The sequence below is a fragment of the Grammomys surdaster genome, unplaced genomic scaffold, assembly GCF_004785775.1.
Source record: "Grammomys surdaster isolate TR1022 unplaced genomic scaffold, NIH_TR_1.0 255, whole genome shotgun sequence".
Classification (NCBI taxonomy): domain Eukaryota; kingdom Metazoa; phylum Chordata; class Mammalia; order Rodentia; family Muridae; genus Grammomys; species Grammomys surdaster.
In genome coordinates, this window is record NW_021604696.1 from 8,892,127 (window position 1) to 8,945,588 (window position 53,462).

The window sequence follows — 53,462 nt, forward strand, 5'->3', positions numbered from 1 at the left end:
CCTCCTCCTCCTCCTCCTCCTCCTCCTCCTCCTCCTCCTCCTCTTCCTTCAAAGATTTATGTATTTAATGAATATGAGTACACTGTAGCTGTGTTCAGACACACCAGAAGAGGGCATCAGATTCCCATTACAGATGGTTGTTAGCCATTGTTCCCATTTCCTTTGACAAAGTGGTCTTTGATAGACAATTCTTAAAAATCAGGTGTGGAATACTTAGAAAATATAAAACCCAGCTCTGGGGACACTCCAACCACCTAACATGCCCACAGTTACAGAGCTTTCCGAGTGAAGCAGCCACTTGTTGCTCTACATGCTCAGAACTTGTTGCAGCAGATGGCCGCAGCCCTTATTAGGAGTGATCAGTATTGGCTGAGTGGTAACGAGGCTATGGGTCAGATGAAGCTCTATGGCCTTCTCTTACCTTTACAGACCCCAAATGTGAGCCTGTACAGCATCAGAGAAGGAATCTTTCCCCGAAAGTCCTGAGACATGTGATGCATAAACATAATACACTTAAGGTTCTGACACATTTTCATTGGAAAGTAGCTCCTGCCTCAGCTTCAGAGACCTGGTAGACTTTGGTTTCATTTTTCAGATCCATTTGGTGATGAAGCAAGCAAGCAGGCTAAAAAGGAAACAAGGACTTCATGTGGCCTGTGAGTTGCATCTTGGGCATTTAAAATGCCCAAGATGCAACTCACAGGCCACATGAAGTCCATAAAGAATGAAGACCAAGTGGGGGTGATTCGGTCCTTCTTAGAAGGAGCAACAAAATACTCAAGGGAGCAAATATGGAGACAAAGTGAGGGACAGAAACTGAAGGAGGGGCCGTCTGAAGACCTTTCCACCTGAGTATCCATCCCATGTGCAGTCACCAAAGGTAGATGCTGATGTGGAAGTCAGGAAGTGCATGCTGATAAGAGCCTGATATGGATGTCTCCTCAGAGGTCTTCAAGAGTCTGACATATTCAGAGGCAGATGCTCACAACTAGCCATTGAAGTGATCATGGGGTTCTCAATGGAGGAGTTAGAGTGAAAACTGAAGGAGCTGAAAGGATTTGTGGCCCCATGAGGAGAGCAACAATACCAACCAACCACAGCTCCCAGGGTCTAAACCACCAGCCTGGGAGCACTTATGGAGGGATCCAGGGCCTTAGCTGAATATATAAGAGTGGAGGGCCCTGCTGGGCACAGATGGAAGATGAGATCCTTGACCTCATGAAGGCTGGATGCCCCAGGGGGTGGGAGTTTTGAGGGTGGGGAGGTGGGAGTGGGGGGGTAGATAGAGGTTACATACACAAAGAAGAAGGAGGAGGTGTGAGGGGATTGGGGGTTCCTGGGTGGGTGGGGGATGGGGTAAGGGGACAACATATGAAATGTAAATAAAACATCCAATAAAAAAAAAAAAAAAAAAAGGAAACAAGGTAGACACAAAGGAGTCCCACCCGTGCCTACTCTGCACACACAGCCCTTGCTGAACATGGAACTGGTTCTCAGTTTTTCCATCTTTCATTTTCTTGTCAGTATTGCTGCACCCACCTGGGTGCTTCGAGGTCATCACAGGCCCATGCAATTCCCACAGGGGCTTTAAAGTCACCTGTCATTAAGATTGCAAAAACAGAATCAGATGGCTGGTGTCATGGTTTGTATATGCTCGGGCCAGGGAGCGGCACTATTAGGAGGTGTGGCCTTATCAGAGTAGGTAGGTGTGGCCTTGTTGGAGTAGGTGTGTCACTGTGGGCGTGAGCTTAAGACCCTCATCCTAGGAACCTTAGGTAAAGATGTAGAACTCTCAGCGACTCCTGCACCGTGCCTGCCTGGATGCTGCCACGATCCCATCTTGATGATAATAGACTGAACCTCTGAACCAGTAAGCTGGCACCAATTAAATGTTGTCCTTATAAGAGTTGCCTTGGTCATGGTGTCTGTTCACAGCAGTAAAATCCTAACTAAGACAGCTGGGGTTATTAGTGAGTGCCAATCTAATAAGGAGAAACGATAAAATGGTCTCTCTTTGGGGTGCCCAGTGTTTAAGGAGAAAAAACACCTTTGTGTGACACAAAGACACAAGCGCTTTATATGTCTTTGCCATGATTGGAAGCTGTTGGCTTGCTGATCTCATATGTACATATGTAGATGGACATACATGACGCTTTGTAAAGGCAGCTTGATTTTTCTGTTTACAACGTCTTCCCCCCCCCCCGGTAGAATAATTATCTACAGCTTGAATAGAAAAACTTCTCACTAGTGCAAAATGCTTAATCATTACTTAGTCCTGTTTGGGTGGCTTTTGTTGACACTGATGAGTACCCGAGCCCAGATGGGTACAGAGAGAACACTTTTTCTGATTCTCATTCAAAACCCTAGGAAGATCCTGGCAGGCTGAGACAGGCTGACCACACCATGTCAGAAAGCTGTTTTCCCCCACGGCAGGTGGAGACCTTCCTTCCATAACAGAAGAGCTGCTCTGAGCCCACAGCTGGACTCTATTCATCTCAGAACAAGATTTGGAGTGATTGCTACTCACCGCAGCTGTTTCAGGGGCTGCTCCAGCAGGGAGTGAAAACACATTGAAATTGTACAAAGGACAGTGACATGCCACCATCATCCCAGACAAAATCCCGCAGGTGCTGGCAGTCTTCTGTTGAGGATTGCCTTCTGAGAAGGGAAGTTTTCTGTTATTTGCTCTAAGAACTTATGATCGATAAAGCAGACAAAACTGCTTTATTGGCTCTCTCACCGCTCATAGGCGGCTAGCCATCACTCTGTAAACCTGGCTCTCTTTCTGTTCCTACCTTCCCTTAAGCAAACAAATTCTGACTCCACAGATCCTGGATCCTGGATCTCAAACAGCAGTATTTTCTAACTTTTATCCTTAGAGCTTTCAATAAGATCTTAAAGTGCCATCCTCAAAGTGAGTTTACTGAGGGAGGCAGGATTTAAACAGGAGCCAGACAAGGAAGATCAGCGCCCCCTGGAGGAAGATGTGGACATGCAGCTGGCTGGGAACTTCCTACACAGGTGCTAATGTTCAAGGACCCTCCCCCCCCCCCCTTAAGATACCTTGGACAGAGTCTAAAATAATAATACACATTTGAGGTCCTCAACTACTTTTATCTAAAGCTTCATCAGTGTCCATATTTGGCTTGGTTCTTTATATAACCGGTGAGAACCAGTGGGGACATTGGGATTGTGAAACACTACTTTATTAAAATTAATCTCAGCGGTTTATGCATGCTTCATGGGAAGAGGAAAAGGATATCACTCTCTTACCACCTAGGGCAGTTGTCCCTGGGTCCGTGAAGATCTCTTAGCCTTCCTGTAGGGTGGCCTCTTGCCTCATTACCTACAACCTTGGGTTGTAAGTATTTAATACTATTGAATAACTGAGAACTAGAAAATGTGTTGCTGAAAACTTTTAATTATATTTTAAGTTTTAAGGTATGGTAATCACTTATTTTATTTCCATTAGTTGTTTTTCTTAAAAATTTTTTTATGTGTATGGGTATTTTGCTTGTATGTATGTTTGTGCATGCAGTGCCCATGGCAGCCCAAAGAGGATGTCAAACCCCCTTGGACTGGATTACAGATGTGAGCTGTCATGTGGGTGCTAGGAATCAAACCTGAGTCCTTTGCAAGAACAGTCAGTGCTCGTAACTGCTGAGCCATCTCTCAGTTCTTATTTTTCTTAGGTTTTTAAAAGCACACAAAGCGATGGGCTTCACTATAGCTCGAGACTGCATTTTTTAATCCCTGTTGCTCGAGAATTTATTCCTGTAATCTGCCTAGATGTATCTCTTTTGTTTTATCCTCCATGTGATATTGGCATTGTTTCTAGTTTTGTACATTAGCAACTTCCTCAAAGTCACAACATTGATTTTTCTTCCCATACAAAAATATCAAGGGCTGGGGTATCACCCACTGGCAAAATACTTGGCTAGCATGTGTTAGGTCTGGGTTCAATTCCCAGCACCACATATGTAGAATAAACATTTGTGACCCAGCAGCTAGCATAACAGGTTAACCTACTATCCACACAGACTTATTCGTGTATTCATAGCCATCTCAGCCATTGGAATAGGGCATAACACCTGAAATATTTATCAAGGACTAAATGGCCAAGGAAAATGCCATGTTCCCTTTGCACACACTACTCACCTGCGTTGTGATGTAACCAACAGGATACACAACATGAGTGATCCTAGGAGACTATGGATACTGAGGGAAAGAAACCATTCTCAGAATTTACAACCCTAGGGACATGAAACTTCAGGAAAAGACAAACAGACAAATAGATATATAATTTCTTTGTGGGGGCTGGTGGGGGCTGATGGGAATCAGACAGGATTCTGCCTCAAGCAGAGGAGGGAGTAACAGAGAGTGTCGGATGTTACAAATCTCTGGAGAAAGCACTGATATCTACAGTGGTAGGAAGACCTAGGGCTGGGAAAGATAGATAATTCTGGAAACCCACTTACCATCTGTAGCCCAGGTCTGGAGTCAAAGGTTGAACCTTCAAGACTTACTGGGGCTCTGCAAAAGGTAAGATCCGGATAACACATGCCTGGGCAACAAGAAGCCAGAGGTTCATCCACAGAGCTCACGACTTACAAAAGGAGAATGCTAGGTTTATAGTGACCCTGTATTAACGTCCTGTTGCTGTGAAGAGACTCCATGACCATGGCAACTCTTATAAAGGGAAGCATTTAATTGGGGTCACACCTCTTAGTCCCTCTCAAACAGGCCATTCCCTAATGACCAAACTTTCAAACATGAGCCCATGGAGGCCATCTTTATTCAAGCCACCACAAACACCATGTTCAAATTTCCAGGAACTATGGGCTGTAATTGTCTGTGAGTATACAAACCCATGTGGACTCTTGAGAAGTATGACTTGATTCTTGTATTATATGAAGCTATTCAGTTTGAGTTAAGCACTATGCATTTGTGTGCAAACCAAGGAAGAAGGCAGAAGGAATACTCCCTGCTAGAACTTAGATGTTCAGCATGTTTTCTGGAAGGATCTTAAAGGAATGCCTTTGGGCTCTTACCCAGGCACTAAGAACTGCTTCTGTCTGATTGTGTATTGATACAGATTGTTACCAGGACAGTGTTGGAAGAAGCAGCCACAATTCCTTCCTTCTGCTCTGCTCCTTCAGGTTCCACATGGAGACAAGTTCCCTGTGTCTAAACAGCTGGAGGGATTCATCCAGGGCTCTGGGTCTTAATTCTAGGTAGGGCTAGCTGGAAAGATATTCCTATACCCTAATTTCCAAAGCAGTGTGATGTGATTAAGCTGCCCTATGCTCACACAGCAGCCTTTTTAACATGTACAAAGATCCCGAAGTGTTTATTGAACTTGTTAGTTTAAGGAATGGCAGAAAATGTAGACTGTCTTTTATCTCTGGTTCTTTTCTATGGAAAGAGTAACAAGCAAACAGAAGATAATACACAGAAAGTAGCAACTGTTGGGTCAGTGAAGGGGCTTAACCAGCAAAGGGACTTGTTGACAAGCCTGATCACCTGAGTTCCATCCCTGGCTTACAGTTCAGATGTTTAGTCTGTTATCATGGCAGGAAGCATGATGACATGCAGGCAGACATGGTGCTGGAGAGGTAGCTGAGAGTTCCACATGTTAATCCACAGGCAGCAGGAAGAGAGAGTAAGCCATTAGGCCTGGCTTAGGTGAAGCCTCAAAGTCCATCCCCCAACCCCAAGGACACACTTTCTCCAAAATAGCCACACCTACTCCAACAAGGCCACACCTCCCTATCTTGCTGGTCCCAGGGAGTCTATGGGGCCATTTTTATGCAAACCACCATACACACCAATACAAAAGAAGTACCCAGGGAGTCAACTCTGTTCCCTGAAGGAAACACCAGAGAGTAAATAGGCATGCTCAGACATCTCAGTGCTTCTAGAGCCCGGTTCTGAGGCTTGGAAACTATAGTGATAAGTGCAGAGGCTCTGTCCTGGAAAATCATTGTTAAGACTTAAATCCTCATTCCCTTTAAAAGTCACATGTTGATCCCCTGATCCACAGTAGGATGGGGACCCCAGGGAGATAAAGTTAGAAGAGGTCACAATTGTAGGGCTCTGAAGTGAGATAAGTATCTTTTAAGGGGTGGGGAGAAAAGAGCACAAGCCTCCTGCAAGTCATCAATGGTGGGGTCTGTCTGCACTTCATCTGGGTCTTTCTGGCCTCTGGTCCAGTGAAAACAGAATGCTCTTGTTAAGCTTCCCAGTCTGTGGTGATCTATTCCAGTACCCCGGGCAGTGAAGTGGAAACTTTTGGTTTCTTTGGAAAGTCAACATGTCAAAGGAATGCTCTTGTGAAGCAGACACAGGTGAAAGGATGTTTTGCTAAAACAACCATGTAAAAGGATGCATGATGAAGGATTGATTCTTCATTAACAACATGCATGTATCAGTCCACTTTACATTGCATTGCAGAGCTCTGCTTGTCAAGAAAGAAACATACCAAAAAACTTAGGTGGCATTCTGGGGCTTCTTGCTGCATCTGCAGACTCAGATTGATTGGCAGAGTGCTATCAGCTGATACAGACTCATCTGGAGTTTTGCTACAACAGACTCACACATGTGGTGAGGCAAGAGCCATGAAGGACATGTGATGTTTGGAGGGAGTATAAATAGGACCCAATGGACAGTGGCAGGGGCTTGCATACTTACCTTTGTAATGCTTCTTGGTCTCAACTCTTTGCTGGTCTTTACTTCGTTGAGAGAGGCACAGAGAACTTCTCCTGGAGTCCCTAGTGGTCCTAATCAGCCCTGCTGACTTGTGCCAATTCAGCTGAGGCCTGGCTGTCTCTGCAAGGATGTGCTACTGCTGCTGATTCAAGTTTTCTATCTGGACAGTACTGAACTGAACTGCTGGTGTATTTGTGAAGTGTTTGGGTTTTTTTTGTTTTTTTGAGACAGGGTTTCTCTGTGTAGTCCTGGCTGTCCTGGAACTCACTCTGTAGACCAGGCTGGCCTCGAACTCAGAAATCCGCCTGCCTCTGCCTCCCAAGTGCTGGGACTAAAGGCATGCGCCACCACTGCCCAGGGAAGTGTTTGCGAGTCAACAGAGCTGCCTCTGTTGATTCTTTGGAACTGAACGGCTGATCTCCTGACAATGCAGATTAGATTTGCTCCAAAGAAAGGTTACTAAACAGGTCTGTTTCCCCTTTCTTTTCCACTACCTCTGGTGGGTGGTGGGCTAGAAGGGAGGTTAAAGCATTTAAGAACCCATGTTAAAAGTAGGTTTTGAAAAAAATCTAAGCTACAAGGCAGAGTAGGAGAGGCATCAGCACTGAGAAGCAGGTGCTGCTATATTGAGAGCACTTAACAATGTGGGGGCAGCTGCACAAATCAAGGATTCAGAAGTGTATGCAACAAGTATGGGCGTTATGGAGATTCTTGGGAGATGTTCTGAAAACAGGGGCATAGAGACAGCTTCCATCTTCTTAGAGAACATATCACAAAAATTGAGTCCTGGAGAGACAGCTCAGTGAATAACAGACTCTGCTATGCTTGCAGAGGACCTGAGTTCAGTTATTAGCTGTTAGCATCCGAAGCTGTTTACAGTTAGCCTCTGAATCCAGCGATGATGTCATCCCTAGGCAACAAGGACAGGGCCTGTGTCTGTTGCCATGGCAACCCACTGCACATTCCCTGCACATGCTTCATCCGCATCACCTGTGAGAGTCATTACCTGGGTCACCTACATCAAAGCCCAAATAAAAGACAGAGACCCCAACCCATCTCTCTCTCTTTCTCACTTCTCCCTCTTCAGTAAAAGATCTCTCTTGTGGGAACTGATCTGTGCAGGAACAAGCCACTTTTCAACTAACACCAGCACCCACACAATGGCTCATAACCCTCTCTGCAACTCTACTTCCAGAGGGTCTGATACCTTGTTCTGGCCTTCAAGAGTGCTATAGATACATATGTGGTACACAGACTCAGTCACACATGCACAGACACACACGCACATGCACACACACACACACACACACACACACCCTTTAAAGAAAATAACAAAATATTGATGATAGGGAAAGTGGTGTCGAGGCCATTCTGGGGTGGAATCAGATAGACGTCAGGGACATACTGTTAAAGAGGACACTGTATGGAGTGGTGAAGGACCCGGATGGAGCATGTCTGTCTTGGAGTTTTTAGTGGCAAGTAGAACTTGCAAGTGAACAAATACTTTGCTAAAATTTCTGGACAGATTGCTGGAGGAGGGGGGTTGCTTCTCAGGGCTTTCCATACAGACAGCTTCTAACTTAGGAGGTTTTTTTTTTTTTTTTACTTAGGATATTTTGGCTTAAGCCTTTTTGGCTTTCTGATGGTGCAAAAATCAATATGCATTCAGTGGAAACTGTACTTTGAATTTTGATCCTTTACCTCAGAATAGCAATACGGGGTGCCGGGCAGCAACAGTGAACTGCCATCTGGCCAATAACAGGAGCCGGAACTGATGCCCACTGTGTATGGTGTTGCTAAGCAACCATGCCCATGGACTAAGGTACTTGATGGTTCTTTTGACTCAGGGTATTTTCAGCTTACAATGACTTTATCAGGAAGTAGCCATGATAAAAAACTGAGGACCGCCTGCATGGTAAAATGTGATCACGGAGAAAGGAGCTCAAGGCTTAGTTATTAAGCCAAACGTACCAGGATATGAAGGCTTCGGACATTCTCAGCCTACCAAGGTGGCAAGGAATGGGAGAATACATTGAGACAGAACACAACGCTGTGGCTGCTCAACCATGAGATGAGTGTGGGTGTGAACCGTGGTCCTAACATTGGTCCTCTCTACAGCTGCATGGAGCACTACAGCTATGCTTGGTTGCCATCTTGACTACATCTGAATGAATTAAGACCCAAGCAGCTGGGCACACCCCTGAAGGATTTTTCTTAATTTAATCTGAATCTTTTGACCTAAGAAGTTCCATGTTTAATCTGGGCCACGCCTTCTGCTGGCAACCTACATAAAGGATGTGGAAGGAAGCTCGCTCTCTTTGCCGGCTTGCTCTCTCTGGCAAGATTGTTTGTGGTAGGCATTAGAGCCTACTTCTTCAGTATTCATCCAAAACCTAGATCAGCTGAGGTATCTGGCCTTGTGTACTGAACAACTACTGGACTTTGTACTGGTAGATAACCACTGTTGGAGTAGCTGGACCATAGTTTGTAAGCCATTCTAGTAAATCCACTTTCCATGTTTATGTATGTGAATATATTCACATACACATATATATTCATATACACCACATACACACACACACACACGCATGTGTGTATACATTCTATCTACACGTACTGGCTGGTTTTGTGTGTCAACTTAACACAAGCTGGAGTTATCACAGAGAAAAGAGCCTCCCTTGAGGAAATGCCTCCATGAGATCCAGCTGTAAGGCATTTTCTCAATTAGTGATCATGGGTGGGAGGGCCCAGCCCATTGTGGGTGGTGCCATCCCTGGGCTGGTAGTCTTGGGTTCTATAAGAAAGCAAGCTGAGTAAGCCAGGGGAAGCAAGCCAGTAAGTAATACCCCCTCCATGGCCTCTGCACCAGCTCCTGCTTCCTGACCTGCTTGAGTTCCAGTCCTGACTTCCTTTGGTGATGAACAGCAATGTGGAAACCCTTTCCTCCCCAACTTGCTTCTCAATCATGATGTTTTGTGCAGAAATAGAAACCCTAATACACCATATGTGTGTGTGTGTCTGTGTGTGTGTGTGTGTATGTGTATGTACATTCTATCCTATATGTGCATATATCCATTATACAAACACATATATATTATGGATATATGTGGGTGTGTATACTTTCTATCCATATATATGTATATATATAATATATAATATATAAAAAATATATAATATATAATATATAATAATATATAATATATAATATATACATACACACACACATACTTTATGGACATATGTGGGTGTATATACATTCTATCCATATGTATATATACATTTTATATAGACACATACATTATGAATACATGTGGGTATATATACATTCTATCCACACATATGTATACATACACACACATTATGGATAAATGTGGGTGTGTATATATTCTATTCATACCTATGTATATATGCATTACACACACACACACACACACACACACACACACACAGAATGATATTCACCCCATCAGTTCTGTTTCCCTAGGGAACTAATTCCGAGTTCAGGAACAAAGATGAAACTGCCTGCCAGCCTCAAAGGGAACAGACAAAACCAGGCAGGAGAGAAGCAGGCAGACTGCTGCAAACAGCTGGTGTACACTGAGAAAACCAGGGCCGCAGATCAGAGCTGCTTCTCTTCCTGCAATAACAAAGGAACCATCTGAGGCTGCCAACACTGGAGGGAGGGCAGGACCAATGTCTTGCAGTCTTTTGCGCACTTTCCAAAGCTTTAAGTTGAAGTTGAAGGGGACAGGTCCATCTTGCAGAGCTGTGAGGGTGACTCTACTGCCCCAGCGAGTCTAGGATGTGAGTGTGCTGCTCCCTTCAGCAAAGCATGGTTCCTCAGCCATGAGACCCCAGGTCAGATCAGGTGTGAGGGGCAGAGTAGAACTCTGAGGTGAAGCTTGGGGGTGCAATGCTCTCTCTGTGCTGCGTCTGAGCAGGGTGGGAAGCAGAGCAGCTGAAGCCTGGATTTGGCAGTGCCCTAAGGGCACAGGGAGAGGATGGCCTCCTTGAATGAAAAGGAGGAGGAACATGATTCCGAAGACAAGAAGGATCTTCCACGACCTTGGGAGAGGGGTATCAAATTGAACCACTCTGGGGATGTTGGTTGTCTGGGATCAGGAGCCATGGTGTGTGGAGGTGGCCTGTTAGATGTATGTGGTAGAAATATTTACTTATTTGGCAAAGTGTGTTAGGAAAATGACCAGAATTCCAGAAAGAGAGATAGAAAAAAAAATCTGAACAAACCCAGACACACTTTAGTTTCTGAGAGAAAATGTTGCTTTAATCAAGACTAACTTGAAGGCCCTAACTTCACACACACAGTATTGACACTGTTGCCTGTCAAAAACAGGAAAGAGATTTCTGATCAGCAATTCAGGCCTGGAGTGATTTTTAAGAAGGTTTTGCTAAAACTTCACTAACAAATAACCCAACATCATGTTTATGGCATGTCAGTTCACGAGGAAGGGCTGAGCCTCCTTCCAGTCCCCAGCTCCATCCCTCACCCCAGGAGTTACCCGTGGCCCTGGAGCCCCTGCCCCAGGGAATCATGGGTCAGATTTGGCACACATTTTAAATTTTATTTTACTTTCACATTTACAAGTTCAGGAAAGGCTTTTTGAGAATAGAGCTATAGCCTCGAGGAAAAGCTAGTACAATTCCTCTCAACCCTGGGAAGATGAGTGTTCCAGCGACTCACTCAGAGAAACTGTCCTGTCCATCTTTAATAGCCCTTTGCTGCTGGTTGGCAGCTGAGACAGCTGCTGTGGCTTTCTTCTTGCTGGAGCTGGCCTCAGTGCCACGTTAGGTGACTTGCTACCTGGATGATGTCACCAGAGGTGGCCTCACCCAGGATTTTATTGCTGATGAATCTGATTACCCAACTGTGGTTTTTCAGTGGAGGAGGGTGGCACTATTAGACTCAGGGCCATAGGATCCGGTCTGCCAACATGAATGGACTGGCAGTTGTAAACAGCACTGGACTCTGCAATGCAGGCATGGCACGCCTGTGTGTCCTCACGGCATGTCAGCAAGTGCTTGTCTCTTTCCGCTGGAAATGCTGTGTCTTTTCTCCCATTTCAGGACAGAGAGGTTCATTCAGGAGACAGGTGGAAACGCCCCTGCTGCTCACTCTGATGGGGCAGGTGAAGACAAAAGCAGTTACAAAGACAACGGTACCTGATTCCACAGCAGCCTGAGTTCTCAAGACAGGCTGGTTCCTCCTTCCCTGTTCCAAGCTCTAAGTCCTCAAAGATGTTCCGATAATACCCTCACTTTCCAGAAAGGAATCTCTTCTGCAGAGTGAAGCAGGTATTTCTAGGGTCAGAAGTCCTGAAAAATGGGCTAGCTTGGGTCCTGAAAGGTCAGACCTCTCAAACTGTTCTGTTATTATCACCATCAAATGTCACAGGGCCTGAAGCTTAAGAGGCATGTGATCTGCTTCTGTGGCTATTGCTGTGCCAAAATGGAAGAAAGAGGTATCATTCTGGCTTAGATTCAATGCTATATGGGCCCCAGTAACCTCTGCAGCCGTCTGTCCGGCATCTCCATCTCTCTTGAAAGCACTAAGTCCACAGGTCATGGATGACACTACCCGACCACTGGTTAGCTGACACAGTGCCAATGACAACGTGACAGCTGAAGGAAGCAGGTTCCTAACACACCCTCTGGGTCTGTCCACCTGTCTCCAAACATCCGTCTTTCCTAACCTTTCATGGGGGTGACAGAGGCTGGGGAGGGGAGTCATCAGAGCATCTGTCACCTGAGCTAAGCAGGTAATCAGAGCCCAACATCGTCCGTGCACAGAACCATGGGACATGGTAGAGGAAATGCTGCTTCTGTGCTCAGACCTCCACCTAGCCAGCCCCTAGTCTAGCAATATTCAAGGGTCCTATGCATTAATTTAGCAAGAAATCTGGTTTCTGATACCCAAAGAGCTTGAAGTCCCCTTCAAACCGTGCATAGAGACGCCGGATGTCTCGTTTGCTGATGCCCAGGAAGTACTGTTCTACCTTGCTTCTGTTGTACACGGTGATACCTGGAGGGATGGTGGGGTAGGACACCAGATGGTCTATGCCAGCTTCTTTCAGGATATATGGGGCATCTGCCTCCAACGTCTCATGGTGTCCAATCACACTGTACTTTATCTCACAGGGTGCACAGAGTTCTACGTAGGTCACCCAGTGGATGATATGGTCCCCAAACTGAAGGTCTAACCACCTGCGGTTTGGATCACCCAAGTAGCGCACAAAATCTTCAAACTGGATCCCCCGGGTCTCTGTCCGGTTCTTCCGGTATTTCCTAATAATGCCTGGGGCTATCTCATGCCTGTACCAAGGCTCAAATCGTGGATTGTGAACAAACTTATCCTTAAAGGCAGAAATCAGTCTTTCAAAGGGATCTCTCACAATAAAAAACTTGAAGTATGTTTTCAATCTGAGGAAGAAAAAATGTCAGAGATGAGACGGACGTTCCAGGAGGTAATGGATGAGAGGGTAGGAGAGGGAGTAATGCCAGGCTGGGTCCTGCAGAGTTTGTCTCACACACACAGTGCACTCTGAGTACTGTGGACTGAACATTGCTATCAACCCATTCTACAGGTGAGAAAACAGAGGCTTAGCAAACTGGACTGCTCAAAGCCTCTGAGGTTGGTGCGAAACTGTTGAATCAAAGGTTTATTTTAATTGGCTGATTCAAAACTTCAAAACCCTTTATAAGTTTTGTTCCTGGGGAGGAAATTGGCAAGGCTGGAAGTGTGAGTCTGTATTTACTGAGGCTGGAGGCTTATTTTATGGACACAGCTTTAAAGATTCCAGCCCGAATGAAAGGGAAGGATGGGACGAGGGATAGGAAGGTGCCCCAGGCAAGCTGCAGCATGATAGGGCCATGGTCCTGAAGGGTCTGTGGTGGTATGACAGGGACAACAGTGATATCACTGGGTCTGTGGCAACATTACCCGCACAGTGTGCTTACCTGAAAGCCAGCAGCTGTTTCTTGTCCATGAGCTGCCTGTCTTAATTCATGGAGTCTCATGAAGCCCCAAGAAGAGTCCCTTATAGTCCATACCCAGGACAATTTCTGACACAAGTTTGTAGAGTTGTGAAGACTGAGTTACCCAAGGCCAGAAGCAACAAAGAACAAAGGACTGAAAAGCCAGGAGGGCCAAGCCCAGGCTGGACCAGACACTGAGGGGCAGCTCTTCAGTCTGTCTCTGTAAAGCCACCTCACAGCTAAAACAGGAGAGCTTTCCCTCTCATTAGCTGCTGACGATACTGCCATAGTCAAAGGGGCCTGTCTCCATGTGATGGACCTGCACACACTACTACCGAAGTGGGAAGTCCATGCAGAAGTAGGCGCAGTAACTTGGCAGAGTGTGCAGCACTTTCTTTATCATGGAGCAATGATCCTATTTAGTTAGGAATCCATAAGAACTTAAAACCAACACACTAAAGTGCTCCCACTCCTGACAATAATCTGATGCACACTTTAATGGGCCTTTGTGACAAGGTTGGGAAAGGGATTCTGAAGTTCTCAGGAGGCTGAGATGTGCAGTAAGCAGGACACTAAGGACACTGTTGGCCACTGCATGCCAAGATGAAACAGTTGGCCCTGAGATCTCTGGGGCCCTGTGGATCACACAGCAAGTACACACTGAGCCTGGAGCCCTGTGGATCACACAGCAAGCACAAACTGAGCCTGGAGCCTTATGGATTACACAACAAGCACAAACTGAGCCTGGGGTTTTGTTAAAAAAACTACCCTCACGCTTCTCCTCCAAAAAAGTCGCCCTTACCGCTTCTGAATTCCTATTTTGCTGAAGGAAGAGAGACGCGGAAGGCCATTTTTCTCATGGTCATGGACCACATTTTCAGGGATCTCTTCAATGGAAGAAAACGCTCCTGGGGAGAACAAAAGGAGACAGTGCATGGACTGCCTCAGTATGACCCTTAGAGGTGCCATCAGCGGCATCTCAGGCCCCACAATCTCCACAGCACACATTAGAAGCCCACAGCTGATGTCCACGTGTCCACCCTGAACTCCAGCCAGAGGCAGTAAGAGAATGGAGCGCAGCTCTTGTATCCATCAGCTGACTGGCAGGGAAGGAAACAGAAAGAATACTGATAGCCCACAGCCCTGGCCCTGTATCCAGGAGGCTAAATCTTCCTAAAGCTGGCAGTGCTTGTTCTATGATTTCTGAAATGGAGGGAGATGCTAGAGGGACATGACATGAACACAGTATTGACCAAGGCCCCCAGCACTGCCGAGCCCTCACCTCCATGGCAGACTCTGCTCTTGTAGCACAGCACTACCAGAGCAACAGTGTCTCACAGACCCCATGGCAGCGCGCATGGCAAATGACACAGGCTCTTGATTATAAGGGTGGGTCTGATGCTAAGGTCCTGTTCCCCAATTGGTTCTTGATCTGTCAGTAAAGAAGTCATGGGCCAATTGCTGGGTGGAAGGAATAGCCGGGACTTCCAGGTCCCTGGAGGCAAACAGAGAGACTGAAAGGAGAGGAGAGAGAAAGAGTTTGCCATGTTCCTGATGGAGAAAAGGTGACCAGTTACATGAGATCTCAGGCAGAGTGGCCCTAACGGTTGCTCCTGCGGGCAGGTGGGAATGTTTATCTGGGACTTGATGTAACTGAGCAACTAAAGTTGAGGACAGGCTGAGAGGTGCAGAGCTAAGAATATTGATAAGGGCATACTTCTTCAGGTGGGAGATAATAGCGCCCAGCAATTTTGTCAAAAAGCAAGTTGAAATAGAACAATGGTGTGTGTGTGTCTTTTATCTGTGGATTCAAGAGAAGCTGGGTGGGGGGTTGATAGTGCAGCCCATTCTCGGAGCTTAGGCGGGGTAGCAAAAGCTACACGAAACACTTGATGATGAAAATTCCTAGCTGGCATCAGAGGCCGTGTCTGAGGAGTCAGTGGGACCAGGGTTCTGTAGAGGATGGGTGAGGGCAAGACTTTTCTTTTCCCGATGGAGATAAAGGGTGAGAGGACCCTGAAGGGCTTATCCAGCTTCTGTGAACTGTAACATTTGGCCTTATCCTGATGCAGTGCTGTCAAGAGCAAGCTCTCTTGAGCTACCCATGTGAGAAGCACAGCCTCCATTCACTCACTCATTCTCTTCCAACCACTTAAGCCCTGGTCCAGGGCCCGTGATGTGCTGTGGTGGGCATATTTGACCATGATGAGGGGTGCCAGACCCTGAGGAGTCTCGATTCCCCAAATTCTGGTGGTTGGAAAAAAAAAGCTAGCACTCCTCGCTCAGGAACTTGTGAAGCCGGCTTCCCCATTCCGAAAGGAGCCATTATTCCCCTTATCGCTGGAAGGAGGGACAAATGGTGATTTGTGGTGAGCTTTAGGAAGAACTGTCAGCATAGCAAAGCACCACCTGCTTTCAGGCTCCCTCAGTGTCACAAGAACTTGTTAATGCGTTTCAGAGTTCGTGCTGGGATCTTGGCTCTTCTTGCTTCCTCCTGACCCTAAACAGCCCCCAGCATAGTCTCTACCCCCCACCCCAGGCACTCATTCTCCTTATAACCCTACTGTTTCTTCAACATGCTCTCTCTCTCTGTCTTCTCTTTGGCTCCATCCATCACTACCTCTGCTCTTCCCCTGTCTCTCCCACAGTCTGCTGGCCATGTTCAACCTACTATTTTTCCTCTCTGTTCTGGATCCTTCCAGATGCCTCTGGCTGTTCTCTCTCATATCCATAATAAAATCTCCTCCTTAACCATCCTGAGGAGCCAACAGCTGTCAGTATATAAGGAGAGAGTGGAAGAGCCAGTGGTTTGGATCTGTGCCTGGGCCTGCTCACTGTCCAAGCACACTGGGGGGTCAGCAGAGGACGGCCAGGACATAAGGACCTCCCTGCTTTACATGGCCTGGTCAGCCCAGGCCTACACTTTTAGTTTTAGGGTTTATTTTTCTTCTCTGTTTTAGGAAATAGCATTGCATGAGTCCACACAGTTTTAACAACCGACAAGCTGACTTTTCCAACTAGATAAAGCAGTGAGTTGGATGTTAAGAGCTTTCTTAAAATAAATGTATTTTTTCTTCTCGCTGACCATGTTGCTTGTGTCGATGTCAAGGAGGGTTCTTTGTTTTCAATTTAAAAAAAAAATTCTAACTGTACCTGTACTGTAACTGAAACAGTATGTGATTCTGACATACACAGGAAGTTTGCTGTGTGTGTGTGAGTCCCAGAACCTACATCAGTAGGGTGTGCTGACACACATATTTCATGTAGCCTTCTTCTATTCTGTCCCGCCCTTGTGAGTGAGTTATGATGCTTCCGACTGCCATGGCCCATTATGTGAGCCTCTCTGTATACTCTTTATTTTCAATTTACCCTATAGCCTTCACCTCCCATTCAGAAACCCAGCACACTGGCATATGATTCCCGGGGCACATTAACTTCACACCGTGTATGTATCCGGAGGGAGAGCCCTTGTCCTTTCTGCCCTGTGACTGACCTTTACAAAGTGCAAATGACAGCCGACACTGGCCAGCAATGCCAGGGGTGGGCCTGGGAGCTGTGGGCACAATGCTGAACCCCAGGAACCTGCCCCATGGTACCCAGGTGTGACTTCTGCTTGCTGGAACTCAGTCAGTCGGAGCTGAGTTTTAACAGATACCCTATAATTATTTGTGCCCCCCTTTGAGCAGGCCTGAGAGACCTTGTTTACCACAGCAGACCACGTGATAAGGATCTAGGTGGAGTTACCCACCTTGGCTGCACGGAACTTGAAAGAAGAACTGCTCCTGGGCTTGCCTTGAGACATCTCTGGCAAGAATGGGTTATCCCACCCATCTCTCCGGGCTGAAACTAGGAAGGGTTCGGGCAGGGCCTTCCCCTTTAAATTGAGAACTGAACATTAAAACATTGAGCCTTGTTCAGAGACCTTTGTCTTGGCGTCATCTTTTCTCGCCCTCCGTCCTCCTTTCATTCCCAGCCCCCTTTCAGGTGAACCCGGTTGACTCATGGCCTCCGGCAGCTACAATTATTTCAGGTGAGTTTAGACTAATTGGGATCGAAACAAACCTGTTGTCTAAGCAGAGCAGTGGGTAATCAGAACCATAGTGTATGAACTCATTTTTCTATGACTTAATTCATTCCCCAGAAAATGTCAGATTTTTCTGAAGCAAGCAGCCAGCACAGAAAGACTCGGTGTACAGGTGATGCTGCCTGCAGGCCCAGGAGGCAAGAGTCTCTTCCCAGGCTCTGGTTGTGGGTGTTTTGACTATTCAGGGAATGTGAGAGCCTTGCAGTACTCAAGACAGACCCAGCATGTACCATGGAAAGGAAGAAGGACTGATGGGGGTGGCCAGCTATGTCTCTGAAAACCCAGGAAATCCTGCCCTTGGTTCTGACTGAAACATCTCAGCTAGAGCCACCCATGGGACCACAGCTCGGAGGTAGAAAGGTTACCTAAGCATGCACACAGCCCTAGGTCTCCTGGCTGGCACTGTACAAACAAAACTAACAGGTTAACCCCACCGATTTTTACAGTGTAACAGGAGTGTGGAAAACAACACCGAGAACCTTCAGGAAGGTCATGGGTCTTTTCCGAAATAAACCACCCCGTCATCGATGCCACCCTTGCCCCTTCTCCCATTGCAGAGGGCACCCCCACATGCCACACATACCATTTAAGACGATCAAGACTTTCTTCCACTGGGTGTTGCCCACTTTGGGAGTCTGACAGAAAAGAATCTTGTGCTTGTCACAGACAAATATTCGATCCAGGACAAACTTAGAGACCTCGGTGTGTGAGAGGTTCCGCAGAGCCTCCTCCTTGCAGGCGTTTCTGATGAGCTCTAGCCGCTCCAGATATACCGGGGGCTGATCAGGATGGCTGTCTGAAAGCATCTTCCCAGTTGGCTGTAAGCGAGAGGGATGGAGGAGGCAGAGGGATTGTGAGTATAAAGCAGGAGAAGCTCCTGAAGCCCCCTTCTCTTGCTTTCTTCCCATCTCTACAGTGACAAACACGTCTCCTGCCACTTCACATGGCTCTTCCCCACTCTCTCTCTCTCCAGCCCTTCTGAGTTTAAAAAACAAACAAACAAACAACAACAACAACAAACCAGATAGAGACAGGTGCCCAGGAGAAGAGATGTGCACTTGATTCCTGTGGTTGGTTTTCCTAGAAGACTGACCGGATCAGCTGAAACGGTGAGTAAGCTGGAGTTCGGAGTGAAGAGGCAGTGTACGGTGCTACTCCACAACGGGGAGAGCATCCCTGACACAAACAGTCCTGGACCCAAGCCCTCCCCCATCTTCCACGACTCTGAAGGCCAGCAGGACCGTTCGCTTCATAGCTACTTAGTCTTGACTGGGTGTGTGGCAGCGAGGTTCGATGGTTATACCCAAGAATGCCTTAGCTGGGTCAAATGTGTGGCACGGAGAGAGTGTGTGTGCATATGTGTGTGCACAGCACAGTCACTGTGTGTGTGTGGAAGAGGATGGGGTCTGAAGACGAAGAACTGAGGAGGACGGGTAGGAGGAGCTGTACCAGTAATGTATAGACTGATCATTATATATTCCTCTGTGTGTGTGTGTGTTCTCTAAGAGGCATTCTGAATTTGCAAAGGACCACTACAGGGGAAGACCTATTTTCCCTGACACAGTATCTTTTCAATGGAGGCCCTCACCTCAAACTGCTTTGGGAATAGCTCACCCACCCTTGTGGTATTCTCTATTCATGTATTTAAATATTTTCTATTAAAGATCCCCACTGAGTTATCTCAAAAGAGCTTTGCAGACCTGGTCTTTCCTACATGAACGTCTTGCTAAGAAACCACAGCGATGCTTGTGCCTCTGACAGGGATGCTTCTGTTCTTAATATGTTCTAATCTGCCATTTTCATACCATGAACCAAGCAGCAGCTGCCCTTTGTCTTAGTCTGGTCTAAAACTGACAAACATCGTTAGCAGTGAACTCTTCATCCTTTCCAGCCTAACTGTGATCTGCACCTTCCAGACCCAGCATGCGATTGACAAGAGAAGCCTTCCTGATTGCACCCCTCTCCCGGACAGCGAACACAGAGAGCTATGTGAAGTGGATCTGCAGAGGAACACATAGAGTCGGAACCAGGCATCGAAGACTCCATGAAAGCTGACAGCTGGACTAGGCCCTGTTATCTGCCCTGCCATCTGGGGGCCTCTCCCTTGTCTTGGATTCAGTTGCTCATTCATATAGTATGGAGTCTGGTCCCATGTTCCCTCTGACCCCAGAGTTCCACTCTGGAATAACTTGAATAACCCTTGCTGTCCCCTGTCCAAAATGCTTGGGGACAGAAATGCACTGAATTTAGAACGTTATTTTGGACTTTGGAATATTCCCATCTATTCAATGAGACGTTTTAGGGACTCAGATCCAAACCTGAAATTCATTTATGTTTAATATACACATCGAGGTAATTTTATACCATTTTGGGGGTTATGGGGATTACGCCCTGGGCCTTCTACACTTTAGGCAGTAGCTGTAGCACTGAGTGACAGCCCTAGCCATATTTTAAATAATTTGATGCATGTGACAAAGCTTTTCGGTGTGGGAATTTCCACTGAGGCACCATGTTGGTGCTCAAACACTTTCTGAGTGTGCACTTCTCATATGTCAGATTTTCAGATTCAGAATTCTCAACTTGTACCATAAACGAAGGTGCACTGACATAGGCGGAACCTGTGAGAGCCACTGGGAGAAACCACTCCCATGTGACAGGGCCCCTGTGCACTGTTCCCACAGGAAAGCAGTATCCATGTCAGAGGAACAAACGTTATGCTCACCTTTATGATTTCAGGAAAATGCTTCTCTCCTCTTAGTCTCTCTGCTTCCGGCATGGTCGTCAGGAACACAAACTCCTGTTTGGCACTATACCCTGGAGGACAGATAAACATACGTTCTCACTGAGGGCAGGGCACAGAGATCGGTGGGACAGAAAGTCATCCCAGGAGATGCTACACCCACCCAGCTGCATCCCGATGGCTTCTGGCAAGGGCAACCCAACTTGAAGGTCAGTCTGTATGAGAAAGAGAAATGGAGCAAGTGGACCTTATGGACAGAATGAGCCAACACGTAATCCTCATCCACACCTTTGAAAAAGAACCGAAAACCATCCACGGTCTTACCTTGAAAATATGAAGCCATGAAACTTAAAAGGTGAACAAAAAAGACAAAAACCTTTAGAAAACTGAACTTCATCAAAACTTAAAACCTGGGCTTTGCAAAGGCCTATCTGAAGAGGAGGAAAAGCTAAGCTGTGGCCTGGGAGAAAGCATTTACAAGCCCCATACTCAACAGAGAGCTTGTATCGAGCAAACACAAAGAAGTTAACAGATGAGACACTTAAGAACGAAACAAGCCAATGCACACAGGAGCAAGACACGCAGGGGCGAGCTCACTGAAGATGATCATTGGCCACAAGGCAAACAAATCAAAATCACAGGAAGACAGTAGCAGAGACCCATCAGAATGTGTGAGAAAGAACAGCAACCAAAGGCCGCAATGTGGAGAAACCTGCTTGTGTATACAATGTTTCAGTATGATAAAGCCAAGGTGGAAAAGGGTCTGTGGGGAAATATTATAGGCCACAGCTGTGGAGTCTCAGTGGGTTTCCACACTGTGGCGGGTCCCACATGTAGGAGGAACGTCTAGGGTTCCAGCGGCCTGAGGCTTTGGCGGCGGCAGGCTCCAATAACACGAGGAAGTCCTTGGTTCCAAAATGGTTTATTGTCATGGCGGATGGTGGATGAATCTGGAAGTACCCCCATAAAACTCAGGGCAGTCCCGAGTTAAATAGGGAGGGAGAAAGGGGGAGGATCGGGGGAGGATCTGGGGAGGCATGCTTAATTTGCTCCACCCTCTGGCCTTCATTAGTATGTAAATCCCTAGGGGCTGAGGCCTCTAGTCATGCCCTCTACCAGTGCACTTTGGGAGGGGCTGCAATGACCTACGTGACTGAACAATGTAATTCTATGGAGACTAGACTGCTTTTCAGGACCCTGGGTTCTTGGGGCACACCGAACTCCTGTCGGTTTTCAACGCAGAGTCTCGGGGTTCTAGGCAACTACCTAGCCATGACCCAGAATACCCTTATGCAGTCCCACAAGGGTCTGGTAATTTTCTTGAAAGAAAGAAAAAGTGATATGATAACAAGACCCAGCAATTGTGTTTCTCAGCATTTAATCCAGAGAAATGAACATTTATTTATATTAAAACAAAAACCCATGTACAAATGTTCACGGCAGCTTCATGTGTAGTAACCTCAAACCAGAAATAGCCCACATACCCTTCAATGAGTGAATAGTTAGCAAACTGCTATATCTATACAGAGAGATAGAGATACAACTGAACAGTAGAAATTAAAGAGTCACTGCTAACACTTCGACCATGCTGAATGAATACTCAATGGAATTGTGTGAATGAGAAAAGTCAAACAGGTCCCATGCTACAAGGTGCTTCTGAAAAGATACAACTGTATAGAGGCACAGGAGCTGAGGCTAAGGAGGGGGTGTGGATATGCTAGAAAGGACAACACGGTCAGGCAGAGTGGTATATACCGCTACAATCCCTGCACTTCCTGGGCCAAGGCAGGAGGAATGGAATTTCTAGTCAACCTGAGCTCTGTAATGAAACTTGAATTTAGATTTCAAAAAAATCTAAACCAGCACCAAAAGACAATAGTCACCAAGGGTGATGTGATGCACCCTCATGGTGACAGAGGTGTTCTGTGCCTGTGCCACATCCCAACTCTGGCCCTGCAGTCAGGTCTGTGAGCAGGCACCATGTGGGGCCAGAGGAGAAACAAAACACAGGATCTACCTATCCTCTATTTTTTTCTTTTCAAAAAAATTATACGTATGATTATTTTGCTTAAATGTATGTCTGTGCCCTATGTGTGTTCCTGGTGCCTGAGTGTCAGAAGAGGGCATCCTGTGCCCTGGAATTGGAGTTACAGAAGCTTGTGAGTTGTCAGTGTGGGAGCTGGGAATCAAATCTAGGACCTCTTGTAGAGGACGCACTGAACCAGCTCTCCAGCCTCTCTGTGGCATTTCTTACAATTATATGTCACTCCTCAGTGATCTCCAGTCAAAAAAATTAATTTACAAACAAGAAGACAAAAACAAAACTTCAGTAATCAAGTTAGAATTTCCTTGTTCACACCGGAAGTCATACGACTGTAGTCAGACGAGGGGGCAGACTCGGCCAAGCGAATCTTGAAAAGATTTTGTAGGAACTATTCAGGTACAATCTGGACATAATCTATCAGTTTCTGAAAACAAACAAGAACTTTAAAAAAGTTTTAAAGTCTCACAGAAACACAAATATACAATACAAGCACATAAAATATGCAAAAGTATTCTTTCATTTAATAAAGACTTCCCCCTCTTGGGGAACACCTACATGTTGCCTGTTTTACTCTAGCCCCAGGCTATCCCAGTCTAGCTAGTCTTTGAAATTTATTTTATTATTTTTATCTTTATTTGATTTTACTTTGTGTGCATGTTTTGCCTACACATGTATCTGTACCACACCTGTGCCTGGTACCTAAGGCCAGAAAAACTGATGTGACAGGCAATTGTGAGCTGTGGCATGTGTGTTGGGAATTGAACTCTTCTGGAAGAGTGGCTAGCGCTGTTAACTGCAATGCCTTCCTGGCTCACCCAGTCAGGTTACTAAACAGCTGCCTCTGGTTTGGTTCTTGTCTGTACTGAGTTAGAAAGCACCCTACTGTGCTGTAATAAAAACACTCTGCTCCATACCTCAGTTACTGGGCTTTCCGACAGTCCCTGCTGCACAGCCTCACAAACCCCACAGCCATCTTTCTCTCTGACTTGGAGCTAAAAACACAAGCTCTTCCAAAACAGTCAAAGGGTAGCATATGTGACGCTTGGTGGAAGAAGGCAAGTAGCCCCCCATCCAGGGTTCCTGGCTGCACTGCAGTGGCCTTGCTGCCTAAGCTGTGTGGCCCAATCTCTACTGACTCAACCTGTCACCTTTGGGCATTGACATGCTAAATGGATTTGTGGAACCTGTGTTTCCTTGTTCTGTGCTTAGAGAAATGTGTTCTGCATGCTGAATAACCAACTTGCCAGTGACTTCTAGACAACAACCTATTTCTCACACTCGGGGCACTGGGAAGTCACTACCCTGAAGTGAATATTTTCAGGACTTTAAGTTCCAAGGATTCTCTTCCCGGTTAACCCAACCCTATCTGACCACAGACAAAGAAAGAAACACAGCGTGGCCTAGTTTGTGCTTTCTGCAGTTTAGCTGGTGGAGAGTTGTCTTCAGCAGCTGCCAGTATCCCTGCTGTGGTCAGATGTTGGTCCCTCCCACCACTCAGCCCCTCAGAAGCAAGTCTCCAGCTTCTAAAGATTCTGAGGCATGGCTGGGCATCTTCATGTCTAAGATTATGTCTGCTAACAGTCACAATGATGGCTATTTATGGGTTTGTACCTACAATTGTGAATGGAGGACCACTCTGCTTCACCTTTCTAAAAGTGGTCACAAACGTTTCCTTACTGCCTGACATGCTATTTAATGCTGCACCCCAGCCTAGCAGCTCAGCCACAAGCACATGCTACAGGCAGAGTATGGGGATATCCAAAGTCATGGGTTCTGCCTTTCGGCCACTTAGAAGCAACCTGAGGGGCTTCAATCAGCCCAAGGACAGGCTGAAATAGAAAGTCCAACAGATAAAAAACAAACAAACAAAAAAAGATGTATCCAAATATCCATGACCCCCTCAAGAGTTGTTTAGTATTTCAAATCTTGACAAATCCTGACATTGAATACCCATCATTGGGTTGGATTTATTTTCCTTGATACAGTCTGGATATTAACACCAGATTCTTGTTCAATAGAAAAAGAAATCTGCTAAGGATAGGTCATTGTACAAATGTATCAGTGAGGCTTTATTGCTGAGCAACAAAAGCATGGATCAGCAGTAGATCAGGACAGATGAGCTCTTGGTTCAGCTCAGGTGGTTAAGAAAATCATGACACACATGTAGACATAAAGAAAACATATACACAATGTGTCCAGGATTCCTCTCCAGGGATCCAGCTCCAAGAGAAGAGAGCCAGGAAGAAAGAATGGCCCAAGGGCAATTGTGTTACTCTGCTTCCAAAACACCAAGACCAAGGATCACCCAATAAGAAATGGTTCTTCACTCTGAGGACCACTGCGCTATACGTTACCTCCTCACAGTGATACAGGGGCCCTTGGTTCAAAAGCCAAAACAGTTTGGATGCATATAAAATAAATGTCAGCAGGAGAGAACATAGCTGTAAATGCACAGACAGACACCTCTGATGTTTCCCAGCTTGCCAGTGGCTGAAAGGTCTTCTCTGACAGGGGTCCCCAGAGGGATCCCAGGTGGAAGGGAAGCCTGTAGCGTCCCCAGCCCAGGGCCCTTTGTGATGCTTTGGGTACACACTGTGTACTTAACTTTCAGATTCCTCATCCTGTCCTAATCACTCAGACTGTCAAGATATTTTATGTATAAGTTCTTTCAGAATGAAGAATGAAGAAGAATGAAGCCAATGGAGGATGATTTTTTGTGATCTGACCAGATACTTTAAAGACAATGATGGGTTCTGTGACTGCTGGACTGAATCATGACAGGGAACTCATCAGTTAAGCCGTGTGAGTGCCAAGTATCCTTGCTTCGTTTACAGCAATCCTTGTGATGTCTTTGTTTACAGCATACTTTGGGGTGACAGCATCCTCCCCTGAACTTCATGGCTACTCCAAGTGTCAGCACGTAGAGGAACTACCTTCTATCATTAACCTTAAGGCAGAGCTGTTTGGTGAGCTGGGTTAAAGAGTTTTGTCTCAGTTAAAATATTGAAGGGCAGGCCAGCAAGGTGGCCTGGTGGGTCAAGATACCTGCTGCCAAGCCCGATGAGCTGAGCCCAACCTGGGACTCATACTGCAGAAGAAGAGGCCCACCTCCTACAAGTTGTCCTCTGACCTCGACTAAATGAAGGCTGTCAGTTTTCTTCTTGGCTTTTTACCTTTAATGTCTCTTAAGTTTTTTGCTATTCCTTTTTTTTTAAATTACTTGTTTTTAAGATTTATTTATTTTATGCACATGAGTACACTGTAGCTGTCTTCAGACACACCAGAAGAGGGAATCTGACCCCATCACAGGTGGTTGTGAGCCACCATGTGGTTGCTGGGAATTGAACTCAGGATCTCTGGAAGAGCAACCAATGCTCTTATCCCCTGAGCCATCTCTCCAGCCTGTTTTTTGCTATTCCTAAGAGCAACCAGCACAGCGGCCATGTCCAACACAGTGACACTGCCTTTACCAGAATCCACTGAGAAGGTACTCCTTTAAATCTCCTATCAGAGAATATTAAAATTCAAGGGTGTATTTTTAATTCTTATTTTCCCTTTGTTGTTATTTGTGTGTGAGTGTGTGTGTTTTCTTTTTCGACATTGAGCCTCACTTGTGGTCCATCTGGTCTCAGAGGCTCAATCTATCCCCAGTATGAGCTAATAGAATAGCTAGGGTAGAAGATGTGTGTCACCAGGCTTAAATTATTTAACTATGTCTGATAGACGTCTCACTGATGTATAGCACGTACTGCCCTGGGGTTTAAAACAAACTAAACTACAAACACTTTAATCACTCCACTCACCCTTCCGGCCCTTCCTCACTAAGAGATAAGGTCAGGATTCAGAAGTCATGTGCTAGTCTCAGCAGTGTGTTCTCTCAGCTTTTCAGCTGTTCCACATTTGGGACTGGTGCCCATCTCAGAAATATATATTTCATCTGTCCTCAGCAGAGATTACAAAGCCTGGCAGGTGACATAGGTCCTTGTAAGAGGTCACCAATATTGACTATGCTGAAACTGCTAAAGTCTCCCGACTGTGACACTGAGACAGATGCTCAAACCCCAACCTTGTTCCAAGACTTGAAACTCACTCTTCTGATGGTTCTAAGCACACCGTGATGGCCCTGGACATCCAATACAGTAAGCGTAACACCCCTTCACTAGGCTGTGCAGATCCCATCAGCTGTTTCCCAAGGACGTCAGAAAGATATGGGATTTGTGATGGCAGCCAGGTGGTGCCCTATGTTGAGTGTCTGTAATCATCCCTTAGTGCAAACTATGCTGAAGATCACTGCCTGGGCTGACATCGGGTTTCCCTATTCCACTTGCATGTCTGCTTACAGTTTTCCTTCTCCACAGGAAGGGTGTGACAGAGGAGATGGAGAAGGGGGGGTGGGGATTGCCCTTCGAATAGCTAGGAACATACCAGGTGTTCTTGGGAATATAAAGGAGCCCATAGCCAACTGTTCAAACTACTATGTTACAGGCTTCTACAGCCACTAAAAGCGGGGACACTGGTGGTAGAGACAAGCCTCTAACGAGCTGTGAAGCACAGAAGGATGCACAAGGCTCTGTGCTCCGCCCCCTAAGAACTGCATCTCTGGCCTATCTACCCCACTAATGATTTGTCCCACGAAGTGTCCCTTCCTCTCCTCAACTCCTGATAATTATCACAGAGAGAGGAGTAAAGAATCAGCTGGTAATGTCAGAGCAGGGAGTGTGTCCATTTTGTAAGGGGACATTAAAGCTTAGGCTAACTCTTGACAAGAACACGTAGCAGAATCAGTGGGCCGAGACCAAATCGAGCACTCTTCATCTGCCTCCTCTGCAAGTCTTTGCCTAGTAAGGGAGATGCTATCCTACAACAGAGCTTCACCATTCACATTTAAACAATTTCCTTCCGATACGCTGAAGATAACCATCAATCACACAGTGTGAAACTGTTGGCACTTGTGCAAGCTGAGCAACCACGGCTGTGTGTCTTAGGACTTGAGGCTGGCTGAGCCTGTGGCACTCCTTGCTACCAGGTGCTCAGAAGTGCTCCAGGAAAGAAGCATCTTTGTCTCAAAGGTGACCCAGTGGCTTCAGCCACAAAGAACACACCTCATCAGGAGGAACTCACCCATCTTCCTTCCCACCTCCCCGTTTTCTGTCACATGAAGACTTTGGGAGCCACTTTGGTCAGGACAGCTACCCAGTATGCTTGGTGCCTGGGAACAGAGTTGGGGGAAGGACTCCGTTAGCCATAAATCCACTCTGCCATGAAGCATACCTACCATCTGGGTCTTTAAAGGTCAACGTGATGAACTTGCTGGCAACCATGAACATGAAAATCACCCAAAAGCATGCAGCCAGCAGGAGCCACTGGTGGTGCATGTTGTCAGACAGGGGCCATTCGATGATCCTTCCTGGAAGACACAAGGGAGATGCCTCTGCCACTTCGAGCAATAAAGGGGTACGGTGACACAGGTGATTTCAATGAAAAGACCCAATATCAATGTGAACACTTTCACTTTGCTACAGTGGGTATTTGGACTTGACAGCTAATTTAACATTTTGTACTTAATGAATACTATTGAAGGGCCCATCTCACAATTACATCAACTTCCAACACCCAGTGGATGAGAATAACAAGGAACAACTTCATCCCAGAATCTCTGAGACTTTGCTGAGGTAGATCTGCCTCCTGAGTCCTGTCTTCCAGGTCAAGGTCACAAGAACCTCATGGAAAGGCCTAAGAGGAACCATCCGGCATGCCTGCCAGGGGTAGAGGGTAATTCCTGCAGTGTAGACACCAGGCTGATGCAAGCAGGAGATGCTGTGATTAACACACTGACTGGTGGACCTGGTGTATCCACACACGGAAAATCTAAGAAAAGTAACATCTGTTTCTGTAGCCAAAAGATCATTTGCCTTCAAGGACCAGTGGGGGTGGGTGCTTCGTATTATCACCTGGGAACTGAGGTATAGCATCTGTTGGTCCTCACTCTCTGCTGCAAGGACACACAAGGGACCAGGGAGTCATCGTCAATCCTCAGCATGAGAGAGAGAGACAAACAGGCATGTTTCAGTCAAGTGGCACTTCTTGGAGCAAGATGAGGCCATGTTAAGAGACCAAACTGGGCTGTTTTCCACCAGCTGACTGTGGTTGGCCATCAGTATAGACAAGAGAACTGGTCTCCAGCCTGCTGCTGCTAACAGTGGGTGATTTTACCAGTAGCTTCCCATCCCTGTCTAATCACAGCTCAGCCAAGACCCAGAAAATAATAACCCTCCTTCTTTCCGGATGCTGTATTCAAGACCGTCACTGGGACCAGACATCTGCAGGCCAGTTTCCTCCACAGCACCTGTGAGTGGTTCTCTGACAGCCTGTTTGAATACAGCTATGCCCGAGAGCTTCCCACCTCCCACGCCGCCTGTATCTTTCTAGGGTGTCTTGTAGGCACACTCAGGCACCCATGAGTGATGCCCAGCGTGTCTTCTGAGGTCTCCAAGCATGGGTGCCAAATTATACAGGAATACAGGAGTCCAGTTAAGTTTACATCTCCCATAAACAAGTACACTTACAAGATCTACTCAAAAATTGTAATCTCTGTTTTTTTCTGTGCTTGTATATTGGGCCTAGAGCTTCTGGCACGTCCCCAGGCAAGGTTGCCAGCGTAAACACATAGAAATGTAACACACCGTATTAAGTTTCTAGGAAACAACATATACATTTTAGACATATCTTAAATGTTGCATGGGACATGCCTGGAGAAAAAAAAAGCCATTTGCCTCTTCTGGAATCTAGAAATCTAGATTTAACTGAGTGTCTGCAGTTCATCTGTTAGGATACATGCCAAATCCCTCAACTGCCTGGGGTAGGCTGCCCCAGTCTCCTGAAAGTCTCTTTCTCTCCTGTCCTCACTGGTGTGGTTCAGTGCAAAGTGAAATCCTAGACGTCCCTCTAAGGCCAGTCTGTGCCTGACTTCCGACTGGCTCTCAGCCGCTAGCTCTCCTGATGAGCCTCCACATCCCACCTCTGACACATGCGAGGCCTTCATCCACCCAGAATCAACATGAAATGAAACTCTGCCAACAAAGGACTAGTGTCAAGGGCTGGATGGACCCAAGGCTTTTCCCTGAGGCCCTGATGTATAGAGATGGACGGCAGTTCCTTCTCTAAACCAGGAGCATGCCTGGCAGAGCCAGAAATGGTCTGGAGCCAGGGCCTTGGGAGTGATACTTGAGAACCTAACCCTTTCCACCCTTAGAGGCTTTGGTTATCAGTCCTCAAATTGCTGTGTGCTCAGTGTCTGACATCCCTGATGTATCCTGCGTTCTCCTAGTACAACACTGAGCAGCTTCCTGCTGACGCTGTCCCAGTTTTTAATATGGCATATGTAAGACCCCGTACTTCTTAATAAGCTTGGTTGGCATAAGACATGGCTTGTGCAAGGACCTCTGACCCCAGCTTCCTATCTTCTTTCTCATCTCCTGGTCCTCCCACTTAGGACCCTGGCACTGAAGAATGACCTGCTGGCCCCGGTCAGGCACCCACTTCCTATTGCAGATCCTAGCAAACCAGGTTGACAAGCCCTTTGCTACCCTTTCCAGATAACTCTACGTTCTTCTAGTGTGGAGATGAGTACAGTTGTGTAATGTGTCCAAGAAGACAAGAGAGGAGGGCAGAGTCCTTGCTCCTTCTTCCTGCAGAGAGGTGTGGGTTATGATGTGCTAGATCCTGCAGCCCCAAGTCTCTGCTCAACTTCTCCTCAAGACAATGACACTTGGAGGAGGCATCCCCATGCCTTTGAGCCACGTGGCCTGCTGACAGATCCTGTAGCAGAGAGGTTGGTAGGCAGCAGGAGAGAAGAGAGGCCAGAGTGAGTCTCCGTGAGCTAGGTGTGGTCCAGAACAAAGAGGCCTTTGTGCTGAATGACCCACTCTCCTGAGTCATGGACTGTGAGCAAGGGAATACAGATGATGGACTGAGTTCCCCCTCCCCACCACAGATTCGCTCACTCTGTGGAGGTGACGGAACACCCAGGCATTGCCCACTTTGCCTCCTGCTTTGTTCATTCCTCATGTACCACCTGGGCATTCTGGTCCCTAAGCACCCTTGTGCCTGGCATCAGGCTCTGAGGGCTGATAGTTAAAGCATCTAATCTCAGTGGAAAATGGTCTTCTGAAGAGGTTTCATTTGTGTTCCCATGGAGCCTGGAAAGGATGGAGAAAGAGTTCTCTGCAGTGCAGAGTCTGGATGACATACCTGGTGTTGCAGGGAGGAACTCCACAGCCAGAGGCTGGAAAGCCCAGCCATGCCTGCCCTGCAACTTTCTTAAATCAGCTCCCACCTCCGCCCCCAGGGCTGGTACTAGGGCATGTCTGGCTGGGTGGCTACAGACATGTCGTGAATGGCTGTCTGGGCAGCAAATGTCTCATCCCTATAACAACATTGCCATCTGTACATGTGCCAACATGTCGGGGCTCCCACAGAAGAGCCTGTTGCGGTTATCCCCAGACCGATCATGAAACTTATAGAAACATCCAATGCACTCTTTTATCTTCCACAAAATTGAATTTTCAGTGCAATGTGTGTTAGTATTCTGTCTAAACTCCATCTCCACAGTTACCTGGCAACAGCACAATGTGTGTAAAACATTCTCGGAGCTGACATTAAGATGGTCCCTTCCCAGCCCAGCTACTGAGCAGGCTTGGGAGAGGAAGAGAAGTATATGCAGGGCTCCTAGGTCCTTCCTGCCTACTTAACAGCTTACCTACTGCCCTCCTTAAGACACAAGGGGCTCCTCTGGGGCATGAAGACTTAGAAAGTTTATGTGCGCAAATGTTCACTCCTCTTCAAACTGGTCCTCTAAGAACACCAGCACCAAGTTCTTACTAGCGTCTCAAGAACAGATGCCCAGAGTAGACTGCTGCTGGCCCATGACCATTTTTACAATTCATGTTCAAGATCTACTCATGACACCATGAGTAGAGGAAGGGTCAGCTTCCTTCATCACTAGCCCACTGATGTCCCAACTTGGGTCTCTCTCATTTGGCGGCCCCTGTTTTTTACTAAGCACAGCTGCTGCCCCTTCCCCCTCCCCGGGTATGAGCCCATGCTGACCAATTACTGCACCAGCAACACGAAAAGCACAGCATGCAGAGCACTCGGGAAGCAGCTTGCCAATATTTGCGACTGTCTAAAACACAAAGCCACCTTGAAGATTTGGGACTCCAGCGTCCACACAAGAGAGGCTGCCAGTGTGATGCCCAATAACTGACACCAGAACATCCACGGTTCTTAGAACTTCAACATTACTCGAAATCAGATTATACTTTCTAAGTCACAGTATGTACATGAGCTTGAATCACCATGAATTTACAACATGCTGCTGATTTGGAGAGATAGCAAGAGCTTTTGCTGCTCTTCCAGAAGAGCTGAGTTTGGTTCCCAGCACTCCTATCTGGAAGCTCACAATTTCCTGTCACCCAGCTCCAGGAGATCCATCAATGCCCTCTTCTGGCCTTTGTCAATATCTGCATTCATGTGCGCACACTCACACGGACCCAGACATACACATAAATAAAAATAAAATTTTAAACTGCTGATGAGGGAGTTATGAAATCTTGTGGGGATCCAAAAACTTCAAATTTTGAAGAAAACGCTATGCTACATGGCAAGCCTATTGGAAAGAAGCAGTGTGGACATACACCATCAGCATGTAGAAAAGGGAGTTATAGGACTGCAGTTGATCCTATTTGTTAATAAAACAACATGCATGCTTACTTTACGAGAGAATGTGGCTATGTGCTATACACACCCAGAACACACAGAAGAATACCCTGAGACAGTTGAGGGAGAGTTACTTTTACTCTAGACATATTTGTGTTTTAAAAGCTTTTTTTCAATAGCACAAAACTTTCTCACAGTAAAAAAAAAAATGTCAAAGAATGCCACCAATGAGCATGTACCTGATGCTGGTTAATTCTTTCTACTTCACTAGTACTGGCCACGGTTTCTTTACCACATACCATTTGGGAAAAGGAAGTAAGTACTTTTCTAGCCAGGAAAAAATGACAAGCTGGCAAAGTCAATGCACATCAGAATACTTAGCAAATACATATTTTTCTTCCTTAGTCTTTATTTGCTTAAAAAAATGAGCAATTACACCTAAATTGTAGAGAATAATATGAAAAAAAACACCCTTCTCAAACATTACACTATGGTTTTGTTGAAAGTATTTGGGTTTTCTTTAAAGGAAACAGGGCGCTTGCTGTAAGCAGGTTTACAGTGTGTCTGAGTTACTTTACTTTAACCATACCAGACACAAAGCCTCAGATGAGGCAGTGGGTTTTTTTTTTTTTTCCTATGACAGGATAGACCGGGGAGGCAGTTAAATCAGGCTGGCAAGGAAGACTCTATTGCCCAAGGGGCTCACCCTCTGGCACACAACATCAGGTTAGACCAGGGAGGGGGAGACACACAATATTTAGCGTCTCACCTCATGGCGTATAGTTGAGAAAACAGAGTGGTTAACAGAGACACAAGAGAAAACCGCTGTGAGTCATGGTAACAGGGTTAAAACATAAACCGGACCTTGGCTCCCAGGTGTATACAGTGTGAGCCAGCCAGTGCCACTGCAGCCTGGCCCTCTCTCAAAAACACATTCTCTTCGGTTCCTACTTACTCTTCTTTATAACACAGGGCCCTTAGATGTCAGATGGCTGGAAAGTTCCCATGGGTGGGGGGAGGGGAAGCCACACCAATGTTAACTGTTCTGATTTAAAACTTCAACAAGGGGCTGGAGAGACGGCTCAGCTGCTGAGAGCACTGGCTGTTCTTCTAGAGGACCCAAGTTCAGTTCCAAGCACCCACACTGGGTAGCCCCCAGTCACCTGTAACTCTAGGGGATTCAACACCAACATCTGGTCTCTGTGGGCACCTGCACATTCACATACAAGCACACAGACACACACATACACAGACATAATAAATCTTTTTAAGACAATAAAATAAGCTTCAGTGACTACAGAGCGCTAGACTGCCACAGGTCTCCAGGCAAATTACCTTGGACAATCTTCAGCATGTTAAGTACTCATGTACATCTCAGCTCTGTGTGAACCTCACATGCTTGTGACTGTATAGTCAGACTCCTAACTACCGCCAACTGGAAGGCTAAAAATGCCACCAGCTAGCATCAGACGGAGGCTTATAGCAGAGATTGCCCTACTTTGCCATAGCCCGAATGATGTTGATGTATTTGAAAATGGTCTTGATGTGTGGTTTTCTTTGTTCTATAAAACTTGATGAGACTGTTACTGGTTAGAACGTGGTATCTGAATCACTGTCCCCAGGCTATGATCATTCATATTCATCCATAGAACAGCTATTTCTTTGTTCTTACAACTTTCTTTAATAATTTATTTTCGTGTACATGGGGTTTTTACCTGCGTTCATGGGAGGGTGTCAGATCCCCCAGAACTGGAATCGCAGAGCTGCTATGTGGGTACTGGGAACTGAACCTGGGTCCTCTGGAAGAGCAGCCAGTGCTCTTTTTTTGTTTGTTTGTTTTTTTGTTGTTTTGTTTTTTGAGACAGGATTTTTCTGTGTAGTTCTGGCTGTCCTGGAACTCACTCTGTAGACCAGGCTGGCCTCGAACTCAGAAATCCGCCTGCCCCTGCCTCCCAAGTGCTGGGATTAAAGGCGTGCGCCACCATGCCCGGCTGCAGCCAGTGCTCTTAACTGCTAAGCCATCTCCCGATCCCCAGAACAACTATATCTTATTTCCTTTGAAGTGACAGCTGTGTTTTACTTTATCTTTTTGCCATGGACATATGTTTGTGTATGCAAGTTTAATGGACAAAGTAATTAAAAAAGAGATCATTCTCCAATTCACCATGAAAGCATATGTTCTTTCATCTGATAAAATGGGGTTAGAGATACGACAGTCTCTTGTGTCCTTATAGAATCTCAAGTCTAACACACACACAGGAAGTGGAAAGATGGTACCTGATGATACTTGAAAGAGGTGGTACTGTAAGAAACTGCAGGAGGGTATGAGCTGGGCAGAGGGCCCTTGCCAGAGGAGGGAAAAGGACAGGTTCCATGCCAGGAAACACGCTTGTGATTTACTTAAGAAGAAGAAGGGCTCGTGTGGCTCAAGACCCAGCTGAGGCAGAGTAAATTCGACTCAGCAAACACCAGCCATAATGGTTGCTACGGGATCCCATTTTTTCCTGACATGGACAAGAGACATATGGAAAAGGGGGTTGGTGGAGTGGGTTGGTCTGATCTTAAATTTTGTTTTAAAGCTCAAAGATATACAGAGGAAATGTTAATTTGACGATGGTCCATTTCCGTTTGCAGAGGAGGGGGCATTCTAGTCAGTATAAACCTGACCAAGTGCTTGCTCTATACCGCTATCTCTAAAAACCAGAGTGAGGTGCTGGGGAGAAGCTCAGGCAGCCGAGTGCTTGTTGCATGGGGACCAGAGTCTGATCTCCAGAACCCACACAGAAGGGCTGAGCATGAAGACGCAGGCTTGCAATCCCAGTGCTGGGGAGACAGGGACAGCAAGGTCCCTGAGCATACCAGCTAGTCATCCTAACCTGTCAGTGGGCTCCAGGTCAATGAAAGATCCAGTCTCAAACAAAAGCAAGAGTAAAAGCAAAACAAGGTAGGGGCTGGAAAGATGGCTTAGCAGCTGCTGCACTTGCAGAGAACCCAAGTTTGGTTCCCAGTATGCACCCCTATTGGCTTACAACTGCTTCCTGCTCAAATTTCAGGGTGATCAGATACCCTCTACTGGCTGCCTCAGGCACTGAATACCTATGGTATACATACCCATAAGCTACATTAAATCAATTAAATAAAAACCAAGGAATAACACCCAAAGTTCATCTCTGGGCTCACTATATTTGTACACACATGCATGCATGCCCCACTCCTGCCACACCAGTGAGTGAGCTAGTAAAAAGATCCACAGAATATGGTATGTAAGGCTTTGATGGGTCCTGGAGAAAGGCGTGCCTAGCTCGCTATGGTGTGATTTCCATGCTGATTACAGCAGCAGCTAACTAATGAGTCTGGCTTCATGTTGAGGCCAGCGGCTGTCACTCTTGGCTCTATGTTGGAATTGTTACATCGATCTTGACAAACAGCAATGCCCCAGGTATGGACAAGTCTATAGCGGTGATGTCAAAGCAGGTTTCCAAGCTCTGTACAAGCCTCTCCTGACCAGCTGAGACAGGGGACTGCTGGTCTTGCCATCCTCTACCCACCAGGCTTCCCTCAAACTTCAGTGTCCATGTGAATCCCCTAGGGATCTCGTTAAAATTCGAATCCTTGGCATATTCCAGAGTAATGGCTACTCTCCCCCATTTTCAGGACCGGAGCCACAACAGCCAACTGATGCTCTGAATTAAGTGTGTTCTTGATAAATGGCTGAAAAATGATTTAATTAGAATCTAAGACCATGTTCCATCACTGCCCTGAGTAGAGTTGCTTTCCAACTCTCCCATCTATGGGTAAGTAGACATTGTAGAGTTACGATCTGCTGCCCATAGAGAAAGAAACCCTATGACAATGTACCTTATTTTCTAAACAAAAAAAGTACCCCCAATTCCTACAGCCTCACTTCTCTAAGGATGCCCTATTCTCCGAACCATGTCCCTAAATACAGGTCTTCTCCCTGGGGCTTGCCACCATCCCAAGCTGTCAAGGTCCAGGCTCACAGTGTCCATCTGCAAGGGGACCAGGACCTGGCATGCGGCTTTCCTTCAGGGTTCCACTAAAGGCCAGTGCTTCCCTGTAACCAGGTGATAAATAGCCTTCAAAAGGCCTGGCATTTGCTGTAATTAACTCCCCGTTGTTCGAGAAGTCAATACAATCCCACTATGCCACTTGCAGCTAATGGTGGTGGCAGAGTTGATTGTGCCTCACATGGCTCTGGACACAGTGTGCTCCTGCACACAGAGCCCCAGCTCCAGGGAGCTGGCATATCCATCTTCAGAGCCTTCCTCCTTCTGGTCATTAAGCAACACACAAGTCAAGATGCCAACAAGCCAGAGGGTGGGCTCTGAAAATCCACACACAGAACTGGTGACTGTACGGAGGAAGAGAGCCGGGGAGAAAAACCAACAAAGCCCACAAGATGCATGCACCTCTTTTCTCTTTCAAACAAAAGAGAGGCAGCACACACAAGAATGTCATCATCAGTGACAGACACAGTGCAGGTACTGTCTTTGGATACACCTTTCTCTCTCCTGCATTTTAAAAAAGGGATGCCCGTAGATTCATTTGTCTCAGCTGTCCATGTTCCCCTGCTGTTGAAGCACAAAGCCTCTCCTGCCATATGATCCAGATTGATCCCATCCATCACATTAGAAAAGGTTTAGAAAAGACTCTTTAAAAAGGTCCTGTGGCACACAAGCCGAGTCAACTCTGTTTATACAGGCTTTAGCCAGTCACTCATTCAGGAATATACCAAGTGCTGTTCTGAACCCTGCAGAACAGTGACGCATGTTCTCCAATCCAGGACTGAATGCTCAGAGAGAAGCTGATGCACTAGGTGAGAGGTCTGTGCAGATCAGTAACTAAAAAGAGGAAGGGCGGGAAGGCTAGGGCCTCGGGGAAAGAACGGTGTTAGTTAAAAGGTAGCCGACATTTCAGCGAGGTGGATTTAGTGGAGAACCTGCCTGCCACCACTCTTAACGCTGGGCATGCCCACTTGCCTGGGACACCATCTCTGGGCCACACCCAGGGAACTGGGAGAAGCTAAGTACTTTAGAGCAAATATGCAGAGCTGCTGGCTACACCATTCAAGGGTGGGGCAAAGAGACAGACAGGTGTACGCAGGGAGCAAGTAATCCATGAGACTAGCAAGGCATGGCCATTCTTACTGAGGACCAGTTCAGGCAGCCCTGATAACAGAGCACAGGCCAGATCCCAGACTCCCCGGTTCTGTAGGGTGGCAGATGACCATTCATCTCTCCAGCTGAGATGAGATTTCTGTTTTGTTGTTTTCTACCATGGCTCACTAGTCTGAACCTATGATCTCAAAGATACGGGAAAAAATTTTTTTTTTCAGTTAACTAAGTGAGGAATGACCTAAGCGTTTTGTCTTTGTTTTTCAGTGCTAGTTTAAAAGACATAAAGTTACTATTCGGCAGACTATTGTTTGCCAAACACCAGCATCTCCCTCTAAGCTTGAATATGTTTCTATCACCCCAATTGATCGACTCCTTTTCACATGCTGATAGCGCTCTGAGGACTTCCGGAACATACCATCAGCGTTTTACTCAGTAAGGGGCTGGCCTGCCATACACTGCAGCTTCTCTGCTTTAGTGTTGGTGTGACTCTCAATTCTTTGATGTCAGTCTTTAAAAATGCACAAATTGGACCAGTGAGGTGGTTTAGGAGTAAATGTGATGGACAGGCCTGAAGACCTGAGTTGAATCTTTGGGATCTCTATGGTGGAAGGAAAGAACTGATTCCCAGAAGTTGTCCTTTGACCTCCACATGCTGTGTTTTGCCACACACATACTTGTAAAGACACACACACACACATTCACAGGCAGATTCCCGAGTGCACACACTAATGCACAGAGTATGTGCAAAATAGATAAGAGTGAAAGTATGCACCAATTATAAACACGGGAAAGAACAATCCGCCAGCCCTGACAATGACCCTGAACATTTTCATACCAAGACTGTATGCAGATTTCAGCTCCGTGTTTACAGTGAATCGACCTAAACACCTGGGTGGTAAAAAGTGACTGAAGCTGCATCTTTGAATGTATACTCTGCTATAAGAAAACTAATTTTGATTAAAACCAAAACTGGTTAAAGGAGAAATAGAGCAAATGAGGAAGAGTTGAATGGGAAGTCTAAGTTCTAGAATTGCAAAAGGAAGTCAATGCCCCTGGTAAGACACAGCTGTGGACACTGTGGAAGCCAGGATGCTACTCCACCACACACAGCTCAGACTCCACAGTTACAATATTGAACTTTTTTTTTTTTTTAACACTTCCAGACACAAAGGAAACCTCATACAATCTGGATATAGCAAGGTGCTGCTAGGCCTGGAAGGACACTGGGAAGAGAACCAAACCCAGAGGCTGGTACAACGGGATATTATCTGCCCTGCCATACTTTTAGATTTTGAAGTGTGATGTAGCAAGAAACTTATCAAACTACAACTTATTAAAGCACAGAACAGTGTATGAATGTGTCTATATAGACAGTTGTATTACAGACCATCGAGCTTTTAAATTCTCAGTGCTCACAGTTCAGAATTTTCCTTTGTCTTCTCTGCTGCGGTCTCTTCCAATCCTGCCTCAGAAGGTTTTCCTTGGTTAGCAGATGAAAAGATCCTAACTCTGTCCAGTGAGAGATACAAGAGTGGCTGAGGCAGAAGCTTTGAGTAACAGAGAACACTGACAGACAGTACATCAGGTATTAACCCAGTGCTAGCTGCAATGCATGCCCCTATTCTATTTAAGGAACCATTCCTAAGTGTGCATGTACATATTCATCACCAGGTGCTTAAGTTCCCTGAGATGTCTATACAGGACAGAAAGAAGGCACTACGGATATTGAGTAGCCATGATCTTAAATACCTGACGGGTTCACATTTTCCATCACGGACCATCTGCGGCCTGTGTTTGAAGGCGTCACATTCCCATGCTGTCCTTGTTCCTCTTGTGGTTTATGGTTCCTCTGTCACTGTGTAGGATGATTTGAAATAACAGTGAGAATTCAAGACCATCCTTAGCTGCACAGCTTGAAGCCAGAACAGGCTACATAAACCCTATCTCGAAAACAAAAGACCAAAACCAAGTAACAAAACCACCACTCAAAGTTAGGTCAATTTTCTTAATATGACTTAGTTTCTACTGGGAAACAGTCACTTGGAATATTCATGTATATATTTCTAGAACAAGTTCCTCACAGAAAGCAGGTTGCATCTGTATTTCTTCACAAGCAAGAGTCTATTTCAAATGTGCCATAAGTGCCAGCTACTTAAGAGTACTCTCTGTGATTTAGTATGAAAAGTAAAATTATTAATGAAATATTTGTACCAAGAATAATCCAATCCCATTGTCTTATTTGCTAGATGTTGGGTAAATAAGTTTTATACGGCACCATGAGCTATTCCAATGACAGACACACTCTGAGCTCTGTCAAGCTTTACTTAGCATACGGTAGATTCTAGACAAAAGTCATTTGACAAATAAATGATAATGGGATAAACATCAACCTCATAGGATTAGAGAAACCACAGATTTAATAGGATCGTTGGCAGAATAAACAAACAATAGACTTCAATCTAAAAAAAAAAACACCTCAGTATTAAAATTAAAGGTAATTTCACCTCACATAGCTTAAACAGTTCTAGACTGTGTGAAGAGAAAACAGACTAGTTCAGAAGGTCTCACGTTTAGGGTCTTACACAGTCCTCCTCCCCACTGCATTCCTGGCTCTCTCCTAATTCTTCACTCTATAATCTCCTCGAGCTTCAGAAATGACCCAAATATTACTGCAAGTGGCACAGATTATTTCTAAGTGTTTTCTGATGCTCTTTGTTCAACTTTGCAAAAACAAAAACCAAACAGAACCCTATTTTCCTTTCCGGGAAGATAAGGCTTTCTCGGGAATTTCTTCTATTCTTCAGGGTCAAGAGCAAACATTCATAATTTTTCTTTTCGTCTTGAAATTTCAACTCTGCTTCAAGATAAACTATGTCCTAACTATCCTGGGGACCTCGGAAGGTAGAAAGCCATTTCTTTCTTTGTGTCTTTTCTTTTTAACCCAGTCACTTAAAAAAGATGAAGTCGTGGCTGGTGAGCAGCAGGCCGGAACGAAGTTGAGCTGTCTCATTTTAAGAAGGTCTCAAGATATTCCCTACTCTGACAGTTCCAACAGATCAATGCAATATCCCAACTCCTTGTGGCTAACCAGAACCTGGCTGAACTGCTTTGTATTCACTGCCCTGCCCTTTCCTGTCTTGAATGGACTTGGAGAGCGAAAAAGCACCAGCCTTTGGAAAACCTGTTTCATCTTTCCAGCCAGAAAGTGCAGTAATCGATGCCTAGACCTCCAACTTCTGACAGACCTCTTGGTGGAGAAGGTCTAGGGCCAGTGTGCAGGACCTGCAGGCAGAGCTCCTTCCCCTAGAGCCCCAGGAGCCATGCTCAACCATGCGCTCCCTCGGAAAGGCTGCACAGGTTCCTCCCTCCAGTCTTCCTTCCCCGAATGCTCCCGGGACCCAAGTGGGAAAACGTTCTCCTCTTTCCACCCCAGCCCCCATTTACAAACGCAAGTCTCCAGCCCAGGATAGCAAAGGTAGATGATGGATGGTTCAAGTATCACCGATTCCATTCATCAAAGCATCGGGCACAAGGACGCTGCTTCGTTGCATAATTAAGTGATGAAGGCTCTTCCCAGGAATCTCTCCATCCAGCGATGTCTTTAAGTCGCCCCAGCACTTACCGAGGTAGCTAGCCGAGGAAAACAGACTCCACCATCCTTCTGTCCACCGGCATGGGGGCGGGGGACAGCACCTCATTGAGACCCTCCACCCCTGGGTTCCCAGCTCACCCTTGGTGCACGGGCGCTCGGGATCCTCTCCGCCGCCGGAGCTCTTCTCCGGCCTCACGGGGCCTGTGGGCGTCCCCGGAGCCAGGGAGGCCGGCCCCGCCCAGACCTCCGCGCCGCTACCCGCCCGCCTGCAGGGTGCAGGGATGCAGCCACGCCGGAAGGAGGAAGCCGGGTGCGTGCGACCTGCGGGGTGCAAGACCGCCGCCCACCGCAGCCCCGGTTTGTGGGCCCGGTCCTGCGCGTCGCCGCCGCCACCGCTGTGCACGCGCGCGCGCGTCCACGTTGCAGGAAGCCAGGAGGAGGCACCGCGCACCCACCATCCCAGGCCTCCGGGTCCCCATTGGCCTCCACGAAATTGTACAGATGCACCAACCCAGGCACACCGCGCCAGAAAACACCTCCGGGAAGGCAAAGAAAATCCAAAACTTGGAAAAACGCAACAATATCAATGATAATAAAACATGTAAATAGATCAATAAGCATTCTTTAAAAAATATTTTTTTTTGACTTGGGAAAAGGTCAGATAGCTTGAGCTTTGGTATAGGACAAATCTTTATTCTTCCTTACATAGTTATTTGTTTTTATTCTGGTTTTTTTGTTTGTTTGTTTGTTTAAGACCATACTTAAGTGCAGCCAAGGCTTGCCTGAAATTCACTGGTAAGCACAGGTTAGCCTCCAGCGTGAGGCAATTCTCCTGTCTCAGCCTCAGGAATGCAGGGCAAAGAAAGTGCTAGGTACCATCCATACCTTCCTCTCTCCATAGAGTTTTTTTTAAATTTACTTTTATTATTTTTAATTGTGTTTGCTTCTGTATGTGGGTATGTGTCCTTGAATATAGGGCCCACAGAGTCAGAGAAAGTGTGGGATCCCTTCCAACTGGACTTAAGAGGGAGTTGTGAGTTACCCAGTGTGGGTGCTAGGAACTGAACTCAGGTCCTCTGCAAAGGTGGTACCAGCTCTTAACTGCTGTGCCATCTCTCCAGCCCCATCCATAGTTTCTTAATGGCCCTAATGGGGATTTTACTGGGTCTTATTAAAGCCTGCTTAAGAAGCAAGCCTGGCTAGCTGAGCTTGGTGGCTCACTTTAATCCCAGCATAGGGAGCCAGAGGAAAGCCAGACTACAGAGCAAGATCCAGGACAGTTAGGTCTACACAGAGAATGTCTGTCTGTCTGTCTGTCTGTCTGTCTGTCTCTGCCTCCATCTCTCTCCTTCTCTGTGTCTGTCTGTCTGTCTGTCTCTCTTTCTCACAGAGAGAGAGAGAGAGAGAGAGAGAGAGAGAGAGAGAGAAGAGAGAGAGAGAGAGAGAGAGAGAGAGAGAGAGAGAGAGAGAGAGCTAGATAAGAAATTTCTGGAGAAAAACCTTTACAAACTGTCAAGGGTGGTTTCTCAGTGAACTCATCTCAGAAGGAGTCATCTGCAGACAGGAAGCCTTCCCATGGACACAACATGAATGGGGAGTAGACTCCCCCCATACCTGTGAAATTAGCTCAGAAACTATCCTCCGGCCCATGAGTACTGGACCGTGCTCTGAGGACACAGCTTCTATGTGATTAAAAAGTCCATTTTCTGTACATTTAACTCAGAAGCTGTGAATTGTAGAAGGCCCAATTTATTAAGATTATGACTGACTGACAGACTGGCTGGCTGGCTTTTGTTCTGATAATGGCTGCCCAACCCTTGCCCACCTGACTTCCTGACTCTTCAATCCCTCCCTCATTTTGACACTCCCATCTCAGTCCATCCGTGTGTCCCCCCACCCCCCATCCTTGGAACTTCTGGTAAGTCGTCCTCAGTCCTCATCTGACCTCCTATTTTCAAGTTTTTTCTGAGCCTTGATCTATCTCCTACCCAGCTCCCCCCAGGCTTAATTTCTGGGTAGAAAAGGGGGTCCAGCCAAGGCCAGATTGGCAGATCCCTTGTGAGTTTACTGATTTCTCCACCTCGATAAGGATTTGCTAGCTTTTCTTCTATTCTTCTTGCTTGTCATTCTTTGCAATGCAAAAAAAAGCAAGGGACATGGGATCCACTGGCCCAGAGCAACGACATGGGTGGCTGTTGAGGGTCTGGGGCCTTAATTCTTTGAGGTGAGCCTGCCTGAACCAAGAAGCAGGCACTGTCTCATCAAAGACCCTAGTGAGACCTGAGCTCATGTTTGACTGGAGTCAGCATGTTCTCAAGAACAGCCTCTGACACTGTTGGGTACAAGATGGCTCAGCAACACGGTCCACTCAGCCTTGCAGTTCCTGCTGCAGTTGTATTTCCATACTGTCCTGGTGTGGGTTAACATTTCCATAGTTTAGCTAACCGATCCTCTAAAAACCAGAGCAGAAGAGAGTTTTCACTACACATCATATTCTCGAAGGAAAGAGACTGTCCTCTAGGAGGAGTGATATGTCCTTTAGTCTGTGGCATTTTAGCACCATTTCTTTTGCTATGACAAAAAAAAAAAAAAAGACACCCTAATAAAAAGGAACTTACTGCCTCTTGCTAGCACCAGCAGAATGGACTCCAAAAAGGTGACCCACCTGCTGCCCACATCTGCAAAGGAGTCCAGTCCAGTTGGGGCACTTCCCATTTCCTGTGGATAACAGGCTACAGCAGGAGCCATTCAGACAATCTTTTCAAATGAATAGCGACCATTCATGAGGCAGATGCAATGTATGAAGATCCATGAAGCTGATACAGTGAATGAAGATCAATGAACCTCATACAGTGGGTGAAGATCAATGAACCTCATACAGTGGTTGAAGATCTCTGGAGTTCCCCAATAGCTACCCTCACCTCATGACTCCCCTCCCCATACATCCACAGTGAAGTTCATTATGCCTGCAACTACTCCAACATCTACCTGGTCATCAACAAACTAGTGGTCTGACCTGTCTGCTGCCAGGACCATCTTGCTCCTTATGCAGAACACATTAAGAGAACCCAGCCTTGACAGCCCCTTGAACATGCTAAGCATGTTTTGCTATGTGCTGGGGAAACCTGTGGCTCTTAGGGTACTGTCAAGAAATTTACTCAGAGCACATCTCCAGTTAAGAGCCTGACCCAAGCTGTCCAGTCTCTCTTTTGTGTAGACATTTTATCTTCTACTTAGATGGTCAGTCCTTTCCTTGATTTATATCTTGTACCTTGAACTGTGTTTTTATAAAATTAAGGCTATTGAACCCTCAGCAGTATATGGTAAATAAGTGATTTGTACCAAAAAAAAAGTGAATAAATAACTCAACAAATTAGAAGAGTGTTGTTGGTTTGGATGAGAATATCCCCCTCAAGATTTTGAATCATTGGTCTCCAGTGGGTAGAAATATTTAGGAAGGATTAGGAGGTGTGGCTTTGTTGGAAGAGGTGTGTCACTGAGGGTAGACTTTTGGGTTTCAAAGCCCACACCATCCTTCATTATCTCTCTCTGTGTACTTGTGGATCAGATGTCAGCTCTTAGCTACTGCTCCAGTGCCATGCTGCCTGCCTGCCTGCCTGCCTGCTGCCTGCTTGCCTGCCTGCTGCCTGCCTGCCTGCCTGCCTGCTGCCTGCCTAACTGCCTGCCTGCCTGCTGCCTGCCTGCCTGCCTGCCTGCTGCCTGCCTGCCTGCCTGCCTGCCTGCTGCCTGCCTGCCTGCCTGCCTGCTGCCTGCCTGCCTGCCTGCCTGCTGCCTGCCTGCCTGCCTGCCTGCCTGCCTGCTACCATGGACTCTAACCCTATGGAACTGTAGGTTCCCAATTAAATGCTCTATTTTACAAGTTGTCGGGTCATGGTGTTATCGTGGCAATAGAAACATAGCTAAGACAAGGAAACCAACTTTACGTTGACTTAGCATCCTGGAAGGACAAAATGTGTCAGAGCAGGAGAAGCGGGAGGTCAGCCGGTCATCCTGCCTCAGCAGTCTGGAAGCAGAGAGAGGATGAAGTCAGGAGTGCTTCCTTACACTCGCTCGTTACTTCTTTATGCTTATAGAGGTCAGGACCCAAACCCAGAGAACTGTGCTCATTCCAATGGGCCAGTCTTTCCGGCCAACCCCATTAACACGATCAAGACAGTCCTCTACAGACATACATACCCAAAAGCCAACCTCAGCTAGTTAATTCCTCACTGGGATCTCTCTTCCCAGATTTTGTCACGCTGACAAAAACTAGCCGAACAGATGAGAAGTGTGCAGGAACCATCAGTCCTACCTCACGGCAAAGGGTGGAGGTTGTCTGTCAGGAGGAAATGCTTGTCATTGAGGCTTTGCAGTGTAAACAACTCTTCTAGAGCTGAGACTTGAGCTCAGGGCATCATGTGATCCCCTCAAAAGTGTTTTAGCGACATCACATTTGCCAAGTGAGTCGTGAACTATGGCTACTGGATCTGAGTGATATAGGTGGACATTTCTTTTCCGAAACGAATGAGATGGGCCCATTATTTCCAGGAAAATGAAAATCCTTGCCAGTGATAAAATTTAATACCTTGTGTTAATTTAAACTTTTGGAATACTTTCATCCACCACTGTGAATTTAACAAGATTCCAAAATTTAAAGATTTTTTTTTCTGTTGAGACTGATAGTATTATAACTATTATTCTTATAAATATATATTTTTATCTTCACATATATATGAACCTTATAATCATATATACATATATATGTAGATAGATAGATAGGTAGGTAGATAAATAGATAGATAGAATGAACAATGGTATTACGTCAGGAATGTAAGCTTGGCCTTTGCTTTCTGAAGGAGAGATCCTACCTTCCCTAAGGCCTCCTGGGAAATGGGACTGCCTTTTGTTCTACTTAAATAACTCTAGCTGGGCCCAATGGGAGCTGGTTTCCAGAGAGATGGCCTGATTAGAAGGCAGGGACTATGAGTGTTGTCTTGTGGGAAGGTTGAAAGGGGTGGGAGACTGAGCCAACAGATGGAGCCTCCGTGATGGACCCGCTACGAAAACCTCTGGGTTTCCAAGTTTCCAGGCTGAAGAGCAAATCTAAGGTCTGGAAAGTGAGTTGCCTGTATTACACATAGAAACTCTGGAAGCCCGGTGTCCTGGCCCTACACCCCACCACACACACACACACACACACACACACACACACACACACACACAGACAGGGACACATAAGCTTGCCCCATGCACCACCTCTACTGGCTGTTGCTGAGTTACAGTGAACCCTTATGGTTAGTAAATCATTTCTCTGTTAGAAAATTAGTTCTAGGAGATGTCTTAGCAAGCTGCCAAACTTGTGGCTGTGGTATTATGGCTTGAATAGGAAGTGACCAGGATAATCTCAAAGTTTTTGGTCGACAGACTGTGGTGCTATTTTGAGAGGTAGTAGAAACTTGGGGAGGTGTGGCCTCGCTAGAGGAAGTGTGTCATTGACATCAAAATAAAGGCAGTCTTGTGAGACCAAACTGTTAGCCTGAGCAACTGAACCCTTAGCCCCATATAGTTAGTCCAAGATTACATTGAATTGAGGATGCCTGTTAGTGTCTCAGGAATCAGAGAATTGGTTGTTAGGTTTATAAGTTTATAAGTGATTACTCCACCAATGATTTAATGCTACAGACTATAACTATACTCATTGAAAAGCATTTGGTTTCCACACTGTAGTAACGATTAAGGAGCTAGCCCTGCTGAGTGTGGATGTTAAGGAAAACTCAGGCCAAATTCCCTAGAAATAATAAAATATTTCTTCTTTTGTTCTACTTACCTAGGTGAAGAATTTTCTTCATATTCCTAGCCTAAAATAATGTGCTGCAACAGACAACATGCAGAAAGAATTGCACAAACCCATCTGACCTCTCTATGTTAACCATTAAAGAGATTTGTAAAACTGTATACAGTGAAAATATAGCTACTTTCCTTTCAAGTGAATTATTTGTATAATGGGCATGATGGGTATATTAATGTCTAAATAGTTTAACAGATGTTTTAGTCTTGCATCTTTGAATTGTAATATGTGGACACAACTGAGATTATCAGGAGCTTTAGAGCGTCCTTGAACATTTTGAAGAGTGTAAATGGGTCTCTGGATCATAATGCTTGGGAATCAAAAGACACTGAAATTCTGAAAGAAACTCAAATTTTTTATTGTAAAAGGAAAAAAGGAAGGTGGGACTGGAGAGATGGCTCAGTAGTTGAGCACCAAATGCTCTTCCAGAGGTCCTGAGTTCAATTCCCAGTAACTACATGGTGGCTCATAACCATCTTTTTTTTTTAAAAAAAAAAAAGAAGAAGAAGAAGAAGGAGAAGGTCTGTACTGGATCATGTCTTCAAATTCAAAGTTGGAGATACTTGGTTTGGTGGTTGTACTAGAGAACACACAAATTCCTTACCCACCCATATGCACTACCGTGCTTTCGAACCAAACCAAACCAAGGTCCTTCCTCAAAAGGAGACGAAAGGTGCATCTAGAGAAACAAAGAAGCCCAGGAGGAGGTGATAGTGCCCATGAGGATGTTACGGTGTGTAAAGTAGAAAGCTATGATCCTATGTGAGCAGTGGACTGCCAGCCCCTCCAAGAGTTCTGTGACATTAAAAATCCTATCGTCTCTCCCTCCCTTCACTTTAGGTTAAGCATGTATGGACTAGAGTTCCTCTAGGTGTGCATGCTGACGTGCCCATTTTCCCCCTTCCCTCTTTCTCATGCCTTAGTGATGCCAAGGAGACTTTTCTGCAACTTCTGTAGACAATAGTCAGCTTTTTGTTACTGTAACAAGTACCCAGGATAAATCAACCTTTAGGATAGAGTGTTTCTTGTAAAGATCTTAGTTTCTGGCTTTCCAGGTTTGTGCTTATTTGCTCCATCATCTTTGGGCTGATGGCATGGAACACATCATAGCCAGTGGGGTGTGTGTGTGCTGGCCTCAGGATCATTAGAGCATAAGAAGAGAAGTTAGTTGTGGAAGTTAGATGGGCACACAGTAAGTCTGGAGCACGTTGACAATGTTCTGGCTCCTGAGTGACCCTAGTCATTTATTTGGCTCACACTGAAGAATAGATCATATGACCTGCAGTTCTCTCCTTCTGATGTGTGCCACATCAGACAGCAGACACAGCTGCTGTCCTTGAGCTGTCATTTGAGAGAAGTTGCATTGCTATCATAGCTGAGACAGAAAAGCAATCATATCTGTTCTTTGTTACTGTTTGTTCAGCCAGTATCAAAACCTTTGCCCTTAATAGAACACCTGCCCTAACACCGTAGCCTAATCAAACAATAAGCATGTAGGGTTAGGGGCTGGAGCGATGGCTCAGAGGTTGAATATGTATTGTGCTTGAAGAGGACTAGTTTGTTCCCAGCATCCATGTTCCAGGAGATCAGATCTGATGCACTCTTCTGAGCTCTGTGACAGTCTCTCTCTCTCTGTGTCTCTCTCTGTCTGTCTCTCCGTGTCTCTCTCTGTGTCTCTGTCTCTTGGTCTCTCTGTCTCTCTGTCTCTCTATGTCTGTCTCTGTCTCTGTCTCTCTGTCTCTCTGTCTGTCTCTCTGTCCCTCTCTCTCTCTCTCTCTCTCTCTCTCTCTCTCTCTCTCACACACACACACACACACACACACAATGAAAAAAAAAGATCATGGAACCAGAGCCCAGTGTGAGGGGATTTAGGGGACTAAGACAGGAAGAACAGTGAATTTGAGACCAGTTTGGATGAACTGGTAGACCCTCATCTCAAGAACAAGTGAACAAATAAAAAGAAAAACAAACAAACAAAACCCCAAAACATCACTGGATCAAAAATCAGGAAATTTGTGTCTATGACATTAAACTATATATAAGAAATTCAGAAACGTTGTCTTCTGACATGATCTGGCTGTCACACCAACACACTCACAACAGCTGTGGGTACCTGCATGAGCTGGTTCTGTACACGATCATGACAGCTAAACTTCCAGCATGGAGACGGGAGGAGCCATTGGCAGCTGATAGCTGCTGGTGTAGGGAGCATCATTCCTCTTTGGGGACACGGACAATGGGAGGTTGCGCCTGTTCCAGGTGACGGCCTCACAGCTGTGCACATACGGGCTGCACAAATCAGACTTAGTGGTTAATTAAACAAAAACTAAGTCATGAAGTTGGGAGGAGAACATGGTGAGATTCGGGGTAAGTTGGAAGAGATTGGAGGGTAGACATGATCGTATGTTGTTGTGTACGCATATGGGATTCTCAAACTCTCAAAGAATAAATTTGAAAAAAAAAGAACTTTAAAAGTTTTCGATGTTGGGGGATGGCAATGCCATGACTCATCGTACTATTTAAAATTTTTGCTTTGTTTTTCTGTCCTTTCAACAGCAAGCACCTAATGCCCTTTGACAAAGTCCCTTCCCATCATCCTTTGCCACCCACGTCCATCTCTCATCATATCCCTTCTTCTCAAGTCCCCGCCCACCTTTGTGTGCGCGTGCGCATGTGTGTTTGTGCGCGCGCATGCATGCGTGACTGGATTTCATCAGCTTGCCTACATGGGCATCAGTGGGAATTATTTACTTGAGCCAGGGCAGCGTACCATTGTCTGCATCCCTGTGACCCCTTTTCTCCTGGAAAGCGTGCACTGCTATAGCTCCTCTGATAGAGGAACCTCCTTGAGCCCTCCCTTCAGGAGGGGATGTTCATAGGCCTAGTCTTTTGTTGACCTTGCACACATAGCCACTATACCCTATAATTTCATCTGAATTCTGTGACTGGCTAGTCACAGAACTGGCTAGTCAGTCAGTTTACTGTTACTGTAAGAGATAATTGAAGTAATCAGCTTATAAAGAAGAAAGATTTATTTTGATTCACCATTCTGGAGATTCCAGTGGTTGACTATGACGTTGTTGTTTGGGATTTGTGACAAGGCACCAACCATATCATGGTGTGTGTGTGTGTGTTTGTGCATGTGTTGGAATAAAACAGCTCCACCACCAACCAGAAGCAAAGGAGAAAGAGAAAGGACACACACACACACACACACACACACACACACAGTAGGCCAGCCCCATAGCACACTGAACTGGTGTTCAACTCCTAGAGTATGCCTTAATTCATTTCTTACCTCTAAATTTTTTGAAGATCTTGTTACTTTCCACATGAAGTGTTATGCCTTCTGCAAATAGAGTTTCACTTCTGTCTTCCACATGAGTGATTCTATTTCTTCTTCTTACCTACCCACCCTCACAGGCACCCAGGATAACAACAACTTAGGAGACTGAGGCTGGAGTCATACGTTCAAGGCCTGCCTGGGCTGCATAGTCATTAGAAATAGTCGGATTTTAGTTAAGGTAGACAGTGGTTTTTAAGGTTGTCATTGAAAGCACAAACCACAAAAGAAAACACAGACTTCATTCAAAATTTACAGTATTTTTTTCTGCAGAAGACATGTCTTCATCTGGTTTTGATGCTATAACTGCACATTACGGGTTGGTTGATGTATAAAGAACAGTCTTTTATTTATATCACAGCTCTAGGTCCTAAGGAAATACTAAAAGCGTGGTGCTCACATCTGCCTAATTTGCATCAGGCAAGGACCTTCCTGCTGTGCCACAGCACAGCAGAGAGCTTCACAATCATGCTAGAAAGGATGCGAGCTTACTCTTTCAACATTAATCTCTCAAGAGCCTATCCTTTCACAGTGGATTTATTTATGGGTGTGTAGGTTATCATTGATCTATTCACGAGGACATTCAATCACTTTGATATGGATCTAACATCAAATCCTATTAACACTTGACTTTTGGGATTAAGGTTCTAACACATGAAATCTAGGGTACACATATCTATGTGATAGCAAAAGGTCAAGAGACAAACCAAAGAGAGAAAATTCAAATCTATCTATCTATCTATCTATCTATCTATCTATCTATCATCTATCTGTCTGCCTACTTTCCTGCCTGTCTATCTTATACAGAGAGACACATGATAAAGAAATACGTGATATCTTTCTGTGACTATGACAAAATACATGAGAAAATCCACATAAAAGAAGGATGACTTCAGAGGGGTCAGTTTACAGTCAGAGGGGTCAGACCATGGTCAGAGGGGATCAGTCCATGGTCATTTGTTGTTTCTGGACCTGTGGTCAGGTTAAAAAAAAAGTGTGACAAAGAAAGTGTGGTTGAGAAATCTTAGTTTATGGGTAAGGGGGGGGAGAGAGAGAGAGAGAGAGAGAGAGAGAGAGAGAGAGAGAGAGAGAGAGAAAGGGGAAGAATAATGCAGGGAGGGGGAGTTGGCATCAAGGACCAGAATAAAGCATATCCTCAAGGCCTTGGTCCCTGCTTGCTCCAACTGTACATCCATCTCCTAATAGCTGTTGGCTCCTCCAATAGCTCCTCAGACTGACCACCAAGCCCTTATCACATGGCCTTCAGGGAACATTTGAGATCCAAACCATGACAGACTAATACCTAAATTATCTACGGATTTCTTAGATTTAATAATAAAAATGCAAATAGCCTCGTTTAAATGTGAACAAAAGTTCTGCACAGACATTTGTTCAGCTGTATAAATACCCGATAACCATGAAAGGACGCTCATCATCGTCAGTAGCAGGGAAATGAAAATCAAAGTCTTAACGAGCTCTCACTTCACAGACACTAAAACGAGTATAAAAATCACTAGAAGCAACTATTAGCAAATTGACATTAATAAAAGAGCTTTTATGCATTACTGGTGGGAGGGCACGATGGTGGTCGCTTTAGAAAACATATTCTGTTCTCACTGTCAAAAATAGAGTTACTCATAACCAAGCAAACCAATCGTCAGTATATACCCAAAATACTCAAGAGGAGAAAAAAAATATGTCTGTGACAAAAATGCATGAGTGTTCACATAATTACTCAAGGAAACACTCCAAATGCCCACTGTATCGAACAGTGAGTACATTTTAAAAGAAGTATATCCATACAGTGGAATATCTTTTGGCATCCAAAAGGGATGAGGCACTTATACACGTACAACATATATAGACCTATAGTACATATGAACCTTAAATATTGTGCTAGCTGGAAAAAACAACCACAAAGGACAAAGGACTGCATGCTTTATGTGTCTGCATGAAATGTCTAGAGGAAGAAAATCTAGAGACAGGACGTAAGAGCTTCCGAAGGGTCAGGAATAGCCAAGAGCTGCTAATGACACAGCAATCAAGGCTAGATTATTTCACTTCATATTACCTGCTTAAGACTAACTTTATTTTTTAAAAAAAAAAAATTCCCTTAGGAAATTGTACTTTTTTTCCTTTCCTCAGAGAAAATCTTAAAATCACGACAACAAAATCCTGTGAAGTGACTGAGTTCTTTACTCAAGGCAGAAAAGTGGAATGTACATAAAACATAGGCCCCCGCATGTTCTCACAATAATCAATTGTTCGTTTGTCAGAAACTGGAACTCCTGGAGAATTTTAAGTACTATCAAAGTGTGGGCCAAGAACTTGCTATTCCTGTCATCTGATTAAACGAAAAACAATCAATTTATCTACCTAAAAGCTATGGGGACCTGGGGGGGGGGGGCACAATGCTCATTTGTCCAGACTCAAGAGAAATGGAAAACAACCTCCCAGTAACAAAGATGCCTCCGGGCCCAGAGGCAAGCGTAGCAACTCAAGCAGGTGAGCCTCCTGCCTCTCCTCACTACATTTCTCTTCTAGTTAGCCTCAGCTATCAACTTGACACAGACCAGCATTATCTGAGTGAGTCTCAGTTGGGAAATTGTCTCCATCAGATTGACCTGTGAGCACTCCTGCATGGGGCTTTGATTGCTAACTGATGTAGGAGTGCACAACCCAATACGGGTGATACCATTCCTAGTCAGGTAGTCCTGGACAGTATAAGAAAGCTGGCTGTATCAGAAGCTTGGGAGTGAGACAGTAAGTAGCCTTCTTCACTGAATTCTTCTGTCCTGTCTCCCCTCATCAATGTGCTGTGACCTGGAAGTGTAAGATCAAATAAACTTTGTCCTCCTTGAGTTGCTTTTGGTTATGGTGTTCATCACAGCCACAGAAAGCCAACTAGAACAGTTCTCTTTGTCTCCACATAAAAGCCTTTCATGCCCCTGAGTTCACAAAGTGGTAGCTTTGAGGAAATGCCTCTCCATCCTCAATGCCCCTAAATAAGTCTGTGTTCCTTATTTCCTGTCTATCCTTGTCTCCAGAGCAGTGCCTTTTGAGCAGTGAACTGGTCTGTCAACAGCAATAGGCATAGAGACTCTTTGGGGACAATGGAAACATTCTGTGGTGGTTATTCACAAGTCTGAGAACACATTATATTTACCACTTGGAGATGTGTGTTTTGTGGTATATGAAGTAATATCTCAATAAGAGTGTTAATGCAGATGTGGCTATAGTGATTTAATAAGAGTG

At 45.7% G+C, this 53,462-nt stretch overlaps 1 protein-coding gene across 2 annotated transcripts; it reads right to left on the reverse strand.

Moving 5' to 3' along the window:
• Positions 1 to 10,971: 10,971 nt before the first annotated feature.
• Chst10 (carbohydrate sulfotransferase 10) lies at positions 10,972 to 41,248 on the reverse strand. Of its 2 annotated transcripts, XM_028775509.1 has the most exons (8): positions 41,155 to 41,248; positions 39,174 to 39,279; positions 27,845 to 27,976; positions 20,508 to 20,599; positions 18,369 to 18,603; positions 14,504 to 14,609; positions 12,640 to 13,146; positions 10,972 to 11,843 (listed from the first exon to the last, which is right to left on the reverse strand). In XM_028775509.1, exons 2-8 carry the CDS (start codon positions 39,193 to 39,195, stop codon positions 11,738 to 11,740), a joined length of 1,200 nt encoding a protein of 399 aa, XP_028631342.1. In that variant the 5' UTR covers positions 39,196 to 39,279; positions 41,155 to 41,248; the 3' UTR covers positions 10,972 to 11,737. The 2 variants fall into 2 exon arrangements, with proteins under 2 accessions (XP_028631342.1, XP_028631343.1); XM_028775510.1 differs by having other exon boundaries at positions 10,972 to 13,146.
• Between the last annotated feature and the right edge of the window lie 12,214 nt (positions 41,249 to 53,462).

Excerpts from the sequence above, each read along its gene's own strand:
- Chst10 (XM_028775509.1), bottom strand. The coding sequence starts at position 39,195 with ATGGAAAATGTGAACCCGTCAG. Across the intron at positions 27,977-39,173 it reads GGAAAATGTGAACCCGTCAG|GAAGGATCATCGAATGGCCC; the intron begins GTATTTAAGATC and ends TGTGTCTTCCAG. Across the intron at positions 14,610-18,368 it reads AGTCTTGATCGTCTTAAATG|GAGCGTTTTCTTCCATTGAA; the intron begins GTATGTGTGGCA and ends TGTTCTCCCCAG.